This window comes from Melanotaenia boesemani, chromosome 19 (genome assembly GCF_017639745.1).
Source record: "Melanotaenia boesemani isolate fMelBoe1 chromosome 19, fMelBoe1.pri, whole genome shotgun sequence".
NCBI lineage: Eukaryota > Metazoa > Chordata > Actinopteri > Atheriniformes > Melanotaeniidae > Melanotaenia > Melanotaenia boesemani.
This window is the reverse complement of record NC_055700.1, coordinates 1,329,546-1,401,634: the sequence shown is the minus strand read 5'-3', so window position 1 is coordinate 1,401,634 and position 72,089 is coordinate 1,329,546. Positions and strand designations below refer to the sequence as shown.

At 44.6% G+C, this 72,089-nt stretch overlaps 4 protein-coding genes, 1 long non-coding RNA gene and 1 other non-coding gene across 8 annotated transcripts in view; 3 read left to right on the top strand and 3 right to left on the bottom strand.

The window, feature by feature from the left end:
- Window positions 1–6,191: 6,191 nt before the first annotated feature.
- Window positions 6,192–6,343, bottom strand: LOC121630626. The gene has a single exon (XR_006008552.1). It is a non-coding gene; the product is annotated as a 5.8S ribosomal RNA (ribosomal RNA).
- A 9,825-nt stretch (window positions 6,344–16,168) lies between these two features.
- Window positions 16,169–23,396, top strand: LOC121630048. Of its 2 annotated transcripts, none has more exons than XR_006008473.1 (6): window positions 16,169–18,026; window positions 18,879–18,961; window positions 20,529–20,650; window positions 21,224–21,332; window positions 22,619–22,783; window positions 22,949–23,396. It is a non-coding gene; the product is annotated as an uncharacterized LOC121630048 (long non-coding RNA). The 2 variants fall into 2 exon arrangements; XR_006008472.1 differs by having other exon boundaries at window positions 22,619–22,793.
- Window positions 23,397–31,709: 8,313 nt separating this feature from the next.
- LOC121630028 (arrestin domain-containing protein 3-like) lies at window positions 31,710–41,031 on the top strand. The gene is made up of 8 exons (XM_041970057.1): window positions 31,710–32,198; window positions 35,222–35,303; window positions 35,839–35,986; window positions 37,488–37,590; window positions 37,708–37,964; window positions 39,372–39,525; window positions 39,597–39,745; window positions 40,201–41,031. The coding sequence occupies exons 1-8, from the start codon at window positions 31,919–31,921 to the stop codon at window positions 40,270–40,272; spliced, it is 1,245 nt and encodes a 414-aa protein (XP_041825991.1). The 5' UTR covers window positions 31,710–31,918; the 3' UTR covers window positions 40,273–41,031.
- Window positions 41,032–42,997: 1,966 nt separating this feature from the next.
- LOC121630390 (uncharacterized protein DDB_G0290685-like) lies at window positions 42,998–46,981 on the top strand. Its single transcript, XM_041970674.1, has 3 exons — window positions 42,998–43,001; window positions 43,087–44,730; window positions 45,420–46,981. The coding sequence occupies exons 1-3, from the start codon at window positions 42,998–43,000 to the stop codon at window positions 46,979–46,981; spliced, it is 3,210 nt and encodes a 1,069-aa protein (XP_041826608.1).
- Window positions 46,982–52,839: 5,858 nt separating this feature from the next.
- The window catches only part of mef2ca (myocyte enhancer factor 2ca), a 32,371-nt gene continuing 13,121 nt past the window's right edge, over window positions 52,840–72,089 (bottom strand). Inside the window, exons 4-12 of one of the 2 annotated variants that reach the window (XM_041970049.1) lie at window positions 70,239–70,442; window positions 59,785–59,928; window positions 59,522–59,708; window positions 56,445–56,489; window positions 55,146–55,303; window positions 55,035–55,058; window positions 54,100–54,229; window positions 53,893–54,016; window positions 52,840–53,758 (exon numbers count right to left, since the gene is read on the bottom strand). In XM_041970049.1, the coding sequence (XP_041825983.1) occupies window positions 53,425–53,758; window positions 53,893–54,016; window positions 54,100–54,229; window positions 55,035–55,058; window positions 55,146–55,303; window positions 56,445–56,489; window positions 59,522–59,708; window positions 59,785–59,928; window positions 70,239–70,442 (1,350 nt within the window). In that variant the 3' untranslated portion in view covers window positions 52,840–53,424. The remainder of the gene's footprint in view (window positions 53,759–53,892; window positions 54,017–54,099; window positions 54,230–55,034; window positions 55,059–55,145; window positions 55,304–56,444; window positions 56,490–59,521; window positions 59,709–59,784; window positions 59,929–70,238; window positions 70,443–72,089) is intronic. The other variant, XM_041970050.1, reaches the window with a different exon arrangement.
- Window positions 57,624–59,295, bottom strand: LOC121630036 (putative nuclease HARBI1). The gene is made up of 2 exons (XM_041970068.1): window positions 59,155–59,295; window positions 57,624–58,637 (listed from the first exon to the last, which is right to left on the bottom strand). The coding sequence occupies exons 1-2, from the start codon at window positions 59,191–59,193 to the stop codon at window positions 57,894–57,896; spliced, it is 783 nt and encodes a 260-aa protein (XP_041826002.1). The 5' UTR covers window positions 59,194–59,295; the 3' UTR covers window positions 57,624–57,893.

Here is a 72,089-nt window from a genome sequence, read left to right as displayed (position 1 = left end):
CAGGCCTATGACCTATGACCCACACGATCTTATCTTATTACTGTTTTTATAGGTCATATCTAACAGGCTGTTAGTTCCAGGGTCAACATGTGAATCAGCTCATTTTAATACGTTTGTATTAAACATTGAACCAGTTCGGCTCTCAACTTGTTCCAATTCTTTCAGTTTGGGCCGCTGTGTGTTTGACTTTGACCCCCCGGCTCTGACAAATAAAGAGCCGGAAAGTCCAGGTCCAGTGAGAAAACGGGAGATGCTGCTTAGAGGAGCAAAGATGGAGCAAACGCAGAAGAAAATGGAGGCATCATCACCTTCATCTTCATCCAGGAAGAGATCATTCCTATCTGGGCAGGAATGCTCCATCCCCGGATGAAGGGGGCCAGGAACAGCTGACCTGCACGGAATGGACCAGAACCAAGACAGCAGGACTTCCCCACAGCGTGTTGGACCAACTGGTCCAGTTCTGGTTCAGCATCCAGAACAACAACAAGATGTGAGGTAAGAAGAACGCAGACTGAACTTTGTTCATACGGTTCTGGACAAGTTCAGAAGTGTAACCACAGACTTCCCTGGAACTCATCCCATGACGGCGAGAACATGGAGCAGAGGTTACCATGGCAACGTGGAGGTTTCATAACATGAAACCATGAAGGAAAACCAGTTGCAGAGGAACTAGTCTGACACCACCACCACCCAGCACTGCTGCACCCACTCCACCACCTAGTCCAGAGGTCGGCAACCCGTGGCTCTTTCATCCCTCTGATGCGGCTCCCTGGCTTTTGAAAATAATAAAATGTTTATTCAGTTAAAATGTATTTTGTGGAAGAAGTGAAAACTTTCCTGAGCAGCAAAGTGCTCACACTTCCTGAGCGGAACAGCCACAGTGGCTGGAAAAGCTGCACTTCATGGTAGACATGAAAGCACCTGAACAGGCTGAACACAGCTCTTCAGGGGAAAGGACGCTCAGTCCTTTCTGATAACTGTTGCTGTATGTTCTTAGCAGCTTAAACTTTTCTGAAAATAAAATGATCCCATGTTATGTGGTGTTGCTTCAAGTAATGTGAACACCTTTCATTTTTACTTTGTTCCTTATAATGTTTACAACAGCGTTTGCTTTCAAAGTAGCAGAAAACGTAGCGTTCACATATGAAGAGCTCACCGCTTTACCAACTTACAGCATAGCCACCTTGTCCTCAGCATCTTTAACACGTTTTAGCTTCTTTGGTGGACCAGTCAAGTGGTTAGTCTAGAACATGGACTGTGATCATATGCTGGAGGAGTTCCATCTTAATGAATGGACACCGGCCTGTGTAATCCCAGTTCTGACCTCTGTGTCTGTATTTAAGTGTGCAGCTGAGAAACTGAGCAGGAACAAGCGTTGGCTGCAGGGTGGCAGATGCTATGTGTGCCTTAACACACCTGGCTGTCATGGTCAAATTCTATGACCCTTTTAAAAGGGTCTCGCTCTGTGGGACTTAGTGGGACATGACCTGTCCAGCCAGCCACTGGCAGAGCCTGCCAGCATTAATCTGCATGCTGTGGCATGTCCTGCTCTCCAGGACCATTTTCCTCTTCAGGATTCTTTTGTTTCCTCTTCTGAAAACTGTGCCACAGAAACAGTGTTTAAAAAAGTTTAATCGTTCATTTCAGTGCTGATTGTAACTTATCAAGGAAAGACTTAAAAACAAAAATGTATCACTAATCCCAGGAAAAATGATAACAATAAGCTGCTTGTTGATGGACAAAAAGTAAGAAGTGTGATTGCATCAGTGATGGAAAAATGTCTTTGAACATCCACACATCCTCCCACAGCTGTTACAATACAAACAGAAATGTTTGTACCCGTACATGTACGTGAGGTAGACCTGCCTCTTAACTGCTGAATAATGTGTTGCATTGAGACTTTTTCCAGCTGGATGCGAGTTATTGAGCCAAAGTTTCTTCAAACGTCCTCAGACAGATGATGTATGCTGTAGAGATGTGACGTTCATGAACAAATCGATTCGTTTGAACGACTATCCACATGACTAAACCTGGTCCTGCGTATCCACATGACTAAACCTGGTCCTGCGTATCCACATGACTAAACCTGGTCCTGCGTATCCACATGACTAAACTTGGTCCTGCGTATCTACGTGACTAAACCTGGTCCTGCGTATCCACATGACTAAACCTGGTCCTGCGTATCCACATGACTAAACCTGGTCCTGCGTATCCACATGACTAAACCTGGTCCTGCGTATCCACGTGACTAAACCTGGTCCTGCGTATCCACGTGACTAAACCTGGTCCTGCGTATCTACATGACTAAACCTGGTCCTGCGTATCCACATGACTAAACCTGGTCCTGCGTATCCACATGACTAAATCTGGTCCTGCGTATCCACATGACTAAATCTGGTCCTGCGTATCCACGTGACTAAATCTGGTCCTGCGTATCTACGTGACTAAACCTGGTCCTGTGTATCTACGTGACTAAACCTGGTCCTGTGGGTGAAGTCTTGTCCAAGGACACAACGACAGATGACGGGGGGAGTGGGAATCAAACCGCCAACCTTTCGGTCATGGGACGACCCGCTCTACCATTTTGATCAAATGATTTTAGTATATTTAAGATATTCTGAGCCAACAGGAATGTAGAAAAAGTTGGAAATCATAGATCAGAAACAATACAAGGAGTAGAAAAGAAAACTGGAAGTAGTTTGTATCCCTGCAGGTCCCATCGTTTCTTTTAGAAAACAGTAAATAAGAAACTTACCTACTGATGACATAACAAAGCCCAAGTTGTGCTATTAAGAAAAAACCCAAACAAACAAGAAAACACATCCCTGTTAAAAGTTCCTTCCTCAGAGCTCCACCATCGACCAGCAGAAACTCTGTCCAACAGACGCTGCCGTTGTTTCGTGCCTCTTTCTTCATTTTCTGAAGGCCTCATACCGAAATGTTTGAAATGCACCAACGTTCCCAGCAGAAGCGTTTCAGAGTCCCTGTTCTTCTCCTGATGTACGTCGAGTCGTTTGGCATCCAAGATAAGATAAAACAACGCTGCCGCGCTTAAAGCTCGTCTCAACCCTTTTACAGTAAACAGAGAACTACTTTCACCACAGACGCTTGCATGGATCCAACATGTCACCTGGAAACACGCTTACATGGGACAGGCTTCCTGAAACATACTGCAGATCAATGTTCAAGCTCAAGTTCAAGTTTATTTATATAGCACATTTTCTGCAACAGCAGTTGCCCAAAGTGCTGAACAATAGAACAAAAACACTCCACAGTTAAAAATAAAACACTACACAATAAAACAATAAAAACCAATAAAAATAAAAACAGAAATAAAAACTGACAAAACTAGAATTAAAAACTAGAATAAAATTAAATAATAAAACACGCGAATGTCGAGCTCAGTTTTGTTCAAATGCCAGTGCAAAGAAGTCGGTGGTTTGAGTAAAGACTTAAAACCAGCGACAGACTGAGCCGCTCTAATGTGAAGGGGAAGCTGTTCCACAGCTTAGGAGCAGCAACAGAGAAGCTCTGTCGCCCTGGATTTAAGTCTGACATTTGGGACCTTCAGTAGGAGCTGTGAGGAGGACCTCAACGTCCTTGCTGGAGCATGCTGGTGTAGCAACTCTGACAAGTACGAGGGAGCCAAACCATTTAAAGCTTTAAAAACAATTAATAAAATCTTGTACTGGGTCCTAAACATAACAGGAAGCCAGTGCAAGGAAGTGAGCACAGGGGTGATGTGATCACGTCGTCGTGTCCCTGTAAGCAACCGAGCAGCAGCATTTTGGGCAAGCTGCAGTCGATGTAGAGATGTGTGGTCAATGCCGTAATGTAGGGAGTTGCAGTAATCAATACGGGACATAATGAGCAGGTGAATAACTTTTTCTAAGTCATACTTGGGCAGGTAGGGCTTTAACTTGCTGAGCATCCTCAGATGGAAAAACACACTTTTGACTACAGAGTTAACCTGCCGGTGGAAGTTAAAGGAGTTATCAATAATCACACCCAGATTTTTGGCATGGGTTCGACAAAATGAAGTAAGCGGACCGAGAGCGCTAACTGCACCATTTAGAAGTTCTGAATTTCCAAAAACAACAATATCAGTTTTGTCCTTATTTAAGTGGAGGAAATTTAAATCCATCCAGGCTTTTAGCTCATACAAGCAGCTGAGAAGGTTGGTCAGAGAATCCCCCTGTGGTTTTAAGGGGATGTAGATCTGAACATCATCAGCAAAGCAATGGTAGGCAATATTGTGCTTCTGAAAAATAGACCCCAAGGGCAGCATATACAGGGAAAAAAGCAGTGGACCCAAAATAGACCCCTGTGGGACCCCATAAATGAGAGGGGCAGAAGCTGAGGAAAACTCCTCAAGGTGAACACAAAACGACCGGTCCGACAAGTAAGACTGGAACCAGCGCAGGGCAGTTCCTCTAATACCGACACAGTGCTCTAAGCGGGTCAGGAGGATTTGGTGGTCCACCGTGTCAAAGGCTGCGGTCAGGTCTAAGAGAATCAAAACCGCAGGACTTCCAGAGTCAGTAACTAAAAACAGATCATTAAAAACTCTTAAAAGTGCAGTTTCAGTACTGTGGAGAGTCTTAAAACCGGACTGAAATTTTTCTAAAACATTACTAAAATCTAAGTGAGCCTATAATTGAATGCACACTATTTTTCTAAGACTTTTGATTAAAAGGGTAATTTGGAAGTCGGCCTGTAGTCAGAACTGAGGGATCTAAGTTAGGTTTCTTTAAAAGAGGCTGCACAAGAGCATGTTTAAAAGCAGCGGTAACACACCGCGGTGAAGTTGGTTTTAGGTTGGATATTCGACAGACATTCATCATTTCCGTGTTCAATAGCTTCCGTTTCACGTGACCAAAACACGCAATTCCTGACCTGTATTATAGCACAAGATGAGACAAACAAGACACACCCCTTTTGATTCATTTTGAAAGCTCCTTCTGTTTTTTACAAAATTTTACAGTAATAAAATCAATATTTCTTCAATAGCTTCCACATCATGTCACCGAGGGGCCCCAAACCTCAACTAAAATATTCTACTAAGACACACAAACAAGACACACCCCTTATGATTCATTTTGAAAGCTCCTTCTGTTTTTTACTATTTTTTTACAGTAGAAATATAAATATTTCTTCAATAGCTCCAGCAGACACCCAGGGGGGGACCACCAGGGCCCCAGTCACAGACACACCCAGCCAGCCTGCTGCTGCGTCAGGTCCGCATGACCTCCAGCAGACATCCAGCAGGCACCAAGCCTCCGGAGGACATCCAGGGCCCAAGTCACACTCTTCCCCAGCCAGGCTGCTGCAGCTGGAGGCCCGCATGACATCCAGCAGACATCCAGCAGGCACCCGGCCTGCTGGAGGACCTCCAGGGCCCCAGTCCCACTCCTCCCCAGCCAGCCTGCTGCAGCTGGAGGCCCGCACCCAGCTGGCTGGAGGACAACCAGAGTCCCCGAGCCCTTCCTGGCCGCCGCGGAGCCGGTCGCGGCGCACCGCCGCGGAGGAAATGCACCCGGCGAGGGCAAGCCAGCGCCGGGGAGAGGTCCCCGCCGCCTGCCCCCCGAGAGGAGAAGCGGTGGGGATCCTTCCACACTGGGCGGCCGTCCCTGACCCGTCGGGTTGAATCCCCCGGGCGGACTGCGCAGACCCCATCCGTTCACCTCTTAACGGTTTCACACCCTCTTGAACTCTCTCTTCAAAGTTCTTTTCAACTTTCCCTTAAGGTACTTGTCGACTATGGGTCTCGTGCCGGTATTTAGCCTTAGATGAGCTGCATTCCCAAACATCCCGACTCCGAGAAGACCGGGCCGGGGGCCGTTACCGGCCTCACACCGTCCACGGGCTGAGCCTCCATCAGAAGGACTCAGGCCTCTGACCGACACCGGGCGAGCGGTCTTCTGTACGCCACATTTCCCGCACCCGCCAGTCGGACGGGGATTCGGCGCTGGGCTCTTCCCTCTTCGCTCACCGCTACTTGTTAGTTTCTTTTCCTCCACTTAGTAATATGCTTAAATTCAGCGGGTCGTCTCGTCTGATCTGAGGTTGTATTTGAAGTGGGTTAGGGGTTGGGGAGGTCACCCCCCCGCCAACCCCCAGGCGTGGCTCCCCGGAAGAGGGGAGGCTCACGGAGCTCGGGATCAGCTGGATTCCCCGCTGCGACGGCAGGCAGGCTCGGGGCAGGCCCCCCCCGGGAGGAACCCGGGGCCGCAATGTGCGTTCAAAGTGTCGATGATCAATGTGTCCTGCAAATCACATTAGTTCTCGCAGCTAGCTGCGTTCTTCATCGACGCACGAGCTGAGTGATCCACCGCTAAGAGTTGTACAGTTTTCGTTTTCAGATTGGAGGCCAAGCTTCCGAGACTGGGAGGTGGACAGGTTCAGCGAACTGCCCAGGCGCGCCGCGTCTCGGGCCGGGCCCCCCCGTCTAGAACAGGGTAAGCGCTGGTCCCCAGGGCGGAGACATTAAACCCCCCCTGGCTCCCTCCGGAGGATGGAGAAGAGTTGGGTACCCGGAAGCGCGCGGCGGGACGGCCAGGGCAAGACCGTTGCGCGCCGCGCTGAGTCGAGGGGTTCCGAGTGCAGAGCCCTGACCAGGTGTCCGCCGGACGCAGGTCGGGCCCGCTCTGCGTGGACACCGCTCCCACGCGCGCCCTGACGGCAGATCCGTCAGGCCCTCGGATGGGCTGGCGGGAAGGCGCGCGCTGCGGAGCGAGGGGTCGGTGCCGGAGAGGGGGCCGAGCCGGGGAGTCCGACGGGCTGGCCGGGGCTCGGACCAGGGTGGAGTTTGCAGCGGGGAAGGGTCGGAGGAGGTAGGGGAGACGCGACAGGACCCGAGGGCACCGGGGCGGAGAGAGGGGGACCCCCGACCTCTTCCGCCCGCAGGAGAGCTCGGGCACGCACGCCTCCATCCTGTCACGCCGGTCGTGGAGCCTCGGGGGCGGGTCCTGGGGCTCTCGGGGAGAGAGCCGGGGTCTGTCCCCTCGGCGGGTTCGGCTGGTTGGAGAGGCCCCGCGCGGGGTGCTCAACCATTAATGATCATTCCGCAGGTTCACCTACGAAAACCTTGTTACGACTTTTACTTCCTCTAGATAGTCAAGTTTGATCGTCTTCTCGGCGCTCCACCAGGGCCGTGACTGACCCCGGCGGGGCCGATCCAAGGACCTCACTAAACCATCCAATCGGTAGTAGTGACGGGCAGTGTGTACAAAGGGCAGGGACTTAATCAACGCGAGTTTATGACCCGTGTTTACTGGGAATTCCTCGTTCAAGGGAAATAATTGCAATCCCCAATCCATATCACGAGTGGGGTTCAACGGGTTACCCACGCCTCTTGGCGAAGGGTAGACACACGCTGAAAAACAGAAGGAGCTTTCAAAATGAATCAAAAGGGGTGTGTCTTGTTTGTGTGTCTCAGTAGAATAATTTAGTTGAGGTTTGGGGCCCCTCGGTCTCATGATGTGGAAGCTATTGAAGAAATATTGATATTTTTACTGTAAAAAATTATAAAAAACAGAAGGAGCTTTCAAAATGAATCAAAAGGGGTGTGTCTTGTTTGTGTGTCTTAGTAGAATAATTTAGTTGAGGTTTGGGGCCCCTTGGTCACAAATTGTGGAAGTTATTGAAGAAATATTGATATTTTTACTGTAAAAATTTTGTAAAAAACAGAAGGAGCTTTCAAAATGAATCAAAAGGGTTGTGTCTGGTTTGTCTCATCTTGTGCTATAATACAGGTCAGGTTTTGTGTGTTTTGGTCACGTGAAACGGAAGCTATTGAACACGGAAATGATGAATGTCTGTCGAATATCCAACGTAAAACCAACTTCACCACGGTCAGGAACACAGCCTGAAAACAGGCAGGAGTTAATCAGGGACAAAATAACAGGGCCGATGGAGCTAAAAGTACTTTTAATTAGCGCAGGGTGACAGCTATCAAGGGGGCAAAAAGAAGATTTCAAGTGAAAACCACATCCAAGAGTTCAGAAAGTGACACCTGCTCAAACTGCTCAAAAACAGATGAGCACTCTGACAAGACGGCAGGATCTAACCCAGAGGGTAGGCATGGTGAAAGCGAGGCCTCATGAATCATCGAGCCAACTTTGAACCAAATGCTTGAAAATGGCTTAGTGTTCTGAATCATTTGACCAAACCAAAGAGCTCCATCTGCTGGCTGTGGGAGTCTGATGTATCAGAAGGACAGCGTTGACACCTCACATCTGTCATTCCTATCTCAACTTTGAATACGTGTTCAATAAACGATACGTAATCTACCATCCGAGTGAATATTTATTTTCTGTTGTTCATATAAATAACAAGGAGGGGTATTAGGTAACATTTGTTTAGGTAACAGAATTGTGGTGTAACTTAAGTAAACCAATCTGTAATGATAGTAGTTACTCAGTGGGAAGGCATGAGGGAAGGAGTGTTTGTGCAACGGGTATAGTGACTGTGTTAGTTATTTTATATAGTTGTAATAAAATTGTTTACTGTTTTATGTGTCTTATTATTTATAATAGAAATTGTAAATGTGTGTTATCGTCTACCTCATGAGTTGTTTTCTTTTGCATAGCTGATCGTTGTTAAATGTGGAACAACAGTTTATAGCACACTGCACATTTATGTACATAGATTATTTACTGTTTTTTTTTATCTTCTATCTAGTTTTTTTTTTCAAATTGTTTATTTTTATTTTATAATGTTTTATGGCATTCAGGGTGGACGGCCAAGTAAGATTTTCATTGTTCAGGGAAACTTGTTTCCTTACTGTGCAAATGACAAAGACACTTTGAATCTTGAAATGTATGATGAGAAAAAAAACTTTGACAACTTTGTGATGTGTCATAAATTTTTATTTAAAAAACGTATTTTCTGTCAGGCTTCAGTCTGCTCCTCTTCTGGCACACTACCTCTCCAGCTTTGGAGAGGTTGCACCTGAAAGAAACACAAGAACAAAATTGTAATTAACCAAGTTTAAAAACATTAAATTCTCTGCTGATGGTGATCAGAAACCAGCTTGGTGTGTAAGGTCCTGCAGGTTGTAGTTTTCCTCTGCAGCTGTAGACTGAGACGTTTCCTCTGATGCTTCTGGCTGAAGTTTATGATTAACTTTAAAGTCTGCTCTTTGTAAGGCTATTTAAAAAACATCTATATAAAGAATGGGGAATTAAGCTTACCTGTGATGTTGAAGGCACCGCCTGCTCCGTCTTTCTCTCATACTCCGAGCTCCTTCAGCAGTTACCATGGCAACGGCGTCTTTTCCCCAAATCTCTAAAAGCTAAATGTGATTCAATACAAGCTCATGCTGATGTGATGCTTTTCCTAAATTTGTTTTCAAAATGTAATGTCGCACAATCGCTACAGAATCTCCTCTCAAAAACCCGCGATATCCTCAGCGTTTGGAATCTGAAAGATTGACAAGCCCGGTCCCTTCAAAGATCCCGCTTGCTGCTCGATACGCGCTGATGACGTAACGAGGCCTCGTTTGGTCTATCACGTGACTTTTGGCATGCTGAATCAATGCTCAGAGACAATGCTCACAACACTTCCGTGTCACATGCTCGACACGTGATCGAGCAAACGGCTCGAGCATAACATCCCTACGTGAGGGAGGGGACGGAGACCGGCGAGGATCTAACCCAGAGGGAGGGGACGGAGACCGGCGAGGATCTAACCCAGAGGGAGGGGACGGAGACCGGCGAGGATCTAACCCTGAGGGAGGAGACGGAGACCGGCGAGGATCTAACCCAGAGGGAGGGGACGGAGACCGGCGAGGATCTAACCCTGAGGGAGGGGACGGAGACCGGCGAGGATCTAACCCTGAGGGAGGGGACGGAGACCGGCGAGGATCTAACCCAGAGGGAGGGGACGGAGACCGGCGAGGATCTAACCCAGAGGGAGGGGACGGAGACCGGCGAGGATCTAACCCTGAGGGAGGAGACGGAGACCGGCGAGGATCTAACCCAGAGGGAGGGGACGGAGACCGGCGAGGATCTAACCCTGAGGGAGGGGACGGAGACCGGCGAGGATCTAACCCAGAGGGAGGGGACGGAGACCGGCGAGGATCTAACCCTGAGGGAGGGGACGGAGACCGGCGAGGATCTAACCCAGAGGGAGGGGACGGAGACCGGCGAGGATCTAACCCTGAGGGAGGGGACGGAGACCGGCGAGGATCTAACCCAGAGGGAGGGGACGGAGACCGGCGAGGATCTAACCCTGAGGGAGGGGACGGAGACCGGCGAGGATCTAACCCAGAGGGAGGGGATAAAGACCTGATAGCAGCAATCTTGCCTGTAAAAAAGCTTAGAAATTTGTCGCATAATGAGCGTGAAGGTGCTACACAAGAGGACTTAGAAGGATTGATGAGACGATTTAGAGTGCTAAAAAGAACCTGGGGATTGTGGCTGTTACTTGCCACCAGATTAGAAATGTAACGCGTTTTAGCAGATTTTACAGCAGACTGATAATTGGAGAGACAATCCTCCACTAAACCTTTTGAGACCTGGAGTCCATCCCTTTTCTAACGTCTCTCTGTACGCCTGCACAAACGCCTGAGAGCGCGGATGGAATCATCCAACCACGGTTCTGGCGCAGGTTTAGAGCGCCTAGTCACAAATGGCGCAATAGAGTCCAATATACCCGTGCATGTACAGTTGAATAAATCAGCAAAATCATCGGCATTAATAGTACAGCAATTAATCAGACTAGGGAGGACAGAATCATGTACAGCAGCAGAAAAGCGCGACTCAGTCAGAGAATTTAACAGCCGCCGGCGTCGCACTGGGGCGCGCGGTTTAAATGGAGAAGGCGGCAGTGATATGGAGAATAACACAGGCAGATGATCAGAGACACCTGTATCGCATATTTCTGTGATATTAACATTTAAGTCATGAGAGAGCACAAGATCTAACGTATGTCCCTTCTCGTGAGTAGGGCCAGAGACATGTTGTATGAGATTAAAAGAGTCAATAGCTTGTAGGAAGTCTCTAACCAAAGGTTTAGATTCACAGCAAACATGGATATTAAAATCCCCGATAATTAAGAAATGCTCAAAGTTTAGAGCAATTCCAGCCACAAAGTCTGAGAAGTCTTTGATAAAATCCTTATTAATTTTTGGCGGACGGTAGATCAAAGCACATAAAACAGGAGTTCTGAGCTCGATTACACGAAGCTGTAGTTCAAAACTAGAGTAGGGGCTTGATGAGGGTCTCCGACAGCAGAAGCAGGACCTCCACACAGAAGCCAGCCCGCCACCTTTACCAGTCAACCGGGGAGAGCTGGAAAAACAGCAGTCGGGTGGAAGAAGTTCAGAAAAGGAAACGGACTCACCATCATGAAGCCAAGTCTCTGTTATAAACATAAAATCCAATTTCTGGGATTCAAAGAAGTCTTTGAGCAGGAAAGTTTTGTTTGCCAGCGATCTGGCATTGACAAGTGCCAGATGCAGAACAAGGTCCTGCTTTACCCGTAAATCCACATAATCCAGAGGACGAAGGTTGGAGAAATCCACTCCACACTTACGAACTTGGTGGCGGCGAGGAAGAGGCGCCGCCATAGGAAAGGACCGGCAGCGAGCAGGTAGCGGATCCGGAGCAACAGGCCAGATCCACCGTAAGCCAAACTCAGCTGTTCGACCTGAGGGGCAGGATCCAGAGAAAAGATCCAGGAAACCACCACTGGTGGAGCACAAGCGGGCCCTAAATCTCACTACAACACCTCCCCGCTTTCCCCGTTTCCTGAAGCGCTTCCTGCGGGGAATGACGCAGGGAGCACGGCACAGGTAAGCTGGAACTGCAGACAGGCGAGGAGGAGGAGGAGGAGTACCAGCTGTAGGAATCTCCAACCTGAACTGTAGAAGCAGTTCACAAGCCACTCGGATGTTAAGAAGTGACTGGCGATCATAAACAAAATGAGCAGGAGCAGTATAAAAGCAATCACTAACTGAAAGTACCAAAAATAAAACCAGAAGGCCGAGAAAACCTGACAGACGGCAGGCGGTGCACACTGCTGGCGCCATCTTGTCAGCTCTCAATCTTTATTCATTTTCATTTTGGTTTGGCTTGTTCTCTCTTAATTTAGCATCTTTTTTAGCCCCATAATTTGTTTTAACTTCTCAAAAATGACTGAATCGTGTTTAGAAAACCCTTTAGTGTTCAGCATTTTTACAAGAAGCCTTATTTTTGCCTTTTTGTGCATTTATTTTTGTTACAAAACCACTTACTTTTGTTTACTATCAAAAATCTTCTATTGCACAAATGAACAAAAAACAGCAAAGAAGCCCACAAACAGAACGAGAACCAAACTCAAAGCAGCATTAACGTCCTCAGAGCAGGCTGGCGTAAATAAATAGATCTAGACAATCTAGAATAGACTTCTGGCTAATTTCAAGTAATCTTAAAGCTAACTCTGAAAAAGTGCTGAGATTCTTTCTACCCCCCCCCCCCCCGACTGACCACAAGGCATTTAAACTCAGAATTTCTCTGATCCCGTCCTCCAGCTGTCCACATGCTTCCTACTGGAAACTCAAAGCTCTGTGTGATACAGTCAGACTTAAGGTCAAAGACTTCTTAGATCTGGTGGAACGAGGCTCAGCCTGAGGAGCATTATGGTAGAAAATGGGAACTCTTTAAATTTGATTGAGGCAAATTTCTGAGGAAATTTTGCAGCCAACTTGCAGTCTGAGGAAGAAAACGTGATCTCCATGATATCTGCCCTAACCTCTATTTTCTCTAATGCAACGCCAGCTGAAGAGAAAGAACCATCAGAGCACCAGACCAGTTTACATAAACTATCAATTTCAAGCTGAAGGTGCTGATGTTAGACCCAGAAGCCAGTGGATGGAGGAAGGTGAGCAAAACTCTGCAGCTTGGAAAAATCTTAATCTATAATCAGGTGAGCGATGCAGCCTGTAAAGCCAACTTTTACTCCAGCTTCTACAAAAACCTGCCCCGCTCTGAGCAAGTTATCGCTGATGACTGAGGATTCTGTGATCGTCCGGCTTCATTGAAAGACGTGTTTGACTCAACTGAAGGCTTGAAAAATACTAAATGACCTGGACAGATGGTCTGCGGTCAGTTTGACTGATTATTCTCCGAAGCTTTAGGTCCCTCCTTACTGGCAGTATATAGTAAGAGTATTGTTAAGGCCCCTCCCCCCACGTTCAGGGTTAATTACACTCATCCCTAAACCGAAGAAGGACCTGTTACTCATTGATCATTGGCGCCCAATCAGTCTACTAAATAAAGCGTCTAAAATATTGGCTTCTATCTTTGCTAAACGGTTAAAATTGCTGTTGGATGATGTTCTGATGAAACACGGTCAGGTTTTTTAAGAAACAGGCATATTTCTAATAATATTAGGCTTGTGCTCGACAGATTATCCAGATCTGATGGACAATGAAAGCTTTATTCTTTTCCTGGACTTTTCGAAGCTTCTGACTCAACACGAGTTCATCTTTAGGACACAGGATGCGTTAGGCTTTGGTTCCCTCTTTTGTAAAACAGTTACAACCTGATAAAGCGGTTAAACTAAAGAATGGGATTTTATCTGCAGTAAAAAAACTGTTAATACTTAATAATCGGAACCAAGACTCAGAATATTACATGTTTTTTTTTAAATTCAGCCCAATTTCAGCCTTATCTGGACCGGCCCCGCCCCCCCCGGGTGTCGAGCCGGGCCTTCTCCAGGGTGGTGGGTGGCCCTTGGGCTTGCAGGGTCCTGGGCTCTGTCCCTGGCTCATGCACGGGGTGGGGGGGGTGGCGGTGCCTGGCGGGACTGGTGGACTGCTGCCCTGGGTCCCCTGGGGCCTGTGTTCCCTGGTGGGTGGGGGCTCTGGCTGCAGCCTTCCTCTGCCTCCGTCTGGACTAAATAAATCATGATGAGGATGATTTTGTTCTCTTTACCAGATTTTTAGGACAGATCAGCAGGATCCTGATCAGTAATAACTGTTTCCATGATTTGTTTTTACACTGGTTTCTGTCAGCTAATTTAACACATAAGAAACACGAAGCACTGAAGACGACACGTGTTCAGTTCTGCAGCTGATCTTCATTTCCTGACTTTAAACTTTAAGGTTTTCCATCTTTTTATTCTGTCAACATTTCTGCAGAGTCGGCGTAAAGCAGCACAACAACAACCTCACATTACACAACGTGAGTGGAGGAAGAGCATTAATGCATCTGATCAGAGTCCGACTCTCCCAGCTCCTATAAATACAGCATCTCTGTTCACATCAGACACAGGACGCTGCAGGTCAGTGTAGAAATATATTTTCCCAACATCTGTTAAAGATCATCAGCTTTTACATGCTTTACATCAACGTCACATTCAGTGTTCACAAAGGCTGCTGCATGTAATTCATGTTCAGTCATGCTAAACACAGACAGACATGCAGGAGAGCCGATCAGAGGTTGGTGTTCCCACAAAAATCCTAAAGAAATTAAACTGGGACCAAACTGGAACAGGAAGCTCCAACAGGAAAAACAGATTCATCTTCAGCACAATACAATCAGAACAAATCAGCTTAGTTATTGTTTCAGGTACAGCAGCTGCAGCTTTTATTCCCACCGGGTTAAACGAGAATCCTGAATTAACCCAGGTGGGAATTTCACACCCTTTCAGGGCATTAGAGGACAAAAAAGTCATCTCCACAAAAACTGCCAGAAAAACATTACAGATTTTTTTTCCTAAATTTTTCCCCTCAAATCTTTCAGTCATCACCAGTCCTAGTAAAAAATACTAAATGTAATTATTCAAATTATTATATGGGGATGGATCGTCGCTCTCCCCTTTGGTTCAAACTCCATCAGAGAATCATGGATAAACCTGTTTACATGGACATAGTTATCAGATTATTCCAGTTATCATGTAAACAGATCTGTCTGATTATGAGACATTACATCAACACACCTAGGTTTCTCCCCATCACTGATGTCTTCCTGCATGTAGACCCATATATTCGATTTTTTATTTTTTTTACATCTGTACATGTGGGAAAAACTTTGTTGCTTCATTAAAAAGATGGAAGCGATGATTCACAACCTGTGTTGCACACAAAGAAAAACAGGATGGCATGTAGCAGCAGGAGGTATGAGGTGAAACATTCACATGTAGTCTGTTTAGCAGATTGTTGGCGCTCACGTTAGCATCTAGCGCTAAGACCGCAGACTCCCACATTAGCAGCTAACGCTAAGACCGCAGGCTCCCACATTAGCAGGTAACGCTAAGACCGCAGACTCCCACATTAGCAGCTAACGCTAAGACCGCAGGCTCCCACATTAGCAGGTAACGCTAAGACCGCAGACTCCCACATTAGCAGCTAACGCTAAGACCGCAGACTCCCACATTAGCAGCTAACGCTAAGACCGCAGGCTCCCACATTAGCATCTAGCGCTAAGACCGCAGACTCCCACATCAGCAGCTAACGCTAAGACCGCAGGCTCCCACATCAGCAGGTAACGCTAAGACCGCAGACTCCCACATTAGCAGCTAACGCTAAGACCGCAGACTCCCACATTAGCAGCTAACGCTAAGACCGCAGGCTCCCACATTAGCAGCTAACGCTAAGACCGCAGGCTCCCACATTAGCAGCTAACGCTAAGACCGCAGACTCCCACATTAGCAGCTAACGCTAAGACCGCAGGCTCCCACATTAGCAGCTAACGCTAAGACCGCAGACTCCCACATTAGCAGCTAACGCTAAGACCGCAGACTCCCACTTTAGCAGCTAACGCTAAGACCGCAGACTCCCACATTAGCAGCTAACGCTAAGACCACAGGTGCGTCATATTCAAGACCAAATGTTTAGAAAATAACAGGAAGTGGTGTCACCGTGTACGTACGTACTCCAAAACAAATCAGACAATGTAAATAACAATCTTTTGAATTTTGTATTTCAGAAGTGCACGTAGACACAAAAATTGTTTAATTATTTGTTGTATTTATTGAGCAAAGAAATAATGACATCTGACTATCTTCCAGATACCTGTGAAAGAGAGCAGTTAGTAATATTATGATGGTGGAAGACAGGAAATGTTGTGTGTGTGTGTGTGTGTGTGTATGGAAAGTACATAAGGTAAATTAGAGGTGTAATGGTTTTGACTCACCTGACTCATGTCCTCTCCAGGGCGTTCGGGCAAATGTGTTTCAGGTGGCCTGGACGCTCTTTTATGGTTTGGGAGAGACCATGGGGCAGAGGGGTAAGAGTTTGTTTGTGTATTGGTTTTGAGTTAACTTTATTTTGCAGGTGTTAAATACTTTGTGTGTAAATAGTTTTAATATTTTGTATAAGTTAATTTTAGCAGGAAAGGTTTGTTGTATAATTGAATAAACATCTGTTGGGAAAGTGGTTCAGTCCAATCTGCTGCAGGAGATAAATGGGGCTCTGCTGGTGGAGGCTGGGCTGCTCTGCAACAGGAAGGAGAGAGTTCCTGTCAAAATCTTTGTCTGGTTAAAAAAAAAAAAAAAAAAAGGGAATTTTTTGGATACTGCATCGTTGTGTCACCGTTTCCAGCCGCTTACACAGGCCAGGCTGTCAAAAGTGGTGTCAGAAGTGGGATCCATGCTACAATGATGATGACCAGAGGAACAAAGAAACAGGACCAAGAGGAAGAGGAGGAAGTTGGAGCTTGGGCTGACCAAGTAGCCATGGCAGCCCTGCAGATCCACTGGAGGAGCTGATTGACATGGTGAAATCTCTGCTCAGGACGATGATGATCCAGATGGAAGAACCAGCCAGGTATGCCGTGGTGTCAGGCGTCAGAATGAACCCAGGCTACTCCCCTTAACAGGAGAGGATGATATTGAACATTTCCTCACCACCTTTGAGAGAATGGCTCAGGTTTGTCAGTGGTACAGAGATGAATGGGCTATTCGACTGATACCCCTGTTAACAGGTAAAGCTAGCACTGCCTATGTTCTGATGGATGTAGAGCATATGGAGGACTATAATAACGTGAAAGAGGCTATTTTGGCAAAAAATGAGATAACAGGTGATACATACCGGCACCGGTTCCGGTCACTGAACATTAAGCTAGGAGAAACGCCTCATGAGCTTTATGTATGGTTAATAGGCTCGACACACGGGAGGCGACGTCGCTCCTTCTCCATCATTTCCTATAGAACCTGCGTATTGAGGTGAAAATCTCTGTCCTCCTCCAGCCAAGCGACAGGCGACATTCGTGCATGTGAAATGTGACGCAACACAAGAAAATAGAAAAATGTTCCATTTTTGTCGCTGTCACCTGGCACTACAGCCAACCAGCGAGCGGCTTCATGGACTGACCAATGAGAGCAGGCTAGACAGCGCAGCCTGCAAACACTTTGAACATGGAAGAATGGATCGTTTTAGCTGAATAAAAGGCAGCTGTGTGGCGACAGAGTGAATTCGTCCAAACGTAAGTTCTGGATTTATGTGGATCAGCCTTGAGGTCCATCAAATGATGATATTCACGATGCTGTTTCCTATTTTGGTAAACTCAGATGAACCCTGGGTTGTCTTTCTTTTATACAGTAAACAGCAAGATTTCTGTCAATTCGTGCAAAATCTTCTGACTCTCCATCTGTCATACTTTGTCACGTCAGGGATTGGTTTGGAAATGTCAAAATAACCACCAATATCATAACCAATCAAATTTCTTGGAGAAAAGCGATCTTAGAGCGCGATGCACGGCTCTGCTGCCCTCGCTGCATTGTCGCATCCCCTGTGTTCTGTTTCACGAAGGTTGCGATGAGTTTCGCCTGTCGCTGTCGTTGGTTGCCTCCCATGTGTCGAGCTCATAACAGTTATTTATAAGATGGTTCAAGCCTGAAAAATTAACTGTGAAAGAAATATCTGAGCAGATAATCCTGGAACAGTTCCTGAGGATGGTCCATCCGGAGTTGAAGGTTTGGATCTGTGAGCATGATCCAAAGACAGTGGAGGAAGCAGATTGCCTTGCTGAAGTCTTCACATACCAGGAGGGGGAACAAGAACAGCCACTTCGGCTGAGAGACTCATTATGCCCAACCAAGTAAGTCCATTGAGGGTGATTAGAGTATGGCTCGGGTTAGAAATTTTTCTAGGAGCAGGCAGTTCACGTCCCATTCCTCTCATGTTAAAGGCGCCTCCTCTAAGGAGGTGAGGTGTTACCACTGTAATGGTTTAGGCCACACTCAACATTTTTGTCTAGCACTAAAGGCCAAGCCCTCACTTTTGTGTACAGTACCTAGGCCCAGTCCTGTAGAGACAGAAGAGAGGAAAGGCTGCACTGTACCAGTTTTAGTAAATGGTCAACGGGGGGAAGCTCTACTTGACTCGGGATGTTTTCAGACTTTAGTGCATGCCATTCTGATCTCAGGAGAAAAGTTGAGTTCAGGGGGGATTAAAATAAGTTGTGTTCATGGGGATGAGCATAGTTACCCCACTACTGAGGTTTATTTAACTGTAGGAGGTCAAACTTATCTTTTGTCTGTCACTGTGGTACCAACTTTACAATATTCAGTTATGGATATTCAATATTCAGTTAGGAAATGATATTCCCATTCTTTATGATCTTATTCATCAGTTGGAGGACGCTCAGTCAGAGATGTTAATCGGTGGTAAAAGACCTGAAGGTTCCAATAAGAACCAGCCACATTCATCAAACCTATCAGTGAAACAGGAGTGTCATAGAATCTGTTAACCCCTGTCATGTGATCACAAGAGCAGAGTACAATGGGAATGTTAAAGTAGTTACCTTTCTTTGGGGAGGAATTTGAAGGACAGCCAGGGAAGGCCCATAAGTCTAAGGTCCTGAGAAGGAGGGATACCTTTAAAGGCCAAGGATAGTAGGGGTCTGCTGAGATCCCTAAACCAACTAACTTGTTTGAGTTTGACATTCCAGCAGATGTACTGCAGACAGATGATCCCACACTGAAGCCATGGTTTGAAAAAGTGACTGAGACTGAAGGGATCCAGCAAAGCCAGGTAAGCTGTCTGGAAGACGCTGTTTATATAGTTAAAGGGGGCATCCTGTACCAGAGGAAGAACAATGGGAAAGCTTTATTCCTTCCACAGACCTTAAGGTATAAGGTCATAGAACTAGGTCATTCAGTTCCATGGGCAGGACACCTGGCTTTTCATAAAAGCTTGAATAGGATCAGTAAGCGGTTTGTGTGGCCAGGGATGTACACTGACATTTAAAATTTTTGCAGTTCATGTGAGAAATGTCAGCTGACTTCAGGAACACGGGCTCAGTTGGAACCAGTACCTACTACTGAAGCGCCCTTTGAACAAATAGGGATGGATATTGTGGGTCCCTTAGAAAAGAGTTCATCAGGGAATCGTTTCATACTAGTCATCTGTGATTATGCTACACGATAACCAGAAGTCTTCCCACTTAAGTCAGTTAAGGCTTAGCATATTGCCAACTGTCTCTTGTAGCTTTTCTCCCAGGTGGGAATAGCAAGAGAAATCATGATGGACTGTGGGACAATTTTTTTGTTCAAGTTACTGCAGCAAGTTTACAAGTTATTAAGGGTTAAGAGAATTAAGAACATACCTTATCCCCCTCAAATGGACGGGTTGGTAGAAAGGTACAACCAGACTCTGAAAAGCATGCTGCGCCAGTTTGTCTTCACTACAGGTGCGGATCGGGACCAGTGGTTGCCCTACCTCTTATTTGCCTATCGGGAGGTTCCACAGGCATCCACATGTTTTTCCCCCTTCGAACTGCTGTATGGACGCCAAGTCAGGGGCCCTCTGGATCTTCTTAAGGACTACTGGGAGGATACCAAGCCTGAAGGGGAGAACGTGGTGGCCTATGTGGTTAAAATGAGGGAGAGACTGGAGGAGATGGTAGCATTCACTCAAGAGAATGAGAGCAGCTCAGCAACATCAAAAGTTCTGGTATGACCAGAAGGCCAGAGACAGCTTTTTCACGCTGGGCCAGGAGGTGGTGTTGTTGCTTTCCATCAGTGACAATAAGCTGCTGGTAAAATGGCATGGGCCTCATGAGATCACCAAACAAGTGAATAAAGTCACATATGAACTGTATATGCCGGACAAGCTTAAGAAACATCAGAAATTCCATGTGAATTTACTGAAAAAGTTGGGAGGAGCCTCCCTTACAACAGTTTTTTTGTCCGGGTTGTTCAGGATGAGGAGGTAATGGAAAAGTTCTTTCCAGCCAGCAGTGCAGAGTGTGCTAGTTGACCAGTCACATCTGTCCCCTTTGGAACAGGAGGACATTAAACCTTTTTTGGACTCGGACCTCTTCTGGGAGAGTCCAGGATTTACATCCCTGGTGCAGCACAAAATAAGGATCAAGGAGGATGCTCCAGTTCGACAGAGGAGCTATCGGATACCAGAGTGGTTGGTGCCAGTGCTCCACAAGGAAATTAAATTGATGCTGGAGCTGGGGATCATTGAACTCATGTAGTGAGTGGTGTAGCCCCATCGTGTTGGTGCCAAAGAAGGACAGCTCACTCAGGTTTTGAATAGACTTCAGGTATTTAAATGCCATCTCAAACTTTGACCCATATCCAATGCCTAGGGTGGATGACTTGATGGAGAGAGTGGGCAGAGCAAGCTGCATCACTACATTAGACCTGAGCAATGGATACTGGCAAGTGGCCTTGGCACCAGAGGCAAAGGAACTGATGGCCTTTAAAGTAAGTAAGTAAGTAAGTAAATGTTCATTTATATAGCGCCTTTCAAGATAAAATCACAAAGTGCTTAACAACAAGATAAAACAACAAATAACAGTAATACAAAGAGAATAAAAACAAATAAAACTAAGTAAAAGCAAGTTTAAAAAGATATGTTTTTAGCTGCTTTTTAAAAGAGATCATGGAGTCCACAGATTTCAGGCCTAGAGGAAGGGAGGTCCAGAGGACAGGAGCCACTGCTGCAAAGGCTCTGTCCCCCTTAGTTTTCAGCCGTGTTGGTTTAACAACCAGCAGATCTTGATGACTCGATCTCAGGGACCCTGTAATAAATGAGCAGCCAGTGCAGCTGGATTAGTAGAGGAGTGACATGGGTGAATTTGGGGGATTTAGTTATCAGCCTTGCAGCAGCGTTCTGAACCAACTGGAGACGGTCAAGCGATTTTTTTGTTTAAACATGTAAAGAGGGAATTACAGTAATCCAGTCTGGATGAGATAAAGGTGCTGTTGGTGATGTTTAACTAGAGAGCAAAATGTCTTCCTCCTGTAAAAACTGTGCTTTGTGTTCATCTCGTCCTCTCAGTACAACCTGCTAACGGATGCCGACCATGTGACTGGACTGGCCTACAAGCTGCTGTTAACACCGTCCGTCACACAGGTAGCCTGGGAGACGACTTTCCACCATGAAAATGGTAAAAAAACAGACTCAGGAGCACTTTGACCAGAAGAAAGTTGAGGCGTTGATGCTCATGTGCACTGAGAAAGAAATTCTCGTGTCTTTGGACAATGATGCTGTAATCCAGAAAGTAGCAGAGGCCAGTGTACCGGTCAGCTGGTCATGTTTTAGGGTCGCCATGTTTCTTTCTACTTATTCAGAGGAAAAAAGGATGATGGCATCATTAGAAAGTTATGTTATACTGTGGATTAGACATGTGTGAAAAGTAATTTGCTTGATATTTGGTGCTGTAATAAAGGACATTGTGATGTTCTACAGGAGGTGTTTGCCGTTAACTGATGTTCTCATGTTAGTGAAATCTAAGCTGTGATGGAACCGTTTCCTTACAGAGGAAAAAGATGATGGTGTTATTAGAAAGTGCACCATTTTTTAATTTTATTTATTTTTATTTAATAGTGAATATTCTGTTTATTTGTTTAAGGTCTGAATATCTGTGAAGACTTACTTGAACAGAATCTGGATTGTGATGTTGTTGGAAGGATGTTTGCTGAATTACCAGGTTCTACAGAACATCGTGCTCTTGTAGACGTAACATGTGAGGTTATAATGACATGATTTAATAATAATAGGTGGCGATCTAAAGCGGCCGGTCTGAGGCATTAAATGAGTCCCACTCCGGCCCTGCTGTCGCCTGCAGGAAGGTTCCTGCTTTTATAGGCGCTGACAAAAGACTGTACAATGCTGCCCCCTGGTGGCCAAACAGAACACATACAGACACTTAAAAATGGCTCCTACAGACTTCATCAGTTCAGGACGCTGAAACAAACCATGGAGCTTTCAGATTAATTCTCTGTGTTTTTAACAGTGTTAAAGCTCCTTTTGCTAAATGCTGCTTCTATGAGACAAAATGTCCAAACACGAACATTTTTTATGGCTACGCTTAAACTCGTCCCCATGTGGACACGGTCTCAGCTGGTTTCCTTCCTTCTCTTTCTCTTCCTGCTCAAACTTTCTTTTACTTTCAGTCCTTGACGTTGTAAATGAAGCTTCAGCAGTTAGAGAGCCAGTGTTTTAGCATTTATTTCATTTTTATTTATTTTTCTGGGCCTTTCTGTGGCGTGTAGCTGTTTCAGGTTTACAGAAAATATTTTCTAACTTGATTTTAGTCTAAATAGGAAGCTGCTGGGCCAGTTTCTACAGAAACCATCTCTACAAACTTCCTTCGGCTGTACTGAACCACAGATTAGTTGAGGATAAATTTACAATTATTGTAAAGCTGAAGACAGTTTGATATTTCTTCAGCTGCAGGTTTGTGATGAAGCGGAGCGAAAACATCCAGCTTTGGGAAAGAAGTGACAAAGATTTGACTTCGTCTGCTTTGTGCCGAGAAGTGTTTCACCTGCTTCCAGAGAAATCTCTGCCGTACCAGCTGTACCTGGAGGCAGAGAGGAGGCTCTCCTAGAAGAGGTACCAGGAGGTAACAGGCGCATATTAAATGATACCAGTGAAGCAACATTTCATCTACATAACCTTCTTGTTGTCTTCAGGTTTCTGAAACCTTTGAAAAACACGATCAAGAATTTCCAGCATTAAAACATCGTTTAGATCTTAAATGTATTGTTTCTCTTGCAGGTATTGACTCTATCTTTCTCCCATACGTCTATAAGGAGAACATCAAGCTTTTTATCACGCTTGGAGACGCTAATGTGGTGTTTCACTGAACCAAACACACACAACAAAGTTAGCAAGTTAAGTTTTCTTATTGATTGTATGGTTGAAATTATGCAATTAAAACAGAAATAGTTAAAGGATACATAAATTTTTTATTATTTTGATTACATTTGACTAAACTCAATATTTTATTTACACCACAATCAATTAACAAATGAGCTCTAATGTGATTTGTTTAGTTTGTTCCGTGTCATTGTAGCGTGACCCTCCATCTCCACACCCAACTATTCTTTTAACTGGTCAAGATTGAAAATGGCCTTCACCAAAAGAGCTCCAAACGTTGTGAAAGCAGATGATGTTGAGGAAGGGATCATCTCTGCCTTCTGCACTTACTTTGTCTTCAAACTGGGAAACCCGACACACCTGAAGAACACACCGATGATCTCCCAGAGGTGCATGGTGGTGACCAACCTAACTGTTGAAAGGACAATAAATATTTTTTTATTGACTCCATTATGCCACATACCTAGCAGTGCTTCTAATGCTCCAGAGAATTTACCTTAATGAAATACATACCTACATACATACAGTCATGGACAAAATTGTTGGTACCCTTCGGTTAATGAAAGAAAATATCACAATGGTCACAGAAATAACTTGAATCTCACAAAAGTAATAATAAATAAAAATTCTATGAAATTTAACCAATGAAAGTCAAACATTGCTTTTCAACCATGTTTCAACAGAATTATTTAAAAAAATAAACTCATGAAACAGGCCTGGACAAAAATGATGGTACCCCTTCAAAAGACTGAAAATAATGTGACCAAAGGGACATGTTAACTCAAGGTGTGTCCACTAATTAGCATTACAGGTGTCTACGATCTTGTAACCAGTCAATGGGCTTATATATAAGCTACAGGTAGTCACTGTGCTGTTTGGTGACATGGTGTGTACCACACTCAATATGGACCAGAGGAAGCAAAGGAAAGAGTTGTCTCAGGAGATTAGAAAGAAAATTATAGATAAGCATGTTAAAGGTAAAGGCTATAAGACCATCTCCAAGCAGCTTGATGTTCCTCTGGCTACAGTTGCACATATTATTCAGAAATTTAAGATCCATGGGACTGTAGCCAACCTCCCTGGACGTGGCCGCAGGAGGAAAACTGATGACAAATCAAACAGACGGATAATACGAACGGTAACAAAAGAGCCCAGAAAAACTTTTAAAGAGAATAAAGGTCAACTTCAAGCTCAAGGAACATCAGTGTCAGATCGCACCATCCGTCGTCGTTTGAGCCAAAGTGGACTTAATGGGAGACGACCAAGGAGGAACCATTGTTGAAAACAAATCATAAAAAAGCCAAACTACATGTTGACAAGCCACAAAGCTTCTGGGAGAATGTCCTATGGACAGATGAGACAAAAATGGAACTTTTTGCCAAGGCCCATCAGCTCTATGTTTACAGATGGAAAAATGAAGCATAAGAAGAAAAGAACACCGTCCCTACTTTGAAACATGGAGGAGGCTCTGTTATGTTCTGGGGCTGCTTTGCTGCATCTGGCACAGGGTGTCTTGAATCTGTGCCGGTACAATGAAATCTCAAGACGATCAAGAGATTCTAGAGAGAAATGTGCTGGCCAGTGTCAGAAAGCTTGGTCTCAGTCGCAGGTTATGGGTCTTGCAACAGGACAATGACCCAAAACACAGCTAAAAACACCAAGAATGGCTAAGAGGAAAACACTGGACTATTCTAAAGTGGCCTTCTATGAGCCCTGACCTAAATCGTATTGAGCATCTTTGGGAGGAGCTGAAACATGCCGTCTGGAAAAGGCTTCCTTCAAACCTGAGACAACTGGAGCAGTTTGCTTATGAGGAGTGGATTAAAATATCTTCTGAGAGGTGCAGAAGTCTCACTGACAGTTACAGGAATCGTTTGATTGCAGTGATTGCCTCAAAAGGTTGTGCAACAAAATATTAAGTTAAGGGTACCATCATTTTTGTCCAGGCCTGTTTCATGAGTTTATTTTTTTAAATAATTCTGTTGAAACATGGTTGAAAAGCAGTGCCTGATTTTCATTGGTTAAATTTCATAGAATTTTTATTTATTATTACTTTTGTCAGATTCAAGTTATTTCTGTGACCATTGTGATATTTTCTTTCATTAACCGAAGGGTACCAACAATTTTGTCCATGACTGTATATACACATATACATTCATACATATATAAATACATGCATACATACATACATACATATGTAACACTTTAGTAGGGCTAAAGTCCTGAACACTGCCAATGTTGAAAGATAGAGCAACCAAAAGTAAATACAACCACGGAGCCAGGGTGTGTGAATAAAGACAGAACAGGAAGTAGATCCAAGCAATGCGTATTTATAGATATATAGAATGATTCAGAACAAAACATACATACATACATACATACATACATACATTTACACATACAAACATACATACATACACACATACACACATACATATACATACATACAAACATTTATACATACATACATACATTGGTACATACATACATACATAAATATATACGTATATACATACATACATACACACATACATACATACATACATTTACACATACAAACATACATACATACATACACACATACACACATACATATACATACATACAAACATTTATACATACATACATACATACATTGATACATACATACATAAAATTATACATATATACATACATACAAACATGCATACATACAAAAATACATACATACATACATACATAAATATATACATATATACATACATACAAACATACATACATACAAAAATACATACATACATACATACATACAGACATACATACATGCATACATACATATAAACATACATACATACATAGAGAAATACATGCATACATACATACAGACATACATACATATAAACATACATACATACATACAGACATACATACATGCATACATACATATATACATATAGAAATACATGCATACATACATACAAACATATTAACATACATACATACATACATACATACATTAATACATACATAGATCAATACATACAAACATAGATACATATATACATAAGTACATAGATCCATACATACATATAAACATACATATATATACAAACATACATGTACATACATACATACAGACATACATACATGCATACATACATACAAACATACATACAGATATACATAAGTACATAGATCCATACATACATACGTACAAACATACATACATACATGCATACATAAGTACATACATATAAACATACATACATTTACACATACATACATACATACATACATACATACATACATACATGCATACATACATACAGATATACATACATGCATACATACATATAAACATACGTACATACATACAGACATGCATATATATACATACATGCATATATATATATACATACATTAATACATACATAGATCAATACATACAAACATACATACATAAGTACATAGATCCATACATACATACAGACATACATACATGCATACATACATATAAACATGCATACATACATACAGACATAAATATATACATACATGCATGCACACATACATACATACATTAATACATACATACATGCATACATACATACATATATACATAAGTACATAGATCCATACATACATACATACAAACATAAATACATACAAACATAAATACATACATGCATACATAAGTACATACATACATACATACATACATAGATACATACATACATACAAACATACATACATACATACAGACATACATACATACATATAGACATACATACATACATACATACATAGATACATACATACATACATACATACAGACATACATACATGCATACATACATATATACATATAGACATACATACATACATACATACATACAGACAGACAGACATACATACATGCATACATACATATAAACATACATACATATCAACATACATGCATACATAAATACATACATACATTTATACATACATACATACATAGATACATACATACATACAGACATACAAACATATATACATACAAACATAAATACATACATGCATACATAAGTACATACATACATACATACATACATACATAGATACATACATACATACAAACATACATACATACATACAGACATACATACATGCATACATACATATATACATATAGACATACATACATACATGCATACATTAATACATACATAGATTAATACATACAAACATATTAACATACATACATACATGCATACATACATATAAACATACATACATGCATACATACATATCAACATACATGCATACATAAATACATACATACATTTATACATACATACATACATAGATACATACATACATACAGACATACAAACATATATACATAGATGCATACATAAATACATGCATGCATTTATACATACATACATACATGTACATAGATACATACATACATACATACATACATATAAACATACATACATACATACATACATACATATAAACATACATACATAAGTACATACATACATACATGTACATAGATACATACATACATACAGACATACATACATACATACATACATACATTTATACATACATACAAACATATATACATACATACATAAGTACATAGATCCATACATACATACATACATATTAACATACATACATACATACATACATACATTAATACATACATAGATCAATACATACAAACATAGATACATATATACATAAGTACATAGATCCATACATACATATAAACATACATATATATACAAACATACATGTACATACATACATACAGACATACATACATGCATACATACATACAAACATACATACAGATATACATAAGTACATAGATCCATACATACATACGTACAAACATACATACATACATGCATACATAAGTACATACATATAAACATACATACATTTACACATACATACATACATACATACATACATACATACATGCATACATACATACAGATATACATACATGCATACATACATATAAACATACGTACATACATACAGACATGCATATATATACATACATGCATATATATATATACATACATTAATACATACATAGATCAATACATACAAACATACATACATAAGTACATAGATCCATACATACATACAGACATACATACATGCATACATACATACATACATACAGACAGACAGACATACATACATGCATACATACATATAAACATACATTTATACATACATACATACATAGATACATACATACATACAGACATACAAACATATATACATACAAACATAAATACATACATGCATACATAAGTACATACATACATACATACATACATAGATACATACATACATACAAACATACATACATACATACAGACATACATACATGCATACATACATATATACATATAGACATACATACATACATACATACATTAATACATACATAGATTAATACATACAAACATATTAACATACATACATACATGCATACATACATATAAACATACATACATGCATACATACATATCAACATACATGCATACATAAATACATACATACATTTATACATACATACATACATAGATACATACATACATACAGACATACAAACATATATACATAGATGCATACATAAATACATACATACATTTATACATACATACATGTACATAGATACATACATACATACATACATTTATACATACATACAAACATATATACATACATACATAAGTACATAGATCCATACATACATACATACATACATACATACATACATACATACATACATACATACATACATGCATGCATACACACATACATTAATACATACATAGATTAATACATACAAACATACATACATATATACATACATATATATATACATACATACATGTACATACATACATACAGACATACAAAGTCTTTCCCATACTTATTTCCCTCAATGAAATACAAACCAATTAACATATATTCTTTAAAGTTATTTTCTGGATTTTCTTTTTGATATTCTGTCTCTCCATGTTAGAATACATTTACCATTAAAAGTATGGAATGATCATATCTTTATTAGTGGGCAAACCAACAGAATCAGCAAGGGATCAAATACTTTTTACTCTCACTGTATATATACATACATGCATACATACATATAAACATACATGTATACATAAATACATACATGCATACATACATATAAACATACATACAAACATACAGACATACAAACATATATACATACATGCATACATAAATACATGCATACATTTATACATACATACATACAGACATACATACATGCATACATACATATAAACATACATACATGCATACATGCATACATACATTTATACATACATACAAACATATAAACATACATACATACATTAATACATTAATACATACAAACATACATACAAACATACATACATTTACATAAATACATACAGACATACATACATGCATACATACATACATACAGTGTGTGCAGAATTATTAGGCAAATGAGTATTTTGACCACATCATCCTCTTTATGCATGTTGTTCTACTCCAACCGGTACAGGCTTGAAAGCCTACTACCAATTAAGCATATCAGGTGATGTGCATCTCTGTAATGAGAAGGGGTGTGGTCTAATGACATCAACACCCTGTATCAGGTGTGCATAATTATTAGGCAACTTCCATTCCTTTGGCAAAATGGGTCAGAAGAGAGATTTGACGGACTCTGAAAAGTCAAAAATAGTGAGATGTCTTGCAGAGGGATGCAGCACTCTTAAAATTGCCAAGCTTTTGAGGCGTGCTCATCGAACAATCAAGCGTTTCATTCAAAATACTCAACAGGGTTGCAAGAAGCATGTTGAAAAAACAAGGCGCAAAATAACTGCCCATGAACTGAAGAAAATCAAGCGTGAAGCTGCCAGGATGCCATTGGCCACCAGTTTTGCCATATTTCAGAGCTGCAACATCACTGGAGTGCCAAGAAGCACAAGGTGTGCAATACTCAGGGACATGGCCAAGGTAAGGAAGGCTGAAAAACGACCACCACTGAACAAGACACACAAGATAAAACGTCAAGACTGGGCCAAGAAATATCATAAGACTGATTTTTCTAAGGTTTTATGGACTGATGAAATGAGAGTGAGTCTTGATGGGCCAGATGGATGGGCCCGTGGCTGGATCAGTACAGGGCAGAGAGCTCCACTCCGACTCAGACGCCAGCAAGGTGGAGGTGGGATACTGGTATGGGCTGGTATCATCAAAGATGAGCTAGTGGGACCTTTTCGGGTTGAGGATGGAGTCAAGCTCAACTCCCAGTCCTACTGCCAGTTTCTGGAAGACACCTTCTTCAAGCAGTGGTACAGGAAGAAGTCAGCATTGTTCAAGAAAAACATGATTTTCATGCAGGACAATGCTCCATCACACGCATCCAAGTACTCCACTGCGTGGCTGGCCAGAAAAGGTCTAAAAGAAGGAAAAATAATGACATGGCCTCCTTGTTCACCTGATCTTAACCCCATAGAGAACCTGTGGTCCCTCATCAAATGTGAGATCTACAGGGAGGGAAAACAGTACACCTCTCTGAACAGGGTCTGGGAGGCTGTGGTTGCTGCTGCACGCGATGTTGATCGTGAACAGATCAAGACACTGACAGAATCTATGGATGGCAGGCTTTTAAGTGTCCTCGCAAAGAAAGGTGGTTATATTGGTCACTGATTTGTTTTTGTTTTGTTTTTGAATGCCAGAAATGTATATTTGTACATTTTGAGTTGTTATATTGGTTTCCCTGGTGAAAATAAATAAGTGAAATGGGTATATGTTTGGTTTTTGTTAAGTTGCCTAATAATTATGTACAGTAATAGTCACCTGCACACACAGATATCCTCCTAAGATACTAAAACTAAAAAAGCCCCACTCCAACTTCCAAAAATATTCAGCTTTGATATTTATGAGCCTTTTGTGTTCATTACGAACATAGTTGTTGTTCTATAATAAAATTAATCCTCAAAAATACAACTTGCCTAATAATTCTGCACACCCTGTACATACATACATACATACATACATCCACACATACATATATATATACATAAGTACATAGGTTGATACATACATGCATACACACATATATACATAAGTATATACATACATATAGTCATACTTATTATCATCATGAGGATGATGATGATGATCATGAGGATCTTGATGATAATGATGAGGATGACGTCAGACACCTCTGCTTTCTAGTTCTGCTATGACGTTTTTGCTCTCTTGAAAATCTGCTTTTTTAAGGTAAAATGAAGAAACCTGCTGTTTCCTCTGGATGAGACGCTGGTGGGCTTTAATCAGCTGTTTATGGGTCAGGCTGTTGTTGTTTGTTTCTTTGGCCCTAGTCTCCTAACATGTCCATCAAATATAAGCTGGGAATCTAAAATTAAAGGTAAATATTTAAACTCGTTTACCTCTTCATCAAACTTTACTCTGAAAATTTTCTGTCTTTACTGAAAACCTCTTACAGCCTTTTGGTAATAATCTCTGATGAGACATAAATGTGTGCGTGTTGTTGCTGGAGGCCGATCCTGAGCTGCGCACATGCTCAGTGGGGGTGTTTTTGCGCACGGAAGCTTTAAGAGCGCGCGGCTGCAGCAGACGGCAGCAGAGAGGAAGAGGAGCTGAGACACATACTGAGGAGGAGGAGACGGAGCTGAAGAGGAGCATCAGCTGCCAGATGAGCCATCACTGACAGCCGCAGACCCGGCGCTATGCTGGGCACCCGGAGCTAGGCGCGCGAGGCTCTACCGCGCGGCTCCACACAATTCTTCTTTGGGTTGTTTTCTGACTTGTTTGGGCGTTTTTTTCACGGCCATCATGGTTCTGGGGAAAGTCCGGACCCTGTCGGTCTACTTTGATAGCCTGAACGAGCACAACCTGCCGGCGTTCTCCGGAGGAGACCTGGTGTCCGGGCGGGTGGTGGTGGAGGTGACCGGGGATGTGCGCGTGAAGCGCCTGGACATAACCGCGCGGGGAGTCGCCAAGGTCCGGTGGACGGAGTCCCGGAACGCCGGAGCGAACACGGCTTACACCCAGAACTACACGGAGGAGGTGGAATACCTGCACCACTACGACACCCTGATTGGAGAGGAGAGAGGTAAGCAGGGCGCGCGCGGAGGGATGCGGTCAGCTGGTCGCTGCAAACTTCTGACAGCGCGTCGATGTGCTGGAAAAGTTTCTGAGTCCTGCTGGGACAGCGGGACTGGGGACGAAGCTGGACCTGAATTATTCAGCCGGACTGTCATAAGAGGGCTGGCGTGAGTCGCGCGGATGGAGGCTTTCCTCCAGGTTCCTGCGCAGGCGGCATCCTCTCAGCGCTCGTGCTTCCGGGGAAAAGTTGCAAACACAAACGTTAAACCAGAAATGGGTCCGAACCCCGAATCAGTCGGTGGCGTTTCGTGTTTTACCGCAACACTCCCGCAAAAACGGATGCGCACATTTTTACTTTCAGCGCTGACATCCAGGACGAGGCAGCTCAGGGAACTCCCTTTGTTAGAAGCGGTTCAAACCTGTTCAGAAACCGGCAGAGAGGGGGGGAGGGGAGGGGAGGACCACGCTCACTCTGTGTGTGTGTGTGTGTGTGCGTGTGTGTGTGTGTGCGTGTGTGTGTGTGTGTGTGTGTGTGTGTGTGTGTGTGCTTAAGCTGCAACCTCTCCGCGTACCTGCTGCGTTTGTAAAACATGATGCAAATGATCAGAGGACAGTTGGACGGAGGTTTCATGGAAACATGAGGACGTGGTCCAGAGGTCTGATGGCGTCTTCGGGATATGGGTCAGAACATCAGCTGTGGACTAAAACATGTCTGTCCACGAAGGACAGGGGGACAGCGAGGACAGGGGGGACAGGGAGTTGGACTGATGTTTTTCTGCAGGGAAAAGTTCGTGTATGTTTTTAACTTAAGTCCAGAAATCATCTCACATGTTCTTCTATAAAAATAAAATATTTAAGTCCTGAATTTCTCCTCCAGCCTGTTTCACATGAACCCAGAACCGAAAGATCAGAGGAAAAACTCGCAGTTCATCCAGAAACATTTCTCTCGTTTTTCTGACATTTAGTCTGAGCCGTTTTTATGCTCACTTCACTCATTTCTAACAGAAAATCAAACATCTTCAAGTTTTCGGCGACGTGTTTGTCTTTTAAATGTCAGAAAGGTGAAGCTGAGGACGAAGTTTAACCTTACTTTTTATTTTATAGTTAAACGTGACTGAAACCGGAACCAGAATTTAACAGCTGGCCCGGTTCCAGGTGGGTTCCGACATTTTCTCCTGACTTTAAGTCTGAAACCGGAAGCAGACTGGGGGTTGGTTTCTAAAGAGCCTCAGGTCCACCTGAAAGTTCACGTCTCACCACCCTTCCTCTCTCCTCCTCCTCGCGCACCGCATGGCTATACTCATGTAGGCGGGGCAGCTCGGGGCTGAGCCAATCAGCGCGCGGCTTGTCAAACGCGTCATGCCGTCGTCCAATGAGACGCCGAGTTTATGTTCGGCTCGTCGGAGTTTCCAGCTGGAGGAAGCTGCTCAGGCTGGTTCATACCGGTCTGCGCTGCCGGTGACTAGACCCGGGCCGCGCGCGCACACACGCACACGTGCGCTGACAGCTCACACACAGATGCAGGCTGAGGTGGCAGGAAGCTGGAGACCAGAAACACTCCACGGTCCTGGTCCGGATCAGTTCCACCCGCGTGCCCGAAAACACATTCATTTCACAAAGCACGAAGAAACAGGCACTTCCGGTGGAGGTTTACCCCGAAAAGTAGAAGAAGAGACATTTTATTTCATCCTCCTCTGACTGAACGTGGTTTACAGTTAATATAACCAGGTTGTTTTGTTATTGGCGTGCTTACATTTACATCAATACATGTTTACATTTACATAGATACGTGTTTACATTTACATAAATATGTGTTTACAATTACATCAATACATATTTACATTTACATAAATATGTGTTTACATTTACATCAATACATGTTTACATTTACATAGATACGTGTTTACATTTACATAAATATGTGTTTACATTTACATCAATACGTGTTTACATTTACATAGATACGTGTTTACATTTAAATAAATATGTGTTTACATTTACATAAATACGTGTTTACATTTAAATAAATATGTGTTTACATTTACATAAATATGTGTTTACATTTACATCAATACATGTTTACATTTACATAAATATGTGTTTACATTTACATCAATACATATTTACATTTACATAAATATGTGTTTACATTTACATCAATACATGTTTACATTTACATAAATATGTGTTTACATTTACATCAATACATGTTTACATTTACATAAATATGTGTTTACATTTACATCAATACATATTTACATTTACATCAATACGTGTTTACATTTACATAAATACGTGTTTACATTTACATCAATACGTGTTTACATTTACATAAATATGTGTTTACATTTACATAAATACGTGTTTACATTTACATAAATATATGTTTACATTTACATAAATATGTGTTTACATTTACATAAATACATGTTTACATTTACATAAATAAGTGTTTACATTTACATAAATACGTGTTTACATTTATATGTTTACAAATACAGAAATAATTTTTGTTTTTTGCTTGTTTTGTTTATTTTTTGCCAGAAATAAATAATAAACAACTGTTTAGTCAACAAAGACAAAAACATTTCACACAAATAAACAAACTTTGAACGTATAAAAACATTTAGTAAACAGCTTTAGACCAAACTAAGAATAAATGAATAAAGAAATCAAACAGTTCAGTAAACACTGTAAACAAACAGGAAACAATAATTTATAAAATCAAAAAACAAACAAACATGAAGTTTGTTTCCTTCTGTTTACTTTGGTTCAAACATTAGTTAGAAAATAACGTTTTCATTGTTAGTTTATTCTAAACCTGGAACTGCCGCGTCCTTCGTTTTCTCCGTTAATCCTTCTGTTTCCTGTCAGCTGACTTCAGTCAGAGAAAAGCTGCTCCGGGGTCATGTGACCTGTCCGGGCTGCCGTGTCCAGGACACCGTCTCTGAGGTGGTGTGTGTTTTGCATAATGAGACAATGTGTGTTGCTGCTGCGTTCAGGTACCTAAACCCGTGTCGTGTTTTTCAGATGAGGACGGTCCAGAGGAGGGACTGACTGTTCTGCACACCGGCCTGCATGAGTTCGCCTTCAGCTTCAACCTGCCTCAGATGTGAGTACGAGCACGTCCACAAGTCACAGAGTCTGACTTCTACAGACCCGCATTGTCTCTTTAAAAGTACATAAACAGAAACTCTGATCCGTAAATGAAAGTAAACGTCCTGCATGTTCAGTAGTTTCATGAATTCCACTTAAACCTTGTCGGGACTTGATTATTTCCTGGTCGCTGAACAACGCCGGAATATTCTGGAATGATGGAATAACTTCCTCAAAGTGTCTCTCAGTCGATGATGAGAGCCACCTGATAGATCCAGGGAAAGACTCGTTTCTGGTTTCTTCAGTTTGAGGCTCCTGGACATGTTAATGATGCATTCAGGGACTCTGGTCTGTTTGTTTAGTCTGAAACATATCTAAGTTTTGTATTAATCATTCAGAGGCCCGACCCCCAGGTAGGGGGGTATGAATCAGTTAGAGCTCCGGCTCAGTGACAGCAGAGGCCCTGACATTCCTCTGATAATTCCTAATGACTCAGAACTGGGCCCTGGGCCCCCGACCACCCACACTCCTAATCTGCCTCTTTCCTTCAGGGCCCTGGCCACCTCCTTCGAGGGGAAGCACGGCAGCGTGAGGTACTGGGTGAAAGCCGAGCTGCACCGGCCCTGGCTGCTGCCCGTCAAAGCCAAGAAGGAGTTCATCGTGTTCGAGCACATCGACATCAACACGCCACTGCTCCTGGTAAGAACAGGCCCTGAACGCAACACTCGGAGGATAAACACAACACCCAGAACCTAAACGCAAAGTTCACACCCTGAAAGCAACTTTCAGATCCTAAACACAACACTCGGACCTTGAACGCATCATTCAGACCTAGAATCACATCATATCAGTTTTATTGCAAAGTGTTTTTCCAGCCAATGGCAACACAAGGTTCTTTACATGATAAAACAAGCATTTTAAAGTAAAACAAGCCTTCACTCGACAAAGCAACATAGCAGCTTAAAAACCACACATTATTATCTCCCCCACACACATGCACACAGAGCAGCTGCAACTGGTCCTTGGGGAAGCCCACACTTTATTTCAGGGATTCTTGAAGAGCAGGTTTCCATACTTACTAAAAAACTGTCGCTCTGTGAGATCGGAGTAAAAAATGCAAAATCCAGACCCTGAACACACCACTGAGACTGAACACAACATTCAGACCTGATCCAGAACTCTGCTGCTTCAGTCCTCACTAAGACCAAGAAAGTGGACCACATCAGTCCAGCTCTGAGGTCTTTACACTGGCTGCCGGTCCGTCAGAGGATAGACTTTAAAGTTCTGCTGCTGGTCTAGAAAGCTCTGAATGGTTTAGGACCAACATGCATCAGAGACCTTGACCCAGTATGAACCTACCAGAACCCTCAGGTCATCTGGATCCAGTTTCTTATCAGTCCCAGAGTCAGAACCAGACATGGAGAAGCTGCATTCAGCTTCTATGCTCCACATGTCTGGAACAAACTCCCAGAAAGCCTCAGATCAGCTGAAACACTCAGTTTATTTAGATCCAGGTTAAAGACCCACCTGTTCTCTGCTGCATGGACTAGTTTTTATTTAGAGTCCAGATCTGGATCTAGTTCTTTAAGCTGGAATCTTAACTTTATTTTTTACATCACCTTTTTCTTTCTGTTTTGATGTAATCAATTTAATCTTTTTTTATCTTTGTTTTTCTATTACACTGGTATTTCTTCTGCACCTCGCTGGAATGTTTTATGTTTTATGTAAAGAACTTTGAATTGTCTTGTACATAAAATATGCTTTATAAATATATTTACCTTGCCTTGAACACATCCCTTAGACTCTGAATGTATCAGTTAGACCCTGAATGCAACACGAGTCTGATCAGTAGAAGTCTGTTGGGTCAGAAATGTTTCATCTTTCCAGACGAACGAGTTGTTAAAATCTGCCGTTTGGAAAACAGGATTTGATGCTCTTTTAGAGATGATTTATACACAGAGACAGAGCTGACGGTTGGAAGAGAAAAACTTTCTTCTTGTTTTTTTATGTAGAAAGATTTGTTGTTTTCGTCCTCTTCATCTTCATCAGTCTGCTCTCGGGAATAAATCACATTTTTAACTGTTTTTTAATTTTGTTTGTTTTTTTTTAGGATAAAGTTGGATGCAGATAATAAATGTTAATTTCTGATGACATCCTGGATGTTTCTGTGACACTCTGAAATCCTGATGTCTGTGAACAGGCCCCCCAGGCTGGAACCAAGGAGAAGACTCTGTGCTGCTGGTTCTGCGCTTCGGGTCCGATCTCCCTCAGTGCCAAAATCGAGCGGAAGGGCTACACCCCAGGTGAACCTTTCCCTCTGGTTCTCCTGCTCTTCTTCTCTGGTTTTACCTCCCGGGTCTCACTCTTGTCGTTTTTCTCTGTCAGTCTGACAGACTGATCTCTTCCTCCCTCTCTCCCAGGCGAGTCCATCCAGATCTCTGCCGAGGTGGAAAATTGTTCGTCCCGCGTGGTAGTGCCCAAGGCAGCGCTGTACCAGACACAGACCTTCTTTGCAAAGGGGAAGGGGAAGCAGATCCAGCAGCTGGTGTCCAACCTGCGAGGAGAGCCTCTGCAGCAGGGCAAGAGCCAGAGCTGGGAGGGAAAACTGCTCAAGATCCCCCCGGTGTCCCCCTCCATCCTGGACTGCCCCATCATCAGGGTGGAGTATGCCCTCATGGTGAGTTCAGGGTCCTTAACCCTCCTCTTATAAATGATTCTCCCTGATGAAAACAGTTCATTGATAACTATTTAACATCACTATAAATACCAAAGAATGGCAAAGGAAGTAGGAAGTAAAACCTGAATGGTCGGACAGGAAGTAGGAAGTAAAACCTGAAACAGTCAGACAGGAAGTAGAAAGTAAAACCTGAACGGTCGGACAGGAAGTAGTAAGTAAAAACTGAACGGTAGGACAGGAAATAGGAAGTAAAACCTGAATGGTCGGGCAGGAAGTAGGAAGTAAAACCTGAAACAGTCAGACAGGAAGTAGAAAGAAAAACCTGAACGGTCGGACAGGAAGTAGGAAGTAAAAACTGAATGGTAGGACAGGAAATAGGAAGTAAAACCTGAATGGTCGGACAGGAAGTAGGAAGTAAAACCTGAAACAGTCGGACAGGAAGTAGGAAGTAAAACCTGAACGGTTGGAAAGGAAGTAGGAAGTAAAACCTGAACGGTCAGACAGGAAGTAGTAAGTAAAACCTGGAACAGTCGGACAGGAAGTAGGAAGTAAAACCTGAAACAGTCGGACAGGAAGTAGGAAGTAAAACCTGAACGGTTGGAAAGGAAGTAGGAAGTAAAACCTGAACGGTCAGACAGGAAGTAGTAAGTAAAACCTGGAACAGTCGGACAGGAAGTAGGAAGTAAAACCTGAACAGTCGGACATGAAGTAGGAAGTAAAACCTGAATGGTCGGACAGGAAGTAGGAAGTAAAACCTGAAACAGTCGGACAGGAAGTAGGAAGTAAAACCTGAACGGTCGGAAAGGAAGTAGGAAGTAAAACCTGAACGGTCAGACAGGAAGTAGGAAGTAAAACCTGAACAGTCGGACAGGAAGTAGGAAGTAAAACCTGAATGGTCGGACAGGAAGTAGAGGGTAAAACCTGAAACAGTCGGACAGGAAGTAGGAAGTAAAACCTGAACAGTCGGACATGAAGTAGGAAGTAAAACCTGAATGGTCGGACAGGAAGTAGGAAGTAAAACCTGAAACAGTCGGACAGGAAGTAGGAAGTAAAACCTGAACGGTCGGAAAGGAAGTAGGAAGTAAAACCTGAATGGTCAGACAGGAAGTAGGAAGTAAAACCTGAACGGTCGGACAGGAAGTAGGAAGTAAAACCTGAATGGTCGGACAGGAAGTAGGAAGTAAAACCTGAAACAGTCGGACAGGAAGTAGGAAGTAAAACCTGAATGGTCGGACAGGAAGTAGGAAGTAAAACCTGAACGATCAGACAGGAAGTAGGTTTTAAACAGGTGGCAGGCATTTTGTTTATCTTCGTCACACTGCAGCCATATTGATGTGGCAGCTTGTGTAACACGCCTCAGGTCGTGTGTGTTTCATAAACACCTCAACATTCCTTTCTTTTCTCCAGGTGTACGTGGACATTCCTGGCGGCTTGAACCTGTCGCTGTCGTTGCCGTTGGTGATCGGGACCATCCCCCTCCACGCCTGCTCCACCCGGACCTCCAGCATCAGTAGCAACTGCAGCTCGGGGAGCTGGCTGGTGCTGGCAGATAGGCCCGAAGGTACGGACCGGAAACCCGGCTTTTTCTGTCCTCCACCACGTTCAGTTTCTGACTCAAGTTTGTTTCTGAAGCGCCACCGAGCTACAGCGATCTGGCCATATCCGAGGCGCACAGACGGGACTGTCTGCAGGGCTGCGATAGGTCGGACGGGGAGGAGTCGCCGTCGGTGCTGACGTACATCACAGAGTTCAGATATCTGCCACCACCGCTCTACTCCGAGGTACACACTGCATCTTAACCACTTCCAGTTAATCCAGAAGGAAAACCACACAAGTCTGATCAAGTAAACGAAGCAACTTCTGACGGACTATGTTCTTACAAACTGTCCAATAAAATGCAGGAAATTCTTCATAAAATGTGTCTGGATTGAAAACATTAACAATGAAGAGACAATGTAAACATAGAGAACATAAACAGATAAATATTCAGTAAGATAGAAAATAATTCCACAAGATCACCAGAAAGATGAACAAAAACAGAAAATACTATACAAATATACAATTATGTTAAAATGAAACCGATAAATAAAAACATTCCACTTGCTTCCATTAGATATTACGCAACATACATATCTCACAGAATCGAGTCCACCCCTCGCACCCCACCCCTGTGTTTCTCCTCATACAAGCAAACAGGAAGTGATGTAAATTAAATTTAGTCTCCGTCCCTCCTCAGGTGGACCCATACCCCGACACCGTGGAGGTCTCTGCAGACGTCCAGAGACCTGACATGTGTCCGTCCCGCTGAGAGGAGCTTGGAGCCCAGAGACTTCCTCAGCAACCAGACTGTGTCACCATGGCAACGGCAGGACCAGCCAGCTCAGAGAGCACGGCCCTGATGGACCAGAACTAGAATCCAGCTGGACCCATCAAACACCCCAAACTCCAAATGGGGCTTCGACTGTAACTTTGCACACGCTGTGATGACGGTCTCCTGTCAGACACATATCAGACAACACGCCCCCTGGACGACACGCCGCCCCCCCGGACGACACGACGACACGCCCCCCTGGACAACAAACCTCCAGGCAACACGCTCCCCGGACAACATGCCGCCAGGCGACACATTCCAGGAGATTTTGTCCAATCACAAAAACTTTGTTGAACTCTAAACGGCACATTGACGACAGGACAAAGCTGTCTTCAGTCAGACGATGTTTTGAGCTGTGGACCTGAAGGTGGCGCCGTCACCAACCGGACTTCAGCTGGAACTGATGATGATGACCACATGTGTGTGTGTGTGTGTGTGTAAATGAACAGGTGTACAGGTTCCAGTGTACGGATGTCACACTGAAACCAGATGAATGTTTACAGATAAATTTCAGATGCAGAATGTTCCGACTTCTTCCAGCGAACGCTTCCGACTACCAAGTGCAATATTTTCTATCTGAATATTCTCTCCTTCGTTTGCACTAGTTTCTTTTTCTGCTGTTCCAGTTCTCTGCATTACGTTTATTATCCTCATGATCAACTTTTGATAAATAAAGTTTTATTTTATAAATAATAATGAATGTGTGTTTAATCCTCTTCAGATGCCTCATTTATAAAAACTACAAAGCAAACTACAGGCGGCGTCAGATTTATCAAAGCGTGTGTACGCACGTCCTCCACCTGTTTGTTTATAAACCAGAATCAACTCTGAAGCGGCGCAGGTGAGGGAACACCTTGCCCCGCCCACATGGTGGCTTTAAAAGGTCAGGTAGACGCCTGTAATACATACTCATCACATCATTTCCATGACGTCTCGGGAGGGAAAAAGGGGAATTTTTCGGGGTGTGAGACAGATCCTGATGGAGCACGTTGGAAAAGGTAAAAATGTGTAACTGGTGGACACGGCCTGAACGTTACTGGTGTCAAAAAGACAGAATAGTGGCAGCAGGTGGAGACGCTGTCATCACAGGGTCAGAAGGAAGACACGCCAGAGGAGTCAGAACGTATGGCTGGATATCTCAGTCGGCAGAACATCCGTCTGTCATGCGGGAGGTTGAAGTTCGATTCCCACAGGGATGAACAGTAACACCTTCCAGGTGGGTCCTCAGGTAAGACGCTGCAGCCCACAGTAGACCGTTGTGGAGAAAAGCTGCTGGATGACAATAACGATGCCGGTAATGTGGTCTTTGGTTTTAATGTATAAAATAAATACAGATACGTCTGAGACTGGTAGCTGGATTTCAGCTTGATGAACTGGTGGAGAGAATCTTAGAAATCAGTCGCTGCAGTGTATTTCTTTCTTATGTTTACATGTAGAATACAGTAGTTGTAAAGTGTTAGGTAATGGAAGGGAAACATTTTCTATCAGTTTTCTAGAAGTGGATCATCACACAGAGCTCACTCTTTTCTTCTGTTCTGTCGAATGTTTTTTAGGTTGTTTGTTGGTTTTAAAGTGTTTGTCAGGAATATAATATTCTGTATGAATTAATCAATGCTGCCATCACCTCAGTAAGCTAGCATGTCCAGCTAGGTACCATAAATGATTAATTTCATCATCTTGGTGCACTTTGAATTAATTAACCAATCAATCAGTCTCCTGCTGTTGGGGTCACATCAGGTCAGACAGCCCCTCCCTCACGGAGGAGTGTACGGTGCAGCGAGGCATCTCCATTAAACCCATGGAGGTGTATTCTGTGGGCGTGTTTATTTCAGATAGCTGTAGTAATCACACTGATAAATAAAAATATAGATTCTCCCTCGTTTGCCAGCCAGGGATGATGCGCCGTTAGCGTTCTCCTCTACAAGCTACGCCGAGGGCAGGCTCTGCTCTGCAAGCTTCTCCTTCCCATCATCCATCCACCCGACATGACGGCAGGAAGGACGACGTCCTTGTAGCCGACGTGCCTTCAGGGCCGAGTCCTCCATCAGAGGCAGCTCTGTGTGTGGAGGGGGCTCATCCACACCCAGATCTGGGGTTTGAGTTCCTGCCTTCCGGAGCCTTTAGGCCACTACCAGAAAGGTCCCCTGGCACAGCAAAGTCTGGTTTCCAGCCTGGACTCTGCTGCAGCTTCTTCCTCATCAACCTGATTTCTGCCAGCAAATCAAAAGTAGGACAGAGCGGGTGATCCGCTGACCCAATTCCTCCTGCAGTCTGATGATCTGCAGAGCCAAGACAGACATGAGCTTCATCAGCGAGTCATGACTCGGACTGGAAGCAGCTGGAGGGTCTCTGCTCCTCTGGCCTCCTGCAGTGAGGGCGTGGAGGACAGATGCTGGTGGTGGGACGGCTGAGGAAGAGCAGCTCTGGTCAGCTGGAAACTTCCCAGAACATCTCCAGACATGAGAGTCCTGGCTCGGTCCGCCATTCACCGCCCAGAGCTTCTCCTCTTCGATTACACTCACAGTAATCTGACAGGTTGGCATCAGCTCGAGGATCTAATCTCAGCTTCACCTGAGGTGACGCAGTTCCTTTTACCTTCAGCTTGTCCTGTCCAGCATGGCAGCAGCAGAATGAGGGTCTTCGCTCTGCCAAGAGGAGCTTCATGGGTATAAAGGCTCCTCTAGATAACTTAAACACAGGCTTTGTTTTTCAATTCGTCTGTTTTGGACGCTCAATACTGGAACAACACAGACCAGAACGATCCAGATCAGAACGATCCAGACCAGAACGACCGAGACCAGAACAGTCCAGACCAGAACGGTCCAGACCAGAACGACACAGACCAGAATGATCCAGATCAGAACGACCCAGACCAGAACGGTCCAGACCAGAACGACCCAGACCAGAACCATCCAGACCAGAACGACACAGACCAGAACGACCCAGACCAGAACGGTCCAGACGAGAACAGTCCAGACCAGAACGACACAGACCAGAATGATCCAGATCAGAATGACCCAGACCAGAACGGTCCAGACCAGAACGACCTAGACCAGAACCATCCAGACCAGAACGACACAGACCAGAACGATCCAGATCAGAACGACCCAGACCACAACGACACAGACCAGAATGATCCAGATCAGAACGACCCAGACCAGAACGGTCCAGACCAGAACGACCCAGACCAGAACCATCCAGACCAGAACGACACAGACCAGAACGGTCCAGACCAGAACGGTCCAGACCAGAACGACACAGACCAGAATGATCCAGATCAGAACGGTCCAGACCAGAACGGTCCAGACCAGAACGACCCAGACCAGAACAGTCCAGACCAGAACGGTCCAGACCAGAACGACACAGACCAGAATGATCCAGATCAGAACGACCCAGACCAGAACGGTCCAGACCAGAAAGACCCAGACCAGAACCATCCAGACCAGAACGACACAGACCAGAACGACCCAGACCAGAACGGTCCAGACGAGAACAGTCCAGACCAGAACGACACAGACCAGAATGATCCAGATCAGAATGACCCAGACCAGAACGGTCCAGACCAGAACGACCTAGACCAGAACCATCCAGACCAGAACGACACAGACCAGAACGATCCAGATCAGAACGACCCAGACCACAACGACACAGACCAGAATGATCCAGATCAGAACGACCCAGACCAGAACGGTCCAGACCAGAACGACCCAGACCAGAACCATCCAGACCAGAACGACACAGACCAGAACGACCCAGACCAGAACGGTCCAGACCAGAACGGTCCAGACCAGAACGACACAGACCAGAATGATCCAGATCAGAACGGTCCAGACCAGAACGGTCCAGACCAGAACGACCCAGACCAGAACCATCCACACCAGGACGACACAGACCAGAACGATCCAGATCAGAACGATCCAAATCAGAACAACCCAGACCAGAACGGTCCAGACCAGAACGGTCCAGACCACAACGACCCAGACCACAACGACACAGACCAGAACGACCCAAACCAGAATGATCCAGACCAGAATGATCCAGATCAGAACGACCCAGACCAGAACGACACAGGCCAGAATGATCCAGATCAGAACGACCCAGACCAGAACGGTCCAGACCAGAACGACCCAGACCAGAACCATCCAGATCAGAACGACCCAGACCAGAACCATCCAGATCAGAACGACCCAGACCAGAACGACACAGGCCAGAACGATCCAGATCAGAACGACCCAGACCAGAACGGTCCAGAGCAGAACGACCCAGACCAGAACGACCCAGACCAGAACCATCCAGATCAGAACGACCCAGACCAGAACGGTCCAGACCAGAACGACCCAGACCAGAACAACTCAGACCAGAACGACCCAGACCAGAACGACCCAGACCAGAACGGTCCAGACCAGACTAGACCATGGACTAGCTCAGTTGTTGCATGTTGTTTCTACAACATGGTGCATTCAAGTGCAGCCTGTAAAGTCGGGAATCTGTAAAATGTAATTTTATTCTTTGTTCAGGTAAATATTACAGAAATGTTTTTATTAAAACTGGAACTTAATTTAAATGTTTAAAGAAATTTATAAAAAATCACGTAATTGTTTAAAATGTTTCTGATGTTTAAAGACTTCACGTCTTCCTGCAAATTTGCTGTTTCCCTTTAATAAATGTCATATTACCCACTTTTAAACTCCGACTTTTAAATTATTTTTTAACTGTGTATTTTTCAGATGTTTTCTGATCAATAAAAATGATCGATGAGGATCAGCGTCACCAGTTGATCAGTTTGTGTCGCCCCCTGCTGGACAACTTGCAGACAGGATGGTTTCAGAAATCCAGCTTCACAAATATTTTACCTGAAGAGGAGGAAAAGCTGGGAGGGAAAAAAAAGAGGATCAGCATCTCAGCTGTCATATTATTCAGTACCAGAAGAACCTGAAGCGAGTTACCTGGCTGGTGAGTTCAGGAAAGCTGAAGGACCGTTTCTGAAATGCTGCAAGCTGCTGAGCAGCTCAGTCATCTGTACCTGCAACACCGGAGCGCTTTCTCACGTGATATTATGAACAGTCCAAAATAGAACGACTCAGACCAGAACGACCCAGACCAGTACGACCCAGACCAGAACGACCCAGACCAGAACGGTCCAGACCAGAACGACTCAGACCAGAACGACCCAGACCAGAACGACTCAGACCAGAACGACCCAGACCAGAACGGTCCAGAGCAGAACGACCCAGACCAGAACGGTCCAGAGCAGAACGACCCAGACCAGAACGACCCAGACCAGAACGGTCCAGACCAGAACGACTCAGACCAGAACGACCCAGACCAGAACGACTCAGACCAGAACGACCCAGACCAGAACGGTCCAGACCAGAACGACCCAGACCAGAACGGTCCAGACCAGAACGACCCAGACCAGAACGACACAGACCAGAACAACTCAGACCAGAACGACCCAGACCAGAACGGTCCAGACCAGAACGACCCAGACCAGAACGACACAGACCAGAATGACCCAAACCAGAACCATCCAGATCAGAACGACCCAGACCAGAACGGTCCAGACCAGAACGACACAGACCAGAATGATCCAGATCAGAACGACCCAGACCAAAACGGTCCAGACCAGAACGACCCAGACCAGAACCATCCAGACCAGAACGACACAGACCAGAACGATCCAGATCAGAACGATCCAAATCAGAACAACCCAGACCAGAACAACCCAGACCAGAACGACCCAGACCAGAACAACACAGACCAGAACGACCCAAATCAGAATGATCCAGAACAGAACGACCCAGACCAGAATGACACAGGCCAGAATGATCCAGATCAGAACGACCCAGACCAGAACGACACAGGCCAGAATGATCCAGATCAGAACGACCCAGACCAGAACGACCCAGACCAGAACCATCCAGATCAGAACGACCCAGACCAGAACCATCCAGATCAGAACGACCCAGACCAGAACGACACAGGCCAGAATGATCCAGATCAGAACGACCCAGATCAGAACGACCCAGACCAGAACGGTCCAGACCAGAACAACCCAGACCAGAACCATCCAGATCAGAACGACCCAGACCAGAACCATCCAGATCAGAACGACCCAGACCAGAACGACACAGACCAGAATGATCCAGATCAGAACGGTCCAGAGCAGAACGATCCAGATCAGAACGACCCAGACCAGAACGACCCAAACCAGAATGATCCAGATCAGAACGACCTAGATCAGAACGACCCAGACCAGACCGACCCAGACCGGAACGGTCCAGACCAGAATGACACAGGCCAGAATGATCCAGACCAGAACGACCCAGACCAGAACGACCCAGACCAGAACGGTCCAGACCAGAACGACTCAGACCAGAACGGTCCAGACCAGAACGACTCAGACCAGAACGACCCAGACCAGAACGACTCAGACCAGAACGACCCAGACCAGAACGACCCAGACCAGAACCATCCAGACCAGAACGACACAGACCAGAACAACTCAGACCAGAACGACCCAGACCAGAACGACCCAGACCAGAACGGTCCAGACCAGACTAGACCATGGACTAGTTCAGTTGTTGCATGTTGTTTCTACAACATGGTGCATTCAAGTGCAGCCTGTAAAGTCGGGAATCTGTAAAATGTAATTTTATTCTTTGTTCAGGTAAATATTACAGAAATGTTTTTATTAAAACTGGAACTTAATTTAAATGTTTAAAGAAATTTATAAAAAATCACGTGATTGTTTAAAATGTTTCTGATGTTTAAAGACTTCACGTCTTCCTGCAAATTTGCTGTTTCCCTTTAATAAATGTCATATTACCCACTTTTAAACTCCGACTTTTAAATTATTTTTTAACTGTGTATTTTTCAGATGTTTTCTGATCAATAAAAATGATCGATGAGGATCAGCGTCACCAGTTGATCAGTTTGTGTCGCCCCCTGCTGGACAACCTGCAGACAGGATGGTTTCAGAAATCCAGCTTCACAAATATTTTACCTGAAGAGGAGGAAAAGCTGGGAGGGAAAAAAAAGAGGATCAGCATCTCAGCTGTCATATTATTCAGTACCAGAAGAACCTGAAGCGCGTTACCTGGCTGGTGAGTTCAGGAAAGCTGAAGGACCGTTTCTGAAATGCTGCAAGCTGCTGAGCAGCTCAGTCATCTGTACCTGCAACACCGGAGCGCTTTCTCACGTGATATTATGAACAGTTACGTAACGAAGCCCAAACTTTGCAGACTGCTTGGTGAGAGCGCGGACAGACCAGCTCGGAGCAGCGAAAGGTACCAAAGAACCAGAAGTAACAGGAGTTGGGTGCAGCAAAAACCAACAGGCTGGCGTGCAGCAAAGAAACATGAACGTGTGTGGAGGAGCAGCATTCTGCTGCAGGTCTGAGCAGCGACTTGCTGACACGTTCCAGCTGTTTGCAGTTCGCTCAGCTGATGCTACAGACCAAGTTCAGAGAGGCAGGGAAGTGCCGACATGGATGCACAGGTCCTGAGGAAACTGCCTCCATCCTGCCCAGAAGGGTTTAAAGTTTAGTCTGTGGTGGGCCTGGAAGCAGTCTTTCTAGAGGAGCTTTTCTCCACTACAGGTCCAGGTCCAGGCTGAGTGAAGGCCATGTTGAAGCTGTGGCCTCCATCAGGCCAGATGCAGCTGGACTAGGAGGAGAAACGCTGTTGAGCATCTGGACAGAAGTAAAATGTGTGTGAGCTGAAGAGTCCTCATTCAGTGCAACAGAAACCTGCAGTGGATGTTCAGCGATGTGCAGACTGCTGCTTGGACTGGCTGGTTCAGGCTGTGGGACTGTTGAAGAGTCAGATACAACGAACGTTTGGAAGTGCTGCCGTGTTTTTTTTCTTCTACTTTAATATTTAATATGAAGGCCGACCTGTTGGCAACAATACTCAGGTAGGCTGTGCTGGTTAAACCAGGCCACGTTGGTACTAAGGGACCCAAAGTGGACCAAGAAAATCTCCCCCCACCATGACACCAGCAGCAGCCTGAAGCGTTGATCCAAGGCAGGATGGATCCATGTTTTCATGATGTTTCCAGCAGATTCTGATCCGAGCATCTGAATGTGGAGCTGAAATGGAGACTGACTGTCTTGGCTGACACGCCTCTGCAGCATCACGTGGACATCGGGGACAGTTCCCCTGGACTGGCTGACTGGGGTGGTGGTCCCCCTCTTCAAAAAGGGGGACTGGAGGGTGTGCTCCAACTACAGGGGGATCACACTCCTCAGCCTCCCCGGTAAGGTCTATTCAGGGGTGCTGCAGAGGAGGGTCTGCCTGATAGTCGAAACTCGGATTGAGAAGGAGCAGTGTGGTTTTCGTCCCAGTCGTGGAACAGTGGACCAGCTCTACACCCTCTTCAGGGTCTTTGAGGGGACATGGGAGTTTGCCCAAACAGTCTACATGTGCTTTGTGGACTTGGAGAAGGCATTCGATCGTGTCCCCCGGAGACTCCTGTGGGGGGTACTCCGGGAGTATGGAGTGCCGGACTTGCTTGTACGAGCTGTCCGGTCCCTGTACGACCGGTGTCAGAGCTTGGTCCACATTGCTGGAAGTAAATCAGAATTGTTTCCAGTGCAGGATGGACTCCACCAAGGCTGTCCTCTGTCACCGATTCTGTTCATAACTTTTATGGACAGAATTTCTAGGTGCAGCCGAGGTGTCAAGGGGATCCGGTTCGGTGGCCTCAGGATGGGGTCTCTGCTCTTTGGGGATGATGTGATTCTGGCTTCATCGGGACGTGATCTTCAGCTCTCACTGGAGTGATTCACAGCCGAGTGTGAAGCAGCTGGGATGAGAATCAGCACCTCTAACTCCGAGACCATGGTCCTCAGCCAGAAAAGGGTGGAGTGCTCTCTCCGGGTCGGGAATGAGGTCCTGCCCCAAGTGGAGGAGTTCACGTATCTTGTTCAGGAGTGAGGGAAGGATGGAGCGGGAGATGGACAGGTGGATCGGTGCGGCGTCTGCAGTGATGCGGACTCTGCATCGGTCTATCGTGGTTTCATGTCGGCAGTTTTAAGTCTCTGCAACTGTTTGAGTCTTTTATTCAACTCGTCTGAATCTTTGAGACAGAATTAATTTATGGCTCAATTTCAGTGTTTCTCCATCAACAAATGGCTCGTTTACAGGTTAGCAAAGAATAGGAAGTTCATCTGAATCAGGAGCCCGTCTAGACCTGCAGGTCTTCTGGTCCAGAGGAACTCAGAGCAGCTGGAGCCACTTCATCCCTCATGAAACAGAATCCTCCAGATTTCTAACACCAACAGGACTGACAGAGCAGCTAGCAATGACTGGCGGACTGAGGACGATAAAGAGCAACACACACAGACATGTTTGGAACAGAGCCTTTATTTACTTTATCTGCAAAATACAAATACTAGCACATTAGTGAGCGAGGGATTTCTGTACATGATCTGTAGCAGAGGTGCGCTGCATTTGTTCATCATTGTCTCCAGGTGGCGACAAAAGTCCAGCTGATGCCGCCGTGGTCTGACATCACGGGGAGAAACTCTGGAAGCAGCGGGTCCTTAAGAGGGACAAAACTGGACCCATGAAAATCAGGAAACAAGCTTTTCATTTGTGAAGGGGTCAGTTTCCACCCAACCTCCACCCAGGCCTAGAGCTCCGGGCTCCCAGCTCCGGGATGAGGAAGGCTGAGGGTTCCAGCTCCAAATATACAGTTTTCAATCCAAAATATTCAAATATGACGAACCCTCGGCTCCATCGCCCCGCTGCGTCCAGAAAGTCCAGAAATGAAGCCGAAGTCGCTCCGAAACGTCCAGTCAAATTTAACTCTTACATTTTCTCTGATTATTCCAGAAAAACTCCCTTCAGTTTAACGTCCAGCTGACGGAAAACCTCCCCGAACAGCTTCTAGAAAAATGCAGGAAACCCGGTGATGCCTTCAGGGTCACCTGGAAACGCTGTGAAAATGAAGCACGACAGAAAACTTCATGATGAATTATTTCTGAAGGTGAATTTCTCTGGAGGTTTATTCCAGAATAAGTTTGAATTTTCCTCAAAATGAAAATTTTTAAGCCCCAAACCTGAAAATGTATTATTTTATGGATCGAGTGATTTAAACCACATCCATCAAATTTCTTATTTATAAAAACGACTCATTTTATCATTTTAACTGATTCAAATTAAACCTAAATTCATTTAATTATATATAAATAAAAATTTAAAGTGATTTAAATGAAACAAATAAACTTAATTCCATCAGATTATCCTAATTTTGTTCATATTTTGGTTTTAATTGTTCATATATGTATTTAACTGAATTAAACTGAATCAACTTTTTGTTTTTAATTTAATGCACCTTTTCATTAATTCATTGAAGTTTTTATTTTTCCTTATGATAAACAAAAATGATTTTTCTACGGAAGCCCAGAAGGTGGCTGCAGATCCCAGCTCCTGCCACTAGAGGCCCCTGCAGCCTGGACTTCGGTTTCAGATAAACCTGGAACTCTTCCAGGAGCCAGAAAGTTTCCGGTCCTGCTTCATTCTCACAGTTTCCGTCTTCGCTGCTTCTTTTTAATTTTTTCCACATTTAAATGTCTGATCTAGAAAAAAAAAATAAATAAAAAACTTTTTCACATCAAGTGAAATTCCCTCCTCAACTTTCCCTTTTATGCAACCCGTTGCATTTCCTTTCATTCCCACTAAAACCTCCTCAGAGACCATCTCCGCCTCCTCATGGACCACCAACCGGATCAGACCGGTCCTTATTCCTGCACTTCCTCCTGCCCGCTCCAGCAACCTTCACCCTCCTGCTTTACCTGTGCGACCAGCTTAGAAACGGTTGAACCTGCAACATGGATCCGTGGACCAAGCAGGCCTGCAGTTTCCACCGGACCTTGAACTCACCAGTAGCTTCACTGTACCAGACTTCTTCGCCTGGTGTTGGTTTGCATGCACTAGCGCACGTCCGCGTTACTAACTTCTAATCCCCCAAACCCCATCACACACACACACACACACACATATAAAACCAGCAGTAAATGTAGACGATGATGATGAAGATGAAGATGAAACCTCAGCTGATTCACAACACGGATACGTCCTCGCCCACCAGAAATTCTTCTGGCTTCAGATTTTTATGCGAGAAAAACTTTAATGTTACATAAAAACAGGAAGTGACAACAAACCCAGACTGATGACATCATTCATATACCAGAACCTGACCAATCAGAGAAGCAGCTGGTTGTGACCTCAGCTGCTTCTTTTTGTGTGGATTCTCCAGGTTCTTCCCACAGTCCAAAAACCTTTTGTTTGGCTACCTGGTGGTTCTCAATCCTCCTGGGACTGTTTGGCCTTGAGATGGACTGCAGACCTGTCCAGTTCCTAACCTGGAAACCTGTCCAGGTCCTACCCTTCAGACCGGTCCAGGTCCTAACCTGCAAATCTGTCCAGGTCCTAACCTGGAAACCTGTCCAAGTCCTAACCCCGAAACCTGTCCAGGTCCTACCCTTCAGACCGGTCCAGGTCCTAACCTGCAAATCTGTCCAGGTCCTAACCTGGAAACCTGTCCAAGTCCTAACCCCGAAACCTGTCCAAGTTAGACCCTTCAGACCTGTCCAGGTCCTAACCTGGAAACCTGTCCAGGTTAGACAATTCAGACCTGTCCAGGTCCTAACCTGGAAACCTGTCCAGGTTAGACCCTTCAGACCTGTCCAGGTCCTAACCTGGAAACCTGTCCAGGTTAGACCCTTCAGACCTGTCCAGGTCCTAACCTGCAAACCTGTCCAGGTTAGACCCTTCAGACCTGTCCAGGTCCTAACCTGCAAACCTGTCCAGGTCCTCACCTGGAGACCTCTCCGGGCCCTCACCTAGACTAATAAGCTCCACCCCTGTGACCCTGCACTGGACCAGTCAGGGATAACCAATGATCATCTCACCAGCCATGTTTCCATGGTTACCAATATTCAGAACGTGTTCAGGCTCACGTGAACAGTTCAGGTATAAACATGTTAACGTGTAAACATGTCAACATTTTAACGTGTAAACATGTCAATGTGTTAACGTGTAAACATGTCAACATGTTAACGTGTAAAGATGTCAACGTGTAAACATGTCAACATTTTAACGTGTAAACATGTCAATGTGTTAACGTGTAAACATGTCAACATGTTAACGTGTAAAGATGTCAACGTGTAAACATGTCAACATGTTAACGTGTAAAGATGTCAACGTGTAAACATGTCAACATGTTAACGTGTAAAGATGTCAACGTGTAAACATGTCAACATTTTAACGTGTAAACATGTAAACGTGTTAACATGTAAACATGTCAACATTTTAACGTGTAAACATGTCAATGTGTTAACGTGTAAACATGTCAACATGTTAACATGTAAAGATGTCAACGTGTAAACATGTCAACATTTTAACGTGTAAACATGTAAACGTGTTAACGTGTAAACATGTCAACATTTTAACGTGTAAACATGTCAACATGTTAACGTGTAAACATGTCAACATGTCAACATTTTAACGTGTAAACATGTAAACGTGTTAACGTGTAAACATGTCAACATTTTAACGTGTAAACATGTCAACATGTTAACGTGTAAACATGTCAACATGTTAACGTGTAAACGTGTAAACATGTCAACATGTTAACGTGTAAACATGTCAACGTGTTAACGTGTAAACATGGCTGAGTGTTCCTGCAGGTAACTGTCTCTGCAGCCGTTTGGTGGGAACTTTAAATGTGACCTGATAAAATCTGAGGTTTAAAACATTTCCAGTTTTCATCCTGAACCGGTTTATCCAGGACCTCGGGAGTCCGGAACATCCGGAGTTGGACTGGCTCTGATCTACTGGGTTGGTTTTGTATGAACTGGTTCAGTCTGGAGAATCTTTTGATTCCCAGTTCATGATGCGGACCTGTGAGGAGGTTTGGATTTTCTTCCATGTTGTGAAATCAGCTGAGCATCCCTGTCTCCATAGCAACGCCTCCCTCGTGTACATGTTACCGTTACACGTAAAGCACGCTCAGTACAGAAGAATATGATAATACTAGAAGGTAAGGTTACTCCGCCCTCCTCCTCTCGGACCGCCCCCATCATGACGCCCACCCCTCTGACAGCCTCATCCGCTTCACCGATGGGCTGTGGCGCTCCTCCTGACCCGGCAGGTGTTGGAACAGGAAGCAGTCGTTGCCGTGGTGATCCTCACGCTCCTCGCTGCCTTCGTACGAGCTCCCACAGCTGGATGCACTGTCACCGGGGGAACGGTCTGATTCAGGAGGACCCTGGCTGGTGACGGCGTACCCGGCCTGGGTCATGGTGCCGACCATGGCCATGCTCCGGTCTCTGGGAGGGGATGCCGGCTCGCACTTGATGTAGAGGTTCTGATGGGCCGACTGGAGGTTCAGGTTGGAGTTCTGGCACAAGTTCCTGGAAGTACAGAAAGACAGGAAGCAGATTCAGAACCGGTTCAGTTCAGACCACGTTCAGACTGGTTGGCTGTCTGGAACCGGTTCGTTTAATGGTCAACCCGTTCTGCTACAGAACCAGATCCTCAAACTCACCCCATGTGACCAAGTGCCGAATGCTGGAGGTTCTGGATCTGCTGCTGCTGCCAGCTCGCCACCGATCCCAGACCAGAACCTCCGAACCCAGACAGAGACGGCAGGTCGCTGCCGAGGGAGAACTCTGAGGAGACAAAGACCACCGTTCTCACCGTCAGAGTCCGGCAGGCGGCGTTCAGCCGAGCAGAACCGTTTACCTGGACTCACCTGTGCCGTATGAGGAGGAGAGTGCTGATGGATATCCGGCCATCCCCTGACCAGGAAGAGCAGGAGCGGCGATGGAGACGGCCGGGGTGGACAGAGTCTGGGCCATCTGGGAGTGGTTTATCCTCTGGTTCTAGAAGAAAAACCAAAGGCCCGATCAGCCGAGGAAGCCAAAAAATTATCCATGTTCAGAAAGACCGAACACCCACCAGCCGTGACATGAAGCTGTGATGAGCTTCTGATCATAGTCTGTTTTTAATCAATATATTTCAAACAGTTTCTATTGATCAGTGACGTATCTGTAAACCCAAACAGCTGTGAACCATCATATATCAGCTGATTTCTGATTACAAACAACCCAAATTTTTTTTAATAATAACTAATATTTAACCATTAATGAAAAAAGAACAATACCACTTTCTGCCAGCAGGGGGCAGAGTTTAGCCTTATAATAATACTAATAATACTAATTATTATTATTATTATCATTATTATTATTATTATTATTATCATTATTATTATTATTATCATTATCATTATTATTATCACTATTATTATTATGCAGTATAACTAACACCATGACGACAAAAGTTTAACCTCTTTTCTGATCCTACAGAATTTTTCTCAAACATTTTACAAGCACGTTTGGTCGTCATGGTGCTGCCACAAGAGCAGAAGAAGGTGCATTCTGGTCCTGCACCTTTTGGAGGATGCTGCTTTTATATCCAGTTGTGGCACCCTCACCTGGAGAGGTTATTGGATGTTCTGCAAACTAGTCTTTTTAGACTCTAATCATTTTAAGCAGTTTTTTTCTTCTAGCTGTGACAGAAAACTTCATTAAATCCACTAAACAGCAACAAACTGATCATAGAGATGTGTTGAAGAACAGCCTTTTGTCTCATGATGTCCTGCAGCTGAGAAACCTGAGAAGTACTTACCAACATCAGGTCAAAGTCCTCACACTGCAGGCGGCATTAAACACAAACTAAAATTAGTCTGGACACAGAAACGGACTCATGCAGAGAAAGAGGGATGAAACAGAGACTCACAACAGTCGGCATGTTGGTGCACTTGTTGGAGGGCGGCATCAGCGTCCGGAGCTCGGCTTTCCGGCTCGTGCTCATGGAGGGAGGACTCTTGTCCTGCACGTTTTTCCCCGGAGACATGAGTCCGGGGGAGGAGCAGTGGGAGCTGTAGCCGCCGTTCCCTGGAAGAGACCATGCAGCATTACTGGACCAAGTCTTTCTGTCCACCTGAGTTCACCTGATTTTTTTAAACTGATTTTAGAAATAAAGAAATGAAGGAATTTCATTAAAAAAAAAAAATAAAAAAGTAAAAAGCTCTGCTCCTTTAGTTCCAGCATAAGCTGGATTTTACTGGTTTTACAGAAAGGAAACTGTGAGGAGTCTCCAGCACCTAAAACTGAATCCTGGTTGGAGCTAACACCTGAGCACCTAAATTTATTTACGAGACCAAAACAAAATAAATACAGTAAAAAAAATGAGGGAATTAAATACGATTAAATATTCAACATGAAAACAATAAAGAAATAATAGAAAAATAACAATTAATGAGAAGGTGCTAGACTGGGAGAAACCGGAGAGAAGATGATCCTGGTAGAAGTCTGCTGGGATCGGGAAGGCAGAATTCCGCTGAAATTCCAGCTGGGATTTTGTTAAATGACATGAACAAAACATGGTTGGATTCTTCCCGATCCTCACTGAGCTGCAGCACACCAGCCATGCTGGGAACGATGCTGGGAACGATGCTGGGAACGATGCTGGGAATGATGCTGGAAAGGATTCTGGGAACTAAGCTGGGAAGGATTCTGGGAACTAAGCTGGGAAGGATTCTGGGAACGATGCTGGGAAGGATTCTGGGAACTAAGCTGGGAACGAATCTGGGAACTAAGCTGGGAAGGATTCTGGGAACGATGCTGGGAAGGATTTTGGGAACGATGCTGGGAAGGATTCTGGGAACTAAGCTGGGAACGAATCTGGGAACTAAGCTGGGAAGGATTCTGGGAAGGATGCTGGGAAGGATGCTGGTGTTTTCACCTAACATTCAGACGTTTCTGAATGTAAAGCATGTGGGATGTAATGTGATGTAGATCATGTATGATTTAAATCAGCTGACCTGCCTCCACACGACTTATATCCACAGATTTTTCTGCGCCTACAAATGTTTTACATTTAATTTGTTTGACAGAGTCTAAAACTCGTTCCATGAGCGGCTGATAAATAAAGACCAGGATTTTCCTCCTTTACTCAGTGACATCACCATGAAACACGTTTGCTTAACCAATCAGAGCAGCGGAGACAGAGACTGATGGAGAAGATGTTTCTCACCCACACTGGAGACGACGGTGCTCGTCAGCTCCGAACCCATCAGTCCTACCGACCCGAACACAAGAACAGATAATACACATTATTCATAGTATATTTCATATATATATATATATATACTGTATATATATACATACATACACACACACACACATATATATACACACATACATATATATATGTATATATATATGTATGTGTATATATATATATATATATGATCTATTAAGAGTTTTTTATTATTACATCTCTGAAAACCAATTTTCTTTTTTTTCTCCATGTGACAGTGAAGGCAACACCGTCACAAACTGGACTTCACTGTGGCTGTGTCCGAATGTGCGCCCTACTCCCTACATAGTGCCTATAGGGAACACGCCATTTTGTAGGGGTGTCAGAATGTCCAGAACGAAAAAAGTAGGGCACTCAAAATTACCCACAATGCATCTTGAAAAGTAGTGACCATCGATGGTCACTAGACGGGCTAATATAGTCCACAATGCATTGCGGGCAGAAGCTCAACATGGCGCAAGGAGGCGAAAAAAACGAGCGGCGCGAAATGACCTATAAATGTAGGTATTTTATTAATCATATTCAATAATTGAGTGTTGTTAATGCATTGAAATAAAAAAACAACTTGTGATGTGAAGGTTTTTGGTCATTGTGACCATGTATATATATATAAATAAATTGAGGATAGTCAACGATCGCATTCATCTTCTGTTAGCTTTCCATGTATCTGCTCAGCGATGTTCATGACATCTTCTAACACTAATTATTAATTAACTGCTTATCAGAAAATAAGTTGGGTACATGTTTAGGTTATGTTGTAGTATATGATATATGCCGTTTTTTGTCTTTTTAGGGACGGATGAGGATGTGGAGAGGCTGGTCCGCCTCCGTGTGGTGGAGGACCACCTCTTTAATGGGAGGAGGTTTGCTTCAGCTGCCAGCTGGGAGTAAGCTTATTATTTTTATTTAATGTAAGTAAAACTACTGCTGCTGCTATTATTTAATACTGTGTGTGGTTTGTGGTTTAAGGGCTGTGCTGCAGAAACTGGGGCTGAGCGAAAAGAAGAGAGAGAAAAGAGAGAAGAGGAAAGGGAGAAAAAGGAAGAGGAAAGGGAGGAGAGATCTTTGTCTCTATTAGAAAAATTAGTTGAGAAAATAAATAAAATGTTGGAACATTTAATGATGAGTTCTTTTTATTTAAAATAAAAATAGAAACTCAAACAATAAACTTATACATAACTTATAACAGGGGATATTTCAATTATAGTTACATTTTTAAAGGCATATTTATAGGAACACACTTATTCTACTGAAACTATTTACACTTGTCTCTTTTGAAATGTTTTTTACATATTTAATTTGCTGTTTGACTTCAGAACAAAACAAGACAAAGGAATAAAACAAGAAAAAACCTGCTTTTCAAAACACCAAATGCTCTCTCTATTACAGCTCGTGCCCTGGAGTGGTGTCGATTATACCGGCTTCAACGGGACTCCTTACAGGCTCCCTGTCAGGAGTAAGGAGGGTGATGGGCTGTGACAGGCACGGATATCCACCATCGCCGATGATGATGAAGCCGTTCGGTGGGTAAAGATGTTGGGTGTACAAGGGGCTGTTTTTTAGTACACGGGAATCATGTACTGATCCTGGATATCCAACAAAAATGTCCAGAAATCTGCCTCTATGGTCGCACACTGCCTGGAACTGAATGGAATGAAAAAGCTTCCTGTTAAAATAACATTCTGCATTCTCACCAGGGGGCTTGATCCTGACGTGGCAGCCATCAATGCTTCCCACCACCTTCCTAAATGCTGCAGATCCACCAAGCTTCTGGAAACCAGCTGAAAACTCTGCCAGTCCATCCAAAGAGGGAAAGTTGATGACCCTTCTGCGCAGAGCCAGTATGGTCTCCGCAACCCTGTGGACAACGTCGCAGACCGTGGCCTTGGGCATGTCAAAGGCCCGGGCCACAACACGGTATGATGTGCCGCTTGCCAGCCAGAAGAGAAACACCAGCGTGTCCAGGTGTTTCCCCCAGCCATGGTGATCTGTGGCCAAAAGCTGCCCAATCAGACCCGAGATGGCGTCTCGGTTCAGGCGGAGGTCAGGGTGGAGGTCAGAGTGACCATCAAAATACATGGTCAGGAGGGGGACGTTTTTATTCACCTGGCAGTAAAGTGGTGGTCCCTAAAAGAAATAAAACTTTGTGAGGTTGTGTGAAACACTTAAAAAAAAATAAAACAAAAGACTTAAATGAAAAAAAAAAAAAAAAAAAACAACTTTCCAAGTAATGTAACTACTTAAAATTAAATGTTTGAAGGAGCTCAGTGTTGTTTGTTGTTAAACATGTTATTCTGTTGGTTAATTTCCAATGTGGTGTTCTTTTAACCAATAAAGTTCATTCTATGTAAATAGTCATTTTATTTAGTGTCTCAATTTATTCTTAGTTTAACTCCAGTGTACATTCAAGTTATAACATGTATAACTAAGATGTGATATAAGCTGGAGTTGAGGCCTGTTCTTGGTCTACATAAAGACCTTCAGTGTTCTCTATAGAGAAAGGAGACTGATCTCCCATAAAACTAGCTGTAACAGCAGCTTTTAATTTGAGATGAGGACCAACAGTACATTTAACTTTGCCCAGAAGATGGCGTTGTCTGAATGTGATAAACAGGATACAAAAAAAATACAACTATTTACTTACGTGGTGTCTTGCTAACGCAACAGGTGCCATTCTCCTCATCACTCGTCTTCTCTGCCGTTTTTTTACTTATTTGGACTATTAAAATCTGAATTAGCATTAATAAGAAGATATTTAAAACTTGTGCCATTTCTCCGATGGAAAATACTGCATCGAATCACGTGGGTTGTGGTTGCTTTGGTGACAGCGGTAGTCACGTGGTTTCCGGTGAAGAAAAAATAGGGAGCTTCGTGTCCGAATCGCTGAGAGAACGAGTGCACTATGTAGTGCAGTCCTATGTAGTAAGCGAGGGGTTAGGGAGTAGGGTTCACATTCGGACACAGCCTGTGTTTTTTCTTTCTTCAGCTCCATGTCGGGGTCTCGGACTAACCGGTGCTTCCGGTGCTGGGGGGTCTCGGAGGCGACATGCTGTTCCTCTGCAGGGAGGGGTGGGAGATGGGCAGCAGGTTGTGGTTTCCCAGAGCGCCCCCCATCCCCTGATGGGAGTACAGCAGCCCGCCAGGGTTGCTCCCCGGAACTGCGACCCCCATGTCGTAGCTGGAGGGAGGAAGACCCTGCTGATGAAGAGGAGAAGGGAATTATTGATCAGCTTATTGATGAGGTGAGGCTGTGAAGGCATCAGGCCGGACGTACACAGATCCTCTGTCTGCTGATCATCAGGTCCAGGTCTTCGTTGATCTTCCGGTACTTCTCGTCTGACTCTGGGCTCTGGCCGGCAGAGTCGTCGGCCTCGATGTCGGGGCTGTCGCAGCCGTTCAAGCCCTTCTTCCGCAGCGTCTGTCCACAAGCAAACACACAAAGTGAAAAAACAAACAAACGGAAAAATGAGCACCTTTTCAGGAGGATACGAGACTTTCAGGACTCCAGCTGTGGAGAACACGCTCTCAGACCGGGTGGAGATCAGATCCACCAAGCAGGACGTGGTCAGGTAAACGGGCTGTGTGTGATCAAAGCTCTGCACGAGGGCAGCTGGTGTCCTGTTTTTGTCCATACTGTGGAGCGCTTCTGTTCTCAGCCAAAACATGGAGCGTGTACACAACGTCACCACGCGATGTGGGACCGATAAGCTCAATCAGGCAGACTAATATTTCCAAGGAACTGAACTACTGGGAACTGGGTCACTACTAGAACCGGTTTTCGATTCCCATCCCTACACGCAGACACGGGGAGAATATTCCAGACAGAGAGACGGCTGTTCGAACCCCGACCGAACCAAGGCTCCAACTTGCTGTGAGGCCGTGATGCTAGCCACCACGCCACAGTCCAGCCTGGGTATGAAACTTTACCCATCAAATAATAAGGCTGGCCTGGTGATGACATGAAGACACGTCTTTCAAAAAATAACAATAAAAAACTCTTTAACAGAAAACGATGTGTGATTCGAATGATTAAAATCCTTACAATTAATTATAAAATGAACGCATTTCATCGCAGTTTGAATTCCAAACAAAGCAGAACATTTGTCATTGTACAACTTCCTGGTACACCAATTAGACTCGGCTAACAACGTAGCAACTTTGGTGCTAAACCTAGCGAGTTCAGACCCTTCTAGCAACTATTAAACAACAAATCTAGAGACTTCTTCTTCTTTTAATGGGGACTTCTGGAGACGTCAAAGCATGTGCTTCCTCTTCCTGCTGCAGGCCCCGCCCCCGACAGAAAGCGCCACAGCAGCAACCAGAGCAGCAGATGTTAGGACAGAAAACGAAACACACCAAGTCGACCTGGCTGATCCGCCCTGGTTACCGATGTCAGCTGGAGCTGGGCTGCTCCAGACTACATCACTACAGCTACAGTATTAAGATCTCCATTTAAATCAGTCGTCCACTAAAACCCATTTAAATTATAAAATGCTTTTGGGGCAAATCTTCTGAGATAAAATGTGATTCATGGAGATTACTAATCACTAAGCTGATAATTAACTAGATTAATTTTTTAATTTTATTTATATGTGTGTGTGTGTGTGTGTGTGTGTGGGTGGGTGGATGGATAGATCCTAGGAGGAAGAAGATGGAAGGTTTAAGAGAACTTTTCTCTAAACAAGAACGAGGACCTCCAAGAAAAGGTCCATCAGTCTTGCTACATAAAACCCTGACCACCAGAGGGCGCCAACTGCCCACTATCAGACCAAAAGCAGAGTCTGAGGCAAAGCCAGGACCAGGACCACAGTTAGAGCCAGAGGCAAAGCCAGGACCAGGACCTGGACCACTTCAACTTCAAAAGCACACACCCATCCACACCGCATGTCTTGATGAAGATGTGTGTGCGGTCCAGTCTGCGGTCTGGCTCTCGTCGGCCTGTTTCATAGCCCATCAGTCTGCTCTGTCACTGCTGCCGGGTTAGAGCCATCCCAGTCATCCCAGTCATCCCAGTCATCCCAGTCATGTCCACCTGTAGTCCTTCAGAGGCAGGGAAGGGTGAGGAGGAGGAGGGTGAGGCAGACCAATCCCAGTGCTCCTCCTGATTGGATGACCCTAAAAGGCTATTTTTGTTCCTGAGCTGCATGTCATTCCCATCCTCCCTCACCGTCTGTTTGGACGCGTCATTAAAACATGAATCCGACTCCGGCTGCCGATGTTCCCAACTTTCCCGACTCTTCATAACGAGTGGAGCTTCGCAGTGACGCAGACACCATCAGTTTTCTCTTGTTAGCCTCTCTAAGGCAGACCTAGCATACATATCCTGCTCTTCCTCCTCCGATCATGCTTCCAGTGCACACGTGTGCTGGGAAACCTGCCACGCAGCTTTTCCAGCATCCCACAGCTCGGCCGCAGGTTTACTTCTGTTTCTAAAAACTTCCCTCAGAATTTCCTAAAATGAGCTTCAATCCAGCTGAAAAAGCTCCAGAGATATTTTTAAACCGGCCTCCGGTCTGGGTCCAGTGAGACCGATCCGGCCGCCAGTCTGGGTCCAGTTAGACCGATCCGGCCTCCGGTCTGGGTCCAGTCTACGCCTGGACAAGATCAGTGTGTTGTTTAGACTTTAGCCTACATAGCTACCATTTTAGACAAAGCATCTTTGTAAGCCAGCGTTTGCTGTGACGTTAACATAAACATGGAAATATTAGCTAGTACACACACATCAGCTGTGATTCGCTTTATCAGTGTTATTTAGCGGCAACATTAAGATAACATGATATATCAGCATTAGCTGCTACGTTACAGCAAAGGTAACTTTAACCTCAACAAGAAAATGTTAGCTTCCATGTTAGCTTTGGAGCCCCTACTTTTCAGCCTAAATGATTAATGGCTCAGAGTAAAGTAACTTACAAAATAAAAAACATTAAACTCACATTAGCCTTAACATGATTATATTAGCCCAAACAATGTAATATTATCACTTTAGCACTTTTTTTAGCCAAAATATGCTAGTCTTATAAAGATAACATTAGCAGCAGTGTTAGCCTAGTTCAATGTGTTGTTCCTATTTTATTATAAAAACATACAGCTGCTATTTTAGTCTAAATATGACTATGCTAGGTATGATATTAACCTGGAAATTAAGCTAGCTAAATTAAGTTAGCTACTATGTTAGCTTAAAAGCCTTTTCTATGCCTGAATGGTCCATAGGTCAAAGTTCAGGTACCAGGAATCGGGGAAAAAAGAGAAAATGTCCAAAGAAAAACTTAGGAAGGCCTTCAGAAAGCTACAGAACTATTGATTAGGAACAAAAGATTACACCAAGAGAAGAAGAAGTCGTGAGGAGTGGATCAGGACGTTTTTATTTTCTATTCGGTGCTGGTACAAACTGTGGTGGTCAGAAAAGGAAAAAGGAAGGAGGACGAGGACGAGGAGGTGGTTGTGGGAAACTAAGACTCAGGCTGAATTCGCTTGTCTTCCTTTATTTTCCTCCCATGGCTCACACACTCTCAGTCATTCACAGCAAACCACAGTCACACTCTCAGCCCGTCAAGTCTATTCTTAGCCCTGTTCTGGGTTATTTTTAGACCACTACCGGTTTCCAGACATTTAGCAGGGAGGGATCTGAGCCAACACAAAGGAACGGGACGGACCCTGCCAGTGTGTGTGCTAACGTCAGCTTCATCTGTTTCTAATCTGAAGACAGCGAGAAGCCAAACACACAGCAGCGCTGCAGGCTGAAGCAGAGGAAGGTTAACCGAGCAGCAGGCAGGAATGCAGAACTCCTCGGATTTAAAAATAGACCAAGGTTCCCAGGCTAAACGCAGAGAAAACAATAAGCTGATAGTTATCTGGCCTGCAGCCTGTTCACACACACATGGGCTCATGCCAAGCAGCCGCATGAGAACCCAAGAGATGAACCAAAACAAAGGAGCCTCTCTTCTGCAGCATTCCTGCCTGGCAGATATTCATCTGCTGGGAGAGTGGATGTCATCCAGAACCAACACTTTAACCCGACCAGCTCCTACAGGCCTGCATCAGAACCAGTCTGAGTCCACAACAGCCCGTCAGACCAGGCAGCAAACGTCTCCTACGAGTTCCTGGATGGTTGTTGTTGAGCAAATCAATAAATTTAGAGGGAGTTAACAGGACGGCCTTCTGTCGTAAAAGTCTAAAACAACATTCATGTCAACACAGAGGAAGAAGTTTGGTGCTGGTTCTGTTGGAACTTCGTGATGCTTCCGACTCCGCCTGCCAGACTATCCTGTTAGATCAACTGGAAAACTGGATGGAAACCTCTGTCCCACTTCTGAAATGGTTTAAACAGGAATTATTTCCTATCAGTAACTATAAATCTACACGTGGAGTTCCCCAAGGCCCCGTCGTTCACCGTCTACCAGCGAAGTGCGGTGAAGTTCATGGTTGATGAGGCTCTGATTTACATAGTAAGACCTGAAAAGAGCTTCTTATTTCAATATTCATTCAACAGCATGCAGCTGCTAATGCTTCATATCAGCATTCCTCTTACACTCACACTCCCTCTGTTACTAACTCTTCAGTGGGAAAAGAAGCTGCTGGCGTCCTAAAAGTCGCTAAATCGCTAAATGACATCATCTAATGTGATTAATAACCTGGTACATGGAGCTGCTGTGGAGAGGAACGTCATGGGAACGGCAAACATGGACGAAAAAACAAGCTAAAAATGTTTAAAAAGGCAAAACTAATAAAAATAAAACAAATTCTTTGGTTAATATTTTCTTTTATTCTAGTTTAATTTTATTAGGTGTATTTTATTAACTTGTTTTCCTCCACACTCTTCATTAATAGACGTTAATATCTGACGGTGAGCCAGCCGAGATCCTCCTGCAGCAGCTTTGAACGTCTCATGTTCAGCCTGGTCATGAAGCAGGAGGTCATCTCCTGCTCTGGATGCAGCTGCTGCTGCTGCATGAAGCCTCTTCTATACTGTCCTCCACCCACACACCTCCACCCATACTGTCCTCCACCCACTCAAACCTCCACTCATACTGTCCTCCACCCACTCACACCTCCACCCATACTGTCCTCCACCCACTCAAACCTCCACTCATACTGTCCTCCACCCACTCACACCTCCACCCATACTGTCCTCCACCCACTCAAACCTCCACTCATACTGTCCTCCACCCACTCACACCTCCACCCATACTGTCCTCCACCCACTCAAACCTCCACTCATACTGTCCTCCACCCACTCACACCTCCACCCATACTGTCCTCCACCCACTCAAACTTCCACCCACTCAAACCTCCACTCATACTGTCCTTCACCCACTCACACCTCCACCCATACTGTCCTCCACCCACTCAAACCTCCACCCATACTGTTCTCCACCCACTCACACCTCCACCCATACTGTCCTCCACTCACACTATCCTACACTCATACTGTCCTCCACCCACTCAAACCTCCACCTATACTGTCCTCCACCCACTCAAACCTCCACTCATACTGTCCTCCACCCACTCACACCTCCACCCATACTGTCCTCCACCCACTCAAACCTCCACTCATACTGTCCTCCACCCACTCACACCTCCACCCACTCAAACCTCCACTCATACTGTCCTCCACCCACACTATCCTCCACTCATACTGTCCTCCACCCACTCAAACCTCCACTCATACTGTCCTCCACCCACTCAAACCTCCACTCATACTGTCCTCCACCCACTCAAACCTCCACTCATACTGTCCTCCACCCACTCACACCTCCACCCACTCAAACCTCCACTCATACTGTCCTCCACCCACTCACACCTCCACCCATACTGTCCTCCACCCACTCAAACCTCCACTCATACTGTCCTCCACCCACTCACACCTCCACCCACTCAAACCTCCACTCATACTGTCCTCCACCCACACTATCCTCCACTCATACTGTCCTCCACCCACTCAAACCTCCACCCATACTGTCCTCCACCCACTCAAACCTCCACTCATACTGTCCTCCACCCACTCACACCTCCACCCACTCAAACCTCCACTCATACTGTCCTCCACCCACACTATCCTCCACTCATACTGTCCTCCACCCACTCAAACCTCCACCCACACTATCCTCCATCTTCTCACTGAGAAGAATAAACTACTTTTATATACGTCCGTCTACAAAAGTCTCCAATACTGAAAAAGTTGCTGGATTTGTCGCTGGCAACACACACACACACCGTGTTGGTGTGTGTGTGTTGGTGTGTGAGTGTTGGTGTGTGTGTGTTGGTGTGTGTGTGTGCCCCCTTGAGGTGAGGCAGAGTACTGTTTGCCTCACCGCTGACTTTTCTCTGCACTTTATTGTAGGATAAACAGGAATATTTCTCCCACAAAAACATGAAATAATTACACAGACTGTAGAGAGTCGTGGTGTAAAACACATATTTCTGTAACGTTCATGTTGGCGACATGCTGAGGAACAGGAAACGTGTCATGAACCCAGTTTGTGTTGGACGGTCCAGTCAGAGCTGAGACACAGCTCGTTCCTCCACTGGGTTTCTGCCCTGGATTTGATCAGGAAATACTCAAATTTGGCCATTTTTACTTAATAAACTGTCAAAAACGTGTTAGAGTCAAACTGAAAATGCATTTTTAACACAGATCAGTAGAAAATATTAATATTTATTGTATGTTTTTTTCTTTATCCTGACAGGTGAGGCACTGCTTCACCTGCCTCACCTGACCGCACATCACTGTCGTCTACATCCTTCCACCAGCTGAGATCATGGAAACAAACCAAATATCTGATCATAATTATCCCGACGACACTCAAGTCTACATCACTGTCTCACCGGGGGCCTCTGTTCCCAGACAAAGCTTCACTTCATGTCTCGGTCAAATGAAAATGTGGTTGTTCCAGAAGTTTCTACAGTTAAATAAAGGTTCATTTGAAAGGATTGTGTTTGGAACCAAAAGTCCGTGTCCAGCTTCAGTCTTTCAATGTTAAAACCAGCAGATCAAACCAGGAATCTTGGGTTTCATTTTGGCCTCTGAGCTAAATTTTAACATCCATATGAAAGCAGGAACCGGACCAGCCTGTTAGCCCCTGAAGAACAGATGTGGATAAGCAGGCGGATGACTCAGCATGACTCAGGAAAACAGTGTTGACTACTGTCGTGGCTTTTTACTGGTCTTACAGGTTTTATGTGAACAGAATAAAAGACTATGTTGAGGGTTGGTAGGAACTACGATATAATGCCAATTAATCACATCCAAGCATGTTATTAATATTCAGTAAACATGAATTACGAGGCGCCACTAGATGAAACTCACGACTAAAGACGTTATTGGTCTTTAAGGTCTGTTCATGTCAGTCTGGGACAGATATCTCTGACCACAGCTGGGAACTGTTCCTGGAGATTGTTTTCCACACGCTCTCCACCCCTGAGTTCACACTCAAACATGATGTTTACACAAAGACACGATGCACCGTTTTTCCAGCATCATCCTGCTCCTGACAGAGATTCTCCACAGTGATCATGTGATCGCCTCCACGGAGATGAAAACCAGAAAACGTTCATCTACGTGGATCTGAATTATGGCCCACGAGGTGCTGACGGGTCCCTCAGAGCATTTCTGTTTCCTCCACATTCTTCTTCTACACTTTTCTGACAGCAGCATGACTGTCCAGCGGTGGAGCCGCACAGATATCATCAACATGACGTGATCTGTTTAAGATGGCGGAAGGCGGCCGCGACCGTGCTCCCACCGAGCCAACGTCCGTCCCCCCAGGCGTCTTCTGAACAGGACCAACAGACACTTTGTACACTTGGCAGCTCTTTGTTCCACAGACAGCTGGATCTGGGACTGGGACTCTACCCCGGACAGCTGGATCTGGGACTGGGACTCTACCCCGGACAGCTGGGTCTGGATCTGGGACTCTACCCTGGCCAGCTGGAACTGGGACTGGGACTCTACCCCGGACAGCTGGATCTGGGACTGGGACTCTACCCCGGACAGCTGGGTCTGGATCTGGGACTCTACCCTGGCCAGCTGGATCTGGATCTGGGACTCTACCCTGGCCAGCTGGATCTGGGACTGGGACTCTATCCCGGACAGCTGGGTCTGGGACTCTACCCCGGACAGCTGGATCTGGGACTGGGACTCTACCCTGGACAGCTGGGTCTGGATCTGGGACTCTACCCTGGACAGCTGGATCTGGGACTGGGACTCTACCCCGGACAGCTGGGTCTGGGACTCTACCCCGGACAACTGGATCTGGGACTGGGACTCTACCCCGGACAGCTGGATCTGGGACTGGGACTCTACCCTGGACAGCTGGATCTGGGACTGGGACTCTATCCCGGACAGCTGGGTCTGGGACTCTACCCCGGACAGCTGGATTTGGGACTGGGACTCTACCCCGGACAGCTGGATCTGGGACTGGGACTCTACCCCGGACAGCTGGGTCTGGGACTCTACCCCGGACAGCTGGATCTGGGACTGGGACTCTACCCCGGACAGCTGGATCTGGAACTGGGACTCTACCCTGGACAGCCCTGCAGACAAGGACTAACAGGAACCGGAACAGCTTCTTCCCAGATTATCTGCGCCCCGGTTGCACCTCATCGTGTTCTACTGCTCGTCTACTGCAGCTACTCTGTTCAGGGTTTACTGAGCTGGTATTTGTAGTTTGTATATTTTAATGTATATTTGTATATACTGCTCTGTGTACAGTCGACTCCACTAGACTCAACATCGTCCGGCAGAAAGTTCCTGGTATGTGTTCATACCTGGAAAGCGGATTCTTCTGGAATATGAGTCCGAACGTTGCAGGCTTTAAACTCTTCTTTACAAACTTAACTGTTGAGCTCAGATCAAACCTCCTCCTCCTCAGCAAGGAGGAGGATGGAGCTGGGAGGTGGTGCAGAGGTTAACGTGGCTGCAGTAAATAACCAGACTGTGTGGATGTGCTGCACAGATTACAGTAACGAGCTCAACGAGATTACAGAGGATTACGGCGCATGTAAGCCAGCAGGAGACGGGCGGCCGGGAGGCCATGCGGTGGGCCGCGTGGCGCGTTCAGGTACCAAACATGCAGCCTGTTTGCTGCATGTGCACGCAGGTGCAGAGCGGCAGCAGCAGCTCTGCACCAGGACGCCACCGTTCACACAGATTTCCAGCCGGAAGGACAAACTTCATCCCAGAAGGAAGCTGCTTTTTGTTTTGTTTTATTTGTCTGGAAGGAATACAAACTTTTAAAAAAGTTATAATTGTTATAAAATGATCATAAAAAAAATAATAAAAACAAAAACGGACATTAAAGATTTGAACAATGGCGAGTTGATGTGAGACAGCAGGAGGACATGTCCTCCCACCTGGACGTAAATGTGACCTGGCAGTGATTAGCGAGCGTCCACACGGCGTTCGCATGTGTCTGCCGAGCACCTCTCCACTGCGCTCTCTAACGCTCTTACATAAGTCGTGGTTTGATGGTGCAACGCCGCCAGCACAGTTTTCCCTGAACAAAGACGTTCGCTGCAGCAGAGCTCCCACCCTGTTGGTAACTGCCTGGTTCAGATGCACCCACCGGTGGGCTCCACCGACTCACCGCCCACCCAGCCTCCGCCCACCAGCGCGCAGGCGGAGCTTCAGCCAGAGACTGAAACTGAAAGTCTGGTTTGAATCCTGAATGATGCTGAAACACATCAGCTGATCGACCGCTGTCACACCTGGAGCAACCAGTGACGAACTTCCCAAAGATGTAAAAAAAAAAACAGTTTTGATGAACAAATTCTACAAAAATGATAAAATTGTTGTATTTTTGAGTCACGAGATGTGGATAAAATCACAGAAACATTCCTGAGAAAGTCTCATCCACATTCCCGAAACAGACAACACCTTCCAGACTCCAAACAGCTGATCAGCATCCAGGAGTTTGATTCACCCTGTCAGACGGAGCTGGAATATTTCCAGATTCCCAGATTTCCACCTTCACCACATTTTCTCTCTCACGCGCCGCTACGACAGCGATTTCAGCCAATCAGAGTTCATCCTGCTCACGAACCGAGCCAGGTGCTCCTCTGGGCCTTCCTTCCACTCCTCCGCTCAGTCATTTTTACTGTTAACAGACTCAGAAAGTTTCCAGTAACCTGGATCTGGAAGATTCTCCAACCAGTAGCTTAACTGGTGAGGGTGCCAGGATTGGGTATAAAAGCAGCAAGGCCGGTCAGGGATGTCCCATTTACACCATTTCATAATAATCTCAGTATTAAACGTCACGATTAATTAACCATAAAGATCCTGAACATCCGACTTTCCATGTGGGATCATGTGTGAACCATGTGATCAGTTCAGGATGATAAACAACACGCGTGTGTTACTGCGTCCGAGGTTTCATGGGAAAATCTGGCAGAGGAAGAGTTTTTCCCTTCACATTAACTGATTAAATCCTCTTGATGGGATGAAACATGAGGCCAGTGTGCTGGTGGAGGACGTCTCACCCTGGAAAGCAGGACATGAGACAGGAAGTCCGTCCGCCATGTTTCCCCTCCGGCAGCAGCAGCAGCTTGTGGCGCAAAGTGAAGGAAAGTGGGACAAACTGGGAGATTCTTCTGGAACTTCACTTCGTCCTTATATTATTTTCTTATGTTGGCATTAGGATAAATAAATAAATGTGAAGGATAATAACCGCGATTATAATGGTCAGAATAAATCTGTTGTTTCTACCGTTCCCGTGCGCCTGCTTGACTTACGTCCACGATGTCGGCGTTGGTCCGGCTCTCGTGCGGCTCGTTGTATTCGGTGTACTTCAGCAGCACTTTGTCCATGTCGGTGCTGGCGTACTGGAACAGCTTGTTGGTGCTGTTGAAGATGATGAGGGCGATCTCGCAGTCGCACAGCACGCTCAGCTCGTACGCCTTCTTCATCAGGCCAAACTTACGCTTGGTGAACGTCACCTGGAGGGAAGAGGAGGGTGAAGATGAAGAACTCACCCTGTTTGTAGAACTGAAGAAGTTGCAAACTTCATCACACACAACGTGTTTCTGGGACTGGAGGCCGGACCCATGAACGTTAAACTAGAAATTACTGTTGTTTTATGATATCTGAAGGAGTTATCTGTCAACACTTCCGACCAATCAGCTGTTTTTTGACAGGGCTTCACAACCATGTGTCTGCATGTTGTTGCATTGTGCTGCCACCTGGGGGCAGTCTCACCGCCATCCGGACTGTTCTCGGTCATGTTGGTGTTTTAGCTTTGCTCTGCAGTGTAAATGACAGAAGTCAATCAAAATATTTGCGACTTATTTGTGGTTTTTCTCACTTTTTCCTCCTAGCTATGCAAGTGGATTCAGCTAGCACCTCCCAGCGTTAGCCAGCGTAAGCTAGCTGTTAACTAATCAGTATAAGACGGCCGATTCACGCAGAAAGCCGACAACCAGACCATTACGATCAATCTGGTTTTAACCCTTCAAGTCAAATCCTGGCACCAAATTCAAATAAAACCTTGACCGTTGGTATCAACGTCAATCCAACTTTTTATGAAAGCTGACAAGGTTCCAAAGATATCCCTATATAATAATAATAATAATAATTATAATAATTATTATTATTATTGTTCTTTTGGGGTGAAGTTAGGAAACCCTAAAAGCAGCAGTTTATAATGAAACATCTGTAGTTGGAAACATGTAAAACCTGCAGCACCCTGGAGGACCACAGTCTGACATCCAGGTAAACTGAACTGTTTAAGATATAAAAAGGGTTAAATTTATTTTTCGTAACGATGAAAATTCAAAACTTTTTTGTTATTATTGTTGTTTTCAGCATTAATATTATATATTATCAATTACTTTCCACATTTTTAGAGTTACTCTTGTCCTGAAAAAGGGGGGAAATTATTAACATAAAGGACATTTTCTGACACGTTTATTGAAAAGAAGAAAAAAAAAATTAACGGGTTTAAGTTTTAAAGCCTTAAACTGCATTATCACATAAAATGAAGCTGTAGCTACTGATGCTTCATGTGAGTCTGAGGTTTAATCTGTGTGGAAATAACTAGAAAAATCTAGAACCTCTGGACTGTCCTGAGGATCAAACTAATAATAATAATTATTTACAATAAAAGTCTGAACCGACGGTTCCAGCCAGCAGCACAGAAACGTCGGTCCAAGTCGGTCCCGCCTGTCACGGGTCAGGAAGCACATGCACTGCGCTTCCTGTCAAAACAGGTAGAGAGTAACCCCCCGTCCTGTGGATGCCTCGTTACTCATGGATCCCTCAGCCGGAAGAACCGCGGCGCTGGGTGTGAACCAGACCAGAATCCGGATGCGTCTAAATGCCTCCTGTTGTTGTAAATTAACTAATAAATATATATTTTATTTGAACTAACCATTAAAATACAAGAATTATTTTTTATTTTTGGTTCACGTTTTTGTTTTTTAACGTAAAGATGAAAGTCGAAGCTGAACCTTTAAATCGCAGACAGACAGAAATACAACTTCCTGTTTACGTACTGGCTGCTCCTGATTGGACTTTATATACATTTATATTTATTCATTTGTTTAATATTTAATTGTAGTGTATTCCAGTCTTTTTCTCTGTATTTT

Excerpts from the sequence above, each read along its gene's own strand:
- LOC121630028 (XM_041970057.1), top strand. The coding sequence starts at position 31,919 with ATGGTTCTGGGGAAAGTCCGGACCCTGTCGGTCTACTTTGATAGCCTG. Across the intron at positions 37,591-37,707 it reads GCGGAAGGGCTACACCCCAG|GCGAGTCCATCCAGATCTCT; the intron begins GTGAACCTTTCC and ends CCTCTCTCCCAG. Across the intron at positions 39,746-40,200 it reads CACCACCGCTCTACTCCGAG|GTGGACCCATACCCCGACAC; the intron begins GTACACACTGCA and ends GTCCCTCCTCAG.
- LOC121630036 (XM_041970068.1), bottom strand. The coding sequence starts at position 59,193 with ATGAGGAGAATGGCACCTGTTGCGTTAGCAAGACACCAC. Across the intron at positions 58,638-59,154 it reads TTGCGTTAGCAAGACACCAC|GGACCACCACTTTACTGCCA; the intron begins GTAAGTAAATAG and ends TATTTCTTTTAG.
- LOC121630390 (XM_041970674.1), top strand. Across the intron at positions 44,731-45,419 it reads GAACGACCCAGACCAGAACG|ACCAGAACGACCCAGACCAG; the intron begins GTCCAGACCAGA and ends AGAACGACTCAG.